The sequence below is a fragment of the Hemiscyllium ocellatum genome, chromosome 1 (genome assembly GCF_020745735.1).
Source record: "Hemiscyllium ocellatum isolate sHemOce1 chromosome 1, sHemOce1.pat.X.cur, whole genome shotgun sequence".
Taxonomy (NCBI): domain Eukaryota; kingdom Metazoa; phylum Chordata; class Chondrichthyes; order Orectolobiformes; family Hemiscylliidae; genus Hemiscyllium; species Hemiscyllium ocellatum.
In genome coordinates this window covers 140,353,169-140,425,257 of record NC_083401.1, presented here as the reverse complement: position 1 = coordinate 140,425,257, position 72,089 = coordinate 140,353,169, and positions in this window count along the sequence as shown.

Sequence of the window (72,089 nt, the reverse complement as noted above, 5' to 3'; positions counted from 1 at the left end):
AGAGGCCATTAAGACAGAATGAGAAATCTAGTGAAAACTATCATGCGGATTCACGTTCGTAAGGACCTAGCATGGTCTGAGAGGTTGGTGAGAAGGGCCCATATCATAACATTCTGGTCATTCATTCTTCTATTCTACCCACAGCAGGAAGGACTGCACAAGAACTGAAAAAAAGAGTGAAGCTGTGGGGGGGAGGGGAGAGAGAGAGAGAGAGAGAGAGAGATGGGGGAGCAGGAGGGAGGAATATGTTGTGGGAGTATCAGACAGCCACATCCTAACTCCTGCCTCAATTGAGGCACTAGAATTGACTGGAGAGTAGGATGTCTGCCTCTCTCTATCAGAGACTTTCAATGTCAAGGCTCATAAAGGTCAGGAATAAAGAATTTTAAAAAAGAGAATGATGTGGCAGAAGTGTGTGGAGAAGGGGATTGAAATTAAAAAGAAATTTGAAGAGCTAAGAAAGCTAATAGAATAAAGGAAAAACGAGTGATGGTTTTAAGTATGGAAATAACAATAAAATAATTTGGGTAAGTGTAGGTTTCATTAGGGATCGTAAAGGTTATCTGTATGTGGGCATGGATGATGTGGTCACAGCCTACAATGAGTGCTGTAATTCTTCAGAGCAGAAAAGGATGACACAAATATAGACATCAAGGTGGAGTGCTGAGTGTGAAGTACAGTGCATGATTTATACATGTATCAGCATCATTACTTTTAATGTTCACATTTTCAACTAGTAGCATGCAGCAATGTCAGACCTCCTGAAGCCATGTGTTTTTTTCAAAAATGAAAAAACAACGAGAGAAGGGGTTGGAAAGAGAAAGTACAAGAGAAAGAATGAATGCAAAAATAAAAGAATGGAGAACGAGAGAGAGGGGTAGAGATCTCCTGAAGTGATAATGAGAATCTATTTGCTTTGGGAGAAATTTAAGATTGGATAGAATAAATAATTAAAATTTCTTTTTTGTTTTGCTTAATGGAAAAGCCCATCGATTGAAAATCTTTTTATTTCATTTTACGGAAGTCAGTGTGGAAGATAACTTTAGGAACAGTTTCTCCCTGAAAAAGAAGTTAGTTTAGAATGATTGGGAAATAGATTATCTCAGTGTAAGGGTTTGGTTTGGAATTTCTGGACCAAAAATGGTTAGTTAGATACATGAAGGGGCTATTTGAGCTGAGAAAATTTAAACTCTGTGTGAATAATCAAGAAAGAGGCTGTCAATTCTCAAAGTCAGAAATAGAAATATAGTTATCTCAAACCTACTCATGTGGTAGAGAAGAAAACTCTCTCTTCTATTTGAGTATTGTTAAGTAAGACAGTTGGGATACACGGGATGTTATATGAAATTGGTTGAATAGTATTACATGTAAGTTCACTTCCTTTGTGTAGTAACTTTTATTTTATGTTAAAACATCAAAATAAAACCTGCAGCATTGCCCTCTTGCTCTTCCTATGTTCTGTCAAAAGCATAAATGTATTTTCCAACATATTTCAGTTCTGAAGAAAAGTCATACCAGACTGAAATGTTAACAGGCACTAACAGTCTCAAATCACACAACACCAGGTTATAGCCCAACAGGTTCCTTTGGAAGCACTAGCCTTTGGACCACTGCTCCTTCATCAGGTAACTAGTGGAGCAGGACCATAAAACACAGAATTTATAGCAAAAGATTACAGTATCATGCAACTGAAATGATATATTGAACAAACCCAGATTGCTGTGAAGTCTTTTAACTTTTAGAATGAGTTGCAGGTTTTGGTGCATTAATGTGTAAATCTCAAAACTGCTTTTAAATCACATACTTGAGATAACTTAAGGTTTCATTAAAAAAAGGTGATACTTCAGCTCAGACAATGCATTAAAGTTGTAAGGTTAGAGTCCATTTCGTTCTATTTCCAAAGTGTAATATTACACAGACGGACTGCCTGCATTGACTGCCTGCAGATTGCACACTTTTTGAGCAAAATAGAATTTATCTGCAAATATAATTCTGCAATTGCAAATTCATCCCATTGACCTAAATTGCTATGTGCGTGCATGTGAGAGAGAGTGTGTGGGTGTCTGCATGTGAGTGTGAGTGTGCATGAAAGAATGTGTGTTTGTATGTGTGCAATGCTTGGTAAAGTGTGTGCGTGTGAGTGTGATGGAGTATAAGTCTGTGTGACGGTGTGTGCATGGGTGTGAGTGTGGGAGGTGTATGTGTGTATGTCTGAGAGAGAGAGACCATGTGTATGAGGGTCTGCATGAGTGTGTGCGCGTGTGTGTTTGTCTGTCTGTGTAGTGCAATACGGTCACCTGTAGAGTGACATGAACCCAAGGTCCCAGTTAAGGCCATCCTCATGGGTATCAAACTTAGCTATCAGCCTCTGCTTAGCACTCTTCTTTATAAAACCTTAAGTTAGCTCGAGAATTTGACTTAAAAGAAGTCCTGGGATTTACATCTTACTGAACCGAAATTCCTCTGCCTCTGCTGCAGATGTGGTGGAGGTTGAGGAATTGGCAGAATGGAATGGAATTCTTGCAGGACACTGGGTGAGAGGAGGTATAATCTGTGGGTTTGTAGTAGATGTCCATACACAGTCGCCGGAGATGGAAATGGTGAGTTCAAGAAAAGGGAGGGAGGTGTCTGAGATGGACCAAGTGAACTTGAGGGTGGGATGGAAGTTGTGGGTGAAGTCAATGAACTGCTCCAGTTCAGCCTTGGTGCAGGACGCTGCATCAATGCAGTCATCGATGTAACACTCAACCACCAAGAACATCTTCCCCTCTCCAGCCCCTCTACCTTCCACAAGGACCATTCCCTCTGACAGTCCTTGATTCACACAACCCCTGCCACCAAACCCCCTGGTACCTTCCCCTGCAACCAGAAAAGATGCCAGTACACCAACCCCTCACCTCCATCCAGGGCCCCAAACAGTCCTTCCAGGTGAGGGGTTCACTTGCCTCTTTTCCAACGTAGTTTACTGCTCAGGTACTCCTGGTGTGGCTTTCTCTACATCAGGGAGACCAAACGTAAACTTGATCGAGTATCTCAGCTGAACCCGCAGAGGCCGACCAGACCTCCCAGTCACCACCCATTTTAATGCTCTCAACCGCTCCCTTCCTGACATGACCAGCCTTGACTTCCTCCAGTGCCAAAACAAACTATAGCTCCTATTGGAGGAATAACACCATCTTCTGCCTGGGCACCCTACAGCCCAGAGGACTCAACACTAAGTTATCCAATTTCCACGATTCCCTTCGCATCCCCTGATCCTCTTCCCAGCCTCTCCCCTTTCTGCCACTGCTCCCTGCCACCAATCAGATTAATTCCCCTCATTGACCACCCAGGTCGTACCCTCTACCTACCTTCACCTAACCCCACTTCACTACCCTGACCCCCCACCCCCTTTATCTGCAGATCCCTTCCACACCTACTCCCAATCCTAAAGAAGAGTTACACACAAAACATTGACTTCTGCACCTCCTGATGCTGTTCTTCCAGCCTCCTGCCTTGTTCTACTTTGGATTCCAGCATCTGCAGATTTTTTGTCTCTTCTCTCTCTTTGGGCTCTATCCCTACGTATCGTTTACTCCTTACCCCCTCACCCCCAATCCTATTTTTTTAATATAAACCAACATTTTCCAAGCTATCATCAGTTCTGAGGAAGGTCACTGGTCCCAAAATGCTAACTCTGATTTCTCTTCATAGATGCTGCCAGACCTACTGAGCTTTTCCAGCAACTACTGTTTTTGCTTCAAGTGTTAATGGTTTTCTCCCCAAAGAGTTTCTTTAGTGTTCTCTCTGCGTTTGTTTTAGATTTTCAGCATCCGCAGAATTTTTTGCCTTTATAAAGCTCAGGTTTCATTTTTCTCATTTGTGCCTTGCTGACAAACCAGAATTTATTGTCCATTTTCAATAGCCTTTGAGCAGGTGGTAGTTAGCTTCTATCTTAAACTAGTGCAGTCTTTTTAATAGCTATACCCACCCTTCTGGATGGGAGAAATATCCGACAATTCAGCAATCACGGCTTATCATCCTGGCATCAAGAGTGTGTTGCTGGAAAAGCACAGCAAGTTGGGCAGCATCTGAGGAGCAGGAGAATTGATGTTTTGGGCATAAGCCTTTCGTCAGGAATATTATCCTGGCATGTCAACAGAGTTTTAGCTTAAATGCTGGGTATGCTGATTCAAGCCAGCAAATGTCCAATTGAGAATGGTTACATTTGAATCAATGGCTGACATTTTTAACTATGTAAACCAGATCATACTGAACTATCATGTCAGTTGAATCGAGATTGCACCACACCATATTCTTAATTTAAATGCTTCAAATATTTGTATCCAAATCTAATGTCAAATCACATTTAATACCATGTTCTACCTTAAATTAAACCTATTACTGCCAAACTTATTATTAAACTCCTTTTATTAAACAGATGAAAATGGTATTTGTAGCAATATTAATCTCCTTTGAATGTTATTGGTGCCTCAATACTTTTATTATTTTAAGTGTGAACGTAATCAAATTACATTTAACTTGAAGCACAACGTTGCTTGTGATTTCAGATCAATTTTGTTTTATAAGTATCAACAGGAAGCTGCTAAACACCAACTGTAAAATGCCTCTGAGCAATAATCTCAGAGCGCTGTCAGCTGTCAAAAGCTAGATTTATAATGCAGAACATTCCATTGTAGAACTGCAAAATGATTACAAGAATGAATATTCTTGCTGGAAAATAAAATGCTTTGGAAAAGGGTAAAGCTGTAATTGTTGGAACACTCAATGTTGCACGATTACAAGAAGGCAGGATCTTTTCCAATAATGTGGCTTAGCGTTTCAAAATAAAGTTCTCTTAAAGAGATATATGATTCTTACCAAAATATGTAACAGTTTTTATCAGTTAAAGGAGAAAATTTAGCTATAATTTTTGTATAGATGTTAACACGCTTAGCTGACACCTCTCATGATTATGAATACCTTTATTAAGTCTTCCTTCAACATTTCGGATCAAAGGTAATCTAGCTCAGCTTCTCTATTAGAACCTCATGTAACAGAAATACCTTATTCCTAGTGCTATTTTGGGAAACCTCTCCTGGACACCCACTAAGGGATTGACACCTTTCCAAAAGCATTGCTTCCAGAGATGGATGCTACATTCCAGTTGGAGTCCAACCAGTGATTATAAACATTTTCAGATGAAACTAGTAAGTTCTATTTATGAAGCCAAAAATTGCACTAGTATGTTTGACCATCTTCTAAAAATTTGAACCAGTTTTAAAATTTGTGCAAAATGCAACACTTTATACTCTCACTCCTCACTTTGCATCTGGCATGAGCTTTCCAAATTCATTAATTCTGCCATGCAAAGACTGTGGTATTCTCCCTCTTCACTACATTTCGGAGTTTGCCTCATTTACTTTGCTTTCCATCTCTTGGCCAATTTTTCATCCATGCTGCAGGTGCCAATTTAATCCCAACAGCTTCAAACAGGCCTTTTAAGTAGCATTTTGAATACTTATATATACAAAATCAACAACATAACCTTTACTGATCTGCTGCAATCCTTAATCAAAATTAAATCAAATTAGTCTAAAATGTTTTATCTTGAAAGAATCCATGCTGATTTCTGCTATTTTATTCATCCATGGGTTAGCAGGAAAGTGATGATGAACATTCTTGAACCACCAAAGAGCATCTGGGAAAAGTAAATCCATAGGGATGTCAGGTCCAGGAGGCTGACTCTGCAGTGGTGAAGAAACAGTTGATATATTTCAAAGTCAAGATAGTGTGGAACTTGGAAAGGAATTGGTATATGGTAACATTCTTATTGTCCTTCAAGAAGGTGGTGGACACTGATTGGGAAAGTCATAGTGAAATGTTGCAGTGTATCCCATAAACAGTACACAATGCAGCTAAAGTCTGCCAGTAGTGGAGGAAGTGAATGTTTAAGATGGTGGATCGTGTTCCACTCAACCTGACCACTTTGTTTGAGATGGAATTGAGATTCCTCACTATAGTCAGAGTGTCACTTCTCCAAAAAAAAGGAAGAGTATGCTGTTACATCCTTGACTTGTGTCTGATGGAAAGACTTTGAGGGGTCCTGGAAGGGAGTTACTCACCTCAGAATTCCCAGACTGCTTATGTAGTCACAGTATTTATATGAAAGGTCCAATTAACTCTTGGTGATCTCAATGGGCATGGAATGGTCACACTGCCCTTTGAATTTAACTGAATCATGCTCCTGCGTGAGAGGGAAATCTCTTTGCAGCCCTTTGGCCTGTCATTTAAATATGCAGACAATTAATTAATGGTAGCTTTTCTTTAGTTGTTATCTGGAGTCTGAGATGGTGTTTGGAGTGCACAACGTTATGAAAGAGATGAAGGCACATTTTAAACAGTGAGTTTTAAATTTACTTTAGACTATGAACATTTCTATTAAACATGGAATGTAAACTGTTGCTCATCCTTCTATCCATCATGTGATCATAATATTATCATTGGTGTAACCTGTTGTGTACATGTTCAAGTATTAACTCTTTATTAAAGGGATTTCAGTCAGCATTCTGGTTTCTAACCCAGTTAATGTGTTGTGTGGACTCACAACATTCAATATGGTGAGAGAATAGAATGTGCACTAATTATCAATTAAAATTACAGGCTTTAACTTGGTGCTTATGTAGTGCAGTGGCAGTGTCCCTGCCTCTGACCCAGCTTCAAGTTCCACCTTTCCCAAAGATGCACAAAAACATGTCTGAACAGGTAGTTTAGAAAATTTCAAAATCCATTAAGTAGTGAAACTGTATTCAGGTTGACTGACTAAGGAAAAGCTTACAGTGCGTGTGTTGAGGGTGCACTTTTATTTCTTCCAAGGGGATCTTGAACATTTCGTTTATGAACATTAACAAAAGCATTACAAAGGAACACAAGGAGGCTATTTGACCCCTTGGATCTGCTCCACCATTTGATATGCTCACGGTTGACCCGATTGTGGTCTTAACTTCACTTTCTTAACCAACTCTGATACCTGCTGAATCCCTAATTATTCAAGAATACATCTATCCCTGCCTTAAAAATATTGAATGGCACTGCGTCCACTGTCCTCAGGGGAACAGAGGTCTAAGAATTCATGGTTCTCTGGGAGAAAAAAACTTTCCTCATCTTGGTCTTAAATGGGAGATCTCTCATTTTTAAATGGGTTGCCCCGTTCTGGTTGCTCACAAGAAGAAACATAATTTCTGCCTTTGCCCTGACAAATTTTTTGTCACATTTGGAAAGTTATTTAGATACCCTACGTTACTCACCTTGATCTAATTTTACCTTCAGTTACCCTCCACTGTAGTGTGAAAGCATTAGAAATTCAACTCACCTATGGACCTCATATCCGAATGAAAGGAAGAGCAACAGCCCCAATGGAGGAATTGCTTGCCACTTGTCTAAGTCAGGATGTTGTGTGATAAAAAGGTCTGCTTAAGTTGGCTTCTTTTAAGTTATAACTTAATTTAATATGTTTGACAGACCTCCATAGATGAACCTTGTTACGACCAACCAAGGAGGTAGGTAAATAAGGAAAATGAGCCCCTTCCACCCTTTCCACTTTGGAGTTTGAATAGTGGGGTGTGCTATTCGGAGCCAGAATAAATTGGGGAACCTCAAAGTGTCGGAGGCTGAAGGGGGGCCTTACGGAGTTTTATAAAATCATGAGAGGCATGCAAGGTATTTTCTCTGAGGTGCGGGAGTCCAGAATCTGAGGGCATAGGTTTAGAGTGAGAGGGGAGAGATCAAAAAGGGACCTAAGTGGCAACATTTTCACACAGAGTGTGATGCATGTATGGAATGAGCTACCAGAGGAAGTGATGGAGGCTGGTACAATTACAACATTAAAAAGACATCTGAATGGGTATATGAGTAGAAAGGGTTTAGAGGGATATAGGCCAAGTGCTGAAAAATGGGACTAGATTAAGACAGCTGGTCAGCATGGACTTGTTGGATTCGAAGGGGCTGTTTCCATGCTGTATATCTCTATGAATCTATGACTCTTCAAGGTTGAGTCATAGCAAGCAATGTAGAGAAGTGGTTTGAAGAGATGCTACTCCCAACATAGAGCATAGAGTCTGCTTTCACGACATGTTTGGGTACCCCTGTCTCAGCTAGTTTGGACTTTCATGGCAGGTCTTGCTGGCACCTGCAGCTTAATGAATCAAGACTTCATTCTCATTGAACGAAATGAACAAACATGAATAGGTGTGGGGGCTGGGATGTGGTGGATGTATGGAGGAAAATGCTGGAAAAGTCAGTGTCCGAACTAACGCCTGATGTTGAGACTTCCTTCACCAATCCCACACTCATGTGGTCATTGATCCGTTCGGTGCATTCTCACCAGGTTCAAGGGGCCAATTATTGTGCTTACCTCCTTATCCACTTTCATCAATGATTGCTTACTTTGAAAGATTGGTATTCTTCCTACAATTGCAGGAAACAGCACTTTACGTCAGCCCCTCAGTCATAGAGGGTACTCTGTAAGAGTCAAGGACTCAACGAGTTGCCTACCCAGACTTTTCCATTCCTACGGCTGCTGAAGGTTCATGAAACAATGTGAAGTTGAGACAATCTGACGCATGCTAGATCCTCTTTAACTTGTAACCTTGTCTTTGACTGACGAGGGCTGTCACCATTTCCGCACTATTTGATTGGTTGGGAATCCTGCACGTGGAATGCTAATTCCATGACGTAGTCAAAAAGGTAAGGCAATGCCCACTTCTCTCCAAGACTCAAGTTCCTGAATCAATTGCTAATCTCTTATCTGTAGCAGATCAAATATTTTAAAATACTGTGAACATCTGGGTTGCTAATTTAGTAACATGACAAACATGCAACAGCACATATCATTTTACGGCATTTTAAGTAGTTTATTAACCCAGATATTTTGCAAACAGCCATTATTTTTTGTCTTGTCACTATTCTCTCTGCAAGGTCTCACCACAGATTGGCAAGTTGGTTGCAGTCATGTTTGAACTGAACTTCTCTTTGATTCTTACTGTCTTGAGCAGCCTCGGGTGCAACTTGTAGATAAATGATAACAAACCTAAAACACTGAAGTGATAATTTAATATATGGCAATAGTGTACATGTAAAATAATGTATTTTATTTATTATCGGACTGAGTAGGCATCAATGGGTCTTTTTCAGGTTGGCACAATGTACTGAGTGGTGTGCCATAGGGAATGATTGATGCTGGAACCTCAGTTGTTTACAATTCATATAAGTGACATAGATGAAGGGATGGAAGACACCATTGACAAATTTGTGACAAAGCAAAGATACATAAGAATGCAAGCTCTATGGAAGGTTTCAGAAGGCCAGAAAAATGTGTAGATAAGAGAGTCAGTAAAGATGTGGCAAATGGAATATAATCTGAGACATTGTCTATTTTAGCTGAAAGAAGAAAATATATTATCTAAATATTAAGGTATTGCAGAACTCCGAGATGCAGAGGGATCTGACTGGCCTCATGCATGTGGAGGTGATGATGTAGTGGTATAATCGCTGGACCAGAGACCCAGGTCATGTTCTGGGGACCTGGGTTCGAATCCTGCCATGGCAGATTGTGGAATTTAAATTCAACAGAAATCTGGAATCAAGAGTCTAATGATGACCACAAATTGATCTTTGGAAATACCCATCTGGTTCACTAATGTCCTTCAGGGAAGGAAATTGCTATCCTTCCCTGGTCTGGCCTACATGTGACTCCGGACCCACAACAATGTGATTGACTATTAACTGCCCTCTGGGCAATAAATGCTGGCTTGGCCAGTGACATCCGTGTCCTATGAATGAATAACAAAAATCACATAAGATTAGTATACAGGTAGTGCAGGTAATTAGGAAAGGCAACAGAATGTTATCATGTATCATGAGTGTAACTGAATATGAAAACAGGGAAGTTGTCAGTTATACAGGGTAATCTTGAGACTACATCTGGAATACTTTACACATGTTATTTTAAGAAAAATGCAAATGCATTGAAGGCAATTCAGAAATGATCAACTAGGCTAATACGTCTTGTTTTAAGAGGAGAGGTTGGAGAGGCCAGGCTGTATCCACTGGCATTAAGGAAAGACAAAAGACAAAGGTGATGAGAGGTGATAAAATCCTGAGGAATCTAAATAGGGCATATGTGGAGGTGTTATTTCCATTTCCAGCATAATCCAGAACTGGGAGTTACTGCTTAAAAACCAGGAGTTGCTAATTCAAAAAGAGACGAGGCAAAACAAAATAAAACTTTAAGCATGTTTTAAGTTTTTGGGACTCGTTTCATGAGATCATGATTGAGGAAGATTAATTGAATATTTTTAAAATCAGAAGCCACTCAGCACTAGGTTATTGTCCAACGTTTATTTGAAATCACAAGCTTACAAAGCATTGCTCCTTTATCAGGTGAAGGAGCAGCACTCCAAAAGCTTGTGATTTCAAATAAACCTATTGGACTATAACCCAGTGTATTGTGACTTCTGATTTTGTCCATTGCAGTCCAACACTGGCACCTCCACATCATGAATCCTTTAAAGTCAGAGATAGATAGAGTTTTGTTTAGCAAAAGCATGAAAGGTTATCAGGGATAGGTGGGAATACCACCGAGATTTGTGATTACAATCAAAAAGATCCTATTTGTTGACAGATCAGGCTTAAAGGGCTGAATGATCTACTTCTGCTCTTAATTTGTATATTTATACATTTGTATTTCCTGATATTTTCCCCACGTTACTCAACATTTTAACATGTTGTCTAATTTGGAGGGGTATCACGTGGATACAGACTCAACTGTTGCTAGTCATGACACTAATTCTTTGAAAGTCAAGCTAGTTAAATATAATCAATTGAGGCCATATAAAAAATACTGATAAGGAATGGCAGACTTAACAAAAGTAGCCTTAATCTTAACAACCAAAGTGCAATTCTACTTCAGTGCTTTTGAATGTCAGATTCAAAACATAAATATATCAATTCAAGCGTCTAATTGTAAACTAAGGCTAGAAACTATATCTGTCAATATTATAGGCAACAATTGATTTGAACAGCATAACAATGAGATTAATATCATGTAAAAATGTTTAACTAGTGAAATTCTAATAAGATACAATTTACATTGTGTTCCCATAGAAGTGAATGTGGGTTAATGGGAAGGTTTGCTTGTCGTGATATTGGCTTTTCCCGCTTACCAGACAATACAACAAATCATTAATCCTTTCAGTCTATGTCAACCAATCACTAACGTTCATTGGGAGAAGTAGACAGGACTTTGTTCAGCATTGATGCTCCAAAACAGTGCAGATCCATCTTAATAGACCAGCGAAATTGGAAGTGAATGACTTAGATGCATTTAAGTTAGGGAAAGCTGACTTGCAGGAAACTTAGGAAGGGAATATAAGAATATAACAGTGGCGCTGGGTGAAATGAGATAGGAGACTAGTGCAGACTATAAATGCTACTAGAGAGCAGCTGAATTGATTGCCCAGTTCATTGCTATAGATTCTGCATAGTTCTTTGTGAGGGTGCTGATCAAAGTGGAATTGGTTACTGTGATCCTCAGTTCTTTTTTAGACTGTAATCCAATTATGTTTGGATCAAAAAAGCAAACAGCAATGAGTTAATGTAAATAAAAATAAATTGAACATCTTGACTAAAAACAAGGCGCAGTTGGGCTTTAGTTAGAAGCTACCCATTCTGCGTGATAACTGATGGGACAGATTGTCTGTCTGTTGATCATGCCTAATTCACATCTCACTGCAATCAGCAGAATCAAAATCAGGCAGGTAACAGGCGATGCCTGTTTGGTCAAATTACCAACCAGGGAAAGAAAGTGAAAGTTAATGCTGGTATCTCAGTAAGCACAGAAGTTTCCATTCAAATACTGACGATTTGATACATTCAAAAAGAGAAATACAAAAAATTTGAACAAGTGAAGAACACTGACCAGAAATGGAGTCCTTGTCAATGCCAATATTAAAAAAAAACAAAATCAACATGAAATTCTGAAACAACATTACAGTGCAGAAATATGCAATCCATAAAGGGGGATGTATTTCTTTAAAAATCACATGCTCAAATCAAAACGCTTATTGAAAATAGGATCAAGTTGATAAGCATGCAATCACAATGCCCTAGTCCAGTGGTATGGTACCAGAAGCTTTTTGAGCAGTTCTAGCAGCAGATGAGCTAGAAATTTGTTCTTTCCTGATGTATGATAATAGTTTATGAATGAGCAGCCACGGTACTGACCCTCGCCTACTGGGACAACAGGTCAACATAATCTAATATTCGATAGGTAAAAAACAAGTCTTCAGCTGAGTGACAGTTCATTCCAAGCACTTACAATCAGATATTTCTGAGGAAAAATATGCTTGCTAGTTCACTGTCAGCAACAGTTAATAAATTTAGTAACCTTAGTTACCACTCCATGTCATTAATTTCAGTAATTCAAAGAATCAGTCATTAAGGAAACTGATTGATAAACCAGTTAACAGTCAATTTGTCACTGTATGATATTAAGCTGCTGCCCAAAAGATATTTTGACAAAGAAATTCCTCCAATAGTTACATCATTATACTCCCTTGTGATCCTGATTTTCTGAATTATATTAATGCAATTAAATTCCTGTTTTAACAATATTCATATGGTAAACACATTATCCATGTTGATTCTTTCTCGGTTCCGTATCTGACGCAAATTGTAACAATTTCAATAATGAGCTTGCTGGAATAAATAGTTCTTTAGAGGACTTGTGAGAAATCATAGGAGTAAATCAATCAACATGACTAAATTGATAAATAGTGGAACATCAGTTGTATTTATTTGAAGTAAAATATCATCTCTGTACTTTTTATCAACAAATTAGGATGGATTGTCTCGACATCACTAACTGAAAGAAAAAGCAGAATTGTAAAGTGACTGTGTGTTTTAGAAACTGCTTTATTTTCACTCCTATTGATTTAAATGGAATGAAAAGTTATGAGCTGCTGATCCCCAGCACTAGCTTTCGTTTGAAGTTCTACCATGTTACCTTATGCAGCTGAATATATGACTCACTTTGTATCGAGGGAAAGTATGTGAAATAATATTCGAAACTTAAGCAAGAAGAATGAGGCACCTTCGGCAAGTCATTTGATAAAATTCCGTATTTACATTACAGCAAATATAATTAACTTCAAACTTATAGAAGCCTGCTATATATATAGAAGATGTGTTTGGATATTAGTGAGAATGCAAACAGGCACTAGTGCATGGGCAACCCTTCCACACTCCATTCAATATTCAGTTCTGCCAGACTCAATAAAACTGAACATCAGGCATGTTGTATAATGATCAGCTATTATGATTCAGTCTATTTAGCATTCTTGCCAATGTGCATTAATTTGTTCTTATTCAAAATACACAAAGCATCACGTTGGCTTAAACCGTCAAAATATTTCCTGAAGATTCTTTAAATAGTGGTGAATTATTTACCCATCATGCACCCATCACATTTCATTCTTCTCCCTCAGCTCATCATCGATTCCTTTCATTCATCATCCAATTGCTCTAGTTATAAACTCCTGGGATATGCATACACATTCATTCCCATAAGATTTGAAATAGTATTAACTTGCTTTTGGAAATGTAATGACTTCTGTGGACTTTACGAGCACATAACTGTGTTGAAGGATGCTTAGTTATTCTGAAGACCACGCTGTCCATACATCAAGTTACAATAACATTCCTTCCATTTACTGTTTTGATAGTTGCAATGTGACTTTCACAACAATTTTTACAACTCATAAAACTGTTAGGCAACTGAAGTGTTGCTGAAATTGTTGTTCATGCTGTGTAATTGGTTGTCCTTGATGCATGAGGGTTGGCCTCACACCAGCATTTACATCATAGTGACATTAGCTTTGTCAGCACTAGCTATTTGATGCAAGTGAAGGCTGCTCCTTTTCCTTGTACTTCATTACCACAGAACGTCCTTTGCAGGACTGACCTTGTACAGAAGTTCAAATCCCAATGACAAATTGGGCAAGGACTTGGCTAGGTAGTTCACATACACTTCAAATCCTCAAATAACCTTTACACCTGTTGGTTGCTGCGTCTTCTCTACACTTGCACCATATCAAGATCACAGTGAAATCTTTATCAGCACATGACCTATGGACTTGACTACAATCACTTTCTACTTTAGTTTTTTCACTCCTTCAGCTTCAGTTGCATCTGGTGAATTCTCTCCATAGCTCTTAGATAAAGGTTTTACTGAGTTTATAAAGATGGAAATTTACCTCAGAGTTTCAGGAAAAAGTGTGAATATAAACCATGAGTTCAGTGAAATTCTACAACTTATAATTTTGCACATACTAAGCTATTCTCCAATGTCTCAGATAAATCTAGTGCACTAATGATATCTAATATTTCAGATGTATCTTCAGGCATGCTTTGGTATTTTCATGAGATAAATATGGATGAGGAAAAATGGTCTGTCCTTGCTCATCTTTCCAGAAAGATATATCACTGCAGCAAATATTTTCTTAAGTATCTCCCTATCCTTCTGGGAATGTAGATTGCATCCGCTAAATTAATGCAACTCATTGGAGATTTAAGAAGTCAAAAACACAAAATCAAGCATGGATTTGTCGATCAGAGTGAGTTACACATTGGCTCAATTTTTCTATTTGAAATGATAACGCTTGATATTATAAAACAGTAAATTGAGTAGTGACTTCAGATGACTGCACATGTAGTAAAATACAGGGATCAGAAAGTTGCGTTCATTGATGTCGAGTTTCTCAAGAAGCTTCACCCTAAGTGTATCACCATGAGAGAGACATCACCCTTAAAATTAACATGAAAGACTTTCACATTATGACCAGTCTTCTCCAGAGGATCCTTATGACTGATTGAGCTACTGAGTGAACTGCTGAAGGATGAGTTAGTGCCAATAGACAATATCAAAGGACTGTGAACGAAATTAGTTTCATCTCAGCCACAGGCATGTAACCATGATGCATGGCTTATATGTGGTGATTTCAAACTATTGCTCCATACTCACCTATCCCATCCCTCATCCCAGCCACACACTTGTGCCCTCATTTCTGGGAGAGACTCCGTAGGATATCCATCACCCCAGAATGGTGGCCTTTAGCTGTAACCATGAAAGCTAGCAGAGAGAGCCTGATGGTTTGTTTGAAGAGCTGGCATCCCACCCGACTGCTCCAAACAGTTGACCTATCTGCTTTGCAGTAGAAAACTGGAATCAACTAGAAAATCACAATCATACTTCTAAGCCTATTTTTCACAAAACTGCAGACAAGCTTAATTGACTAGCCACATCCAGAGTCATTATCAGGACTGAGATCATTGTTATTTTTAAGTCCTGCCTGCCTCCATTTCCAAAGATATGGGGCCCAACGAATCAGCCCAAAATATTTGTTTAACATCTTTGTCATTTCCTTAAAGCTAATTATAATTATTCTTATCTCTGCCTCTGAGACCAATGTTTCCATTCAATCATTTATGACAATTTTACATACATATAAAAATATATCTAATTTGCTTTGAGACTTCTTGTTCATTTACTCCGATTCTATTTTATCTCTTTTTAACAATTTCTCAGTTATCCTTCGCTGATTCTTAAAACCTTTCAAATCCTCCGGCATCTAACTCCTATTAGCAACAAGATTATTCGAATTTAATAATATTCTTAACTTCTCCAAGTGAGTAATGATGTGTCATTTTCTGATGGAGCCTTTATTGCTGAAGAAAAATTATGTTTGTTGGGAACTATGAACTATTTATCTAAATGTTTGTAACTGCTTACCTACCTTTTGTCTTTTAATATAATTTTCTAAACTACCTCCAATACCATTGTAATTGTTTTTGTTTAAATTTAAGACACAGTTTTTGACTTAGCTACATTATTCACAGATTTACTGGGAAATGCAATCATTTTGTGATTGGTCTTCTCAAGAGTATCAGTATTTATGATCAGTAATTAGCACTGTTTTATTGCCAAAAATTAGATCTAAAATAACCTGCTCCTTAGCTGATTCCTCAACATATTATTCCATGCAACTGTTTTTAGTGCATGTCCCAAACTTTTCCTGTTTTGTCAAAATGTCTTTCTGAGTTAAGGTGAGATTGAAATCCCTGAGGAATACTTCTCTCTTCTCGTAACAAGCTCCTCTAATTTCCTGTTCAAAAGTACAATTATTTTTAGGGTACATATAAATTACCACCAGTGTTTTCTGATCACAGATATACCAATATTAATTCTGCGTTCTCATTTTATGAGTAAAGATCCTTTCTCTCTATGGACCATAGTTCATCCATGATTATCAAGGCTACTCTACCTCCTTTTTAATTTGCCTGTGTTTTCTAAATATAATATTTAGTTTCCTAAATATGGCCACCACACAATTAATGTTGCTAATGACTAATAGCTCAAACACATTCATTTTTATTTGTGTCAGAAATTCATCTGTCATGTTGAAAGTGCTGAAGACATCTAACCCAATCTTCCAACTTCCCCACCAAAGATACCCGAGTCATCCCCCACTGCAAACAATTTTAATTTCTCCATGAAACAACCCCTGAATCTACCCCAATATTCCATGGATACCTGATTCCAGCCTCCATCAACACAAAGCCCTGATTTAACCCCAAACACTGTCAACCCAAACCCTCCATTTCCCACCCTCAACTCCGACCACACTAAATCCTCTCCAACAAACCTCTCCCCCGCTCTTTACTCTTCTCCCAAACCAAATGCAACTCATTAAAGACTCCCAATCTCCACAAATCTACCTATGATCTAACCCAAAGCTCATACCTACTCCAGGTTCTCAATACTTACCTGCCACACTACATCCTCCCAACTTTCACCCAGCACTATTGCTAACAGTTCTGTTTTTCAGAGGCAGCAGCAACTTGAAGGTTTGGAGCTTAGACCAGGGGCCTGCTGGGAGCGGTGAGTCACTGATTTGAGCTTTTAAATTTGAAATCAGAGAGCAGCGGTTTCTGGGAAAGGAGGGACTTCTTCTTTTTATTTCCATCCAGCTATACAAGTCGGTGTTTTCTAAACCCAAGACCCTATCTTTGTCGGGCCTCCCACCCGACCACCTCCTCTAACCTTAAAGTCCAGGGACATATCAGGTAAGCATCTCTTCTTTTTTATTTTGTGATAAGGGGACGAGCAGAGATGGCAGTGCAGGGAGAGCAATGTTCTTCCTGCATGATGTTTGAGGTGTCCCATCCAAGTACATCTGCAGGAAGTGCACTCAACTCTCGCTCCTCCAAGACCATGTTAGGTAACTGGAGCGGGAGCGGGATAAACGTAAGATCATTCGGGAGGCAAAGGCTGTGATAGATAAGAGTTAGAGAGAAGTAATTACTCCTAAGCATGAAGAAAGCTAGGTGACTATTCAAAGGGGGAGAAAACAGTCAGTGGAGGGATCCCCTGTGGTCGTTCTGCTGAAAAACATGTGTACTGTTTTGGATACTGTTGAGGGGGACTACTTACCGGGGCAAGCAGTGGGGCCCAAGTCTCTGGCACAGAGCCTGTCCCTGTTGCACAGAAGGGAAGGAGGGAAAGGAGGAGAGTGTTAGTCATTGGAGACTCAATATTTAGAGGCTCAGATAGAAGGTTTGTTGGGAACGAACGAGACTCACAGTTGGTGTGTTGCCTCCCAGGTGCCAGGGTCCGTGATGTCTCAGATTGTATCTTTGGGGTCCTAAAGGGAGAGGGTGACCAGCCTCAAGTTGTGGGTCCATATAGGTACCAATGATATAGGTGGAAAGAGGGCTAGGGATGTAAGGCAGGATTTCAGGGAGCTAGGGTGGAAGCTGAGAGCTAGAATAAACAGAGTTGTTATCTCTGGTTTGTTACCAGTGCCATTTGAAAGCGAGGTAAGGAATAGCGAGAGATATCAGCTGAACATGTGACTGCAAGGAATGTGCAGGAGGGAGGGTTTCAGGTACTTGGATAAAATTGGGGGTCCTTCTGGGGAAGGTGGGACCTGTACAAACAGGATGGTCTTCACTTGAACCAGAGAGGTACTAATATCCTGGGTGGGAAATTTCTGGTGCTATTCAAGTGGGTTTAAACTATCTCAGCAGGGGGATGGGAACCTGAGGTGTAGTTGCAGTGCACAGGAGGATGAGAGTAGGAAGGACAGGGACAGAATTTCAGGTTCACAGGAATGTGCTGGCAGGCAGCAAGCTGGTTTGAAGTGTGTCTACTTTAACGCCAGAAGTATCCAAAATAAGGTAGGTGAGCTTGCAGCATGAATAGGTACCTGGAACTTCAATGTTGTGGCCATTTTGGAGACATGGATAGAGCAGTGTGAGGAATGGATGTTGCAGGTTCCAGTATACAGATCTTTCATTAAGAACATACAATGCAGTAAAAGATGGCGAGGCATGGCGTTGTTAGTCAAGGAAATATAATGGTGGCTGAAAGAACTTTTGCCGAGGACTCGTCTACTGAGGTAGTGTGGCCTGAGGTTAGAAACAGGAGAGGAGAGGTCACACTGCTTGGAGTTTTTTATAGGCCTCTGCAAAGTTCCAGGGAGGTGGAAGAGAGGATTGGCAAAATTAGTCTGGACAGGAGTGAAAGGAACAGGATGGTCATTATGGGGGACTTTAACTTCCCCAACATTGACTGGAAATGCTAAAACTCTAGTACATCAGATGGATTAGTTTTTGTCGAATGTGTGCAGGAGGGTTTACTGACACAGTATGTCGAAGGCCAACAAGAGAGGAGGCCACACTGGATCTGGTGCTTGGTAATGAACCAGGCTAGGTGTCTGATTTAGTTGTAGATGAGCACTTTGGAGAGAGTGACCTAATTCAGTTACATTTAGTTTAGCGATGGAAAGGGATAGGCACATGCCGTAGGTCAAGAGTTACCAATGGGGCAAGGGCAATTATAATGCAATTAGGCAAGAATTAGGATGCATAGAATGGGGTAGCAAAATGCAGGGGATGCAAACAATGGAAATGTGGAGCTGGTTTAGGGACAGATATTGCGTGTCCTTGATAGGTATGTCCCTGTCAGGCAGGGAGGAAGCGATAAGGTAAGGGAACTGTGGTTTACAACAGAAATTGCATCTCTTGTTAAGCAGAAGAAGGAGGCTTATGTGTTTATGAGGCAAGATGGTTCAAATGAGGCAACGGAGAGTTACAGATCAGCTAGGAAGGATTAAAAGAGTGAGTTAAGAAGAGCAAAGCAAGGACACAAGCAGTCTTTAGCAAATAGAATAAAGGAGAAACTTTATTTAGGTATGTGAGGAATAAGAGGATGACTAGGGTAGGAATAGGGTCAGTCAAAGAAAGACGTGGGAACTTGAAGGTGGACCCTGTAGAGATCGGAGAGGTGCTAAATGAACATTTCTCATCGGTTTTCACTCAGGAAAAGGAGAATATTGTAGAGGAGAAGAATGAGGTACGAGATATGAGACTAGAAAGGATCGAAGTTAGTTACAAACAGGTGTTATCAATTCTAGAAGGAATGAAAGTAGACAAGTTCCCTGGGTCAGATGGGATCTATCCAAGTATTCTCTGGGAAGCAAGGGAGGAGATAGCAGAGCCTTCAGCTTTGATATTTGAGTCATCATCGTCTATAGGTTTAGTACCAGACGACTGGAGGATTGCAAATGTTGTGCCCTTGTTTAAGAAGGGCAGTAGAGATGACCCAGATAATTATTGAACAGTGAGCCTTACTTCTGTTGCAGGAAAGGTTTTGGAAAGGATTATAAGAGATGAGATTTATAATTATCTAGCAAGCAACAATTTGATTTCAAATAGTCAACGTGGTTTCGTCAAGGGCAGGTCGTGTCTCACAAGCCTCACTCAGTTTTTTGAGAAGGTGACCAAGCATGTAGATGAGGGTAGAGCAGTTGACGTGGTATACATGAACTTCAATAAAGCCTTTGATACGGTTCCACATGGTAGACCGGGCACACGTATGGGCCCCAGCTATGCCTGGCTCTTTGTTGGCTACATAGAACAGTTGATCTTCCGTAATTACACCGGCACCACTCCTACCTCTTCCTCCGCTACATTGATGACTGCATTGGTGCCACCTCGTGCTCCCTTGAGGAAGTTGAGCAATTCATCAACTTCACCAACACATTCCATCCTGACCTTAAATTTATCTGGACCATCTCTGACACCTCCCTCCCCTTCCTGGACCTCTCCATCTCCATTAATGACGACCGACTTGACACTGACATTTTTTACAAACCCACCATCTCCCACAGCTACCTGGATTACACCTCTTCCCACCCTACCTCTTGCAAAAATGCCATCCCGTATTCCCAATTCCTCCACCTCCGCTGTATCTGCTCCCAGGAGGACCAATTCCACCATAGAACATACCAGATGGCCTCCTTCTTTAGAGACCGCAATTTCCCTTCCCACGTGGTTGAAGATGCCCCCCAACGCATCTCGTCCACATCCCGCACCTCTGCCCTCAGACCCCACCCCTCCAACCGTAACAAGGACAGAACGCCCCTGGTACTCACCTTCCACCCTACAAACCTTCGCATAAACCAAATCACCTGCCGACATTTCTGCCACCTCGAAAAAAACCCCACCACCAGAAATATATTTCCCTCCCCACCCCTTTCTGCCTTCTGCAAAGACCGTTCCCTCCATGACTACCTGGTCAGGTCCACGCCCCCCCTACAACCCACCCTCCCATCCTGGCACCTTCCACTGCTACCGCAGGAAATGTAAAACCTGTGCCCACGCATCCTCCCTCACCTCTATCCAAGGTCCTAAAGGAGCCTTCCACATCCATCAAAGTTTTACTGCAATCCACTAATATCATTTATTGTATCCGTTGCTCCCGATGCGGTCTCCTCTAAATTGGGGAGACTGGGCGCCTCCTAGCAGAGGGCTTTAGGGAAGATCTCCGGGACACCCACACCAATCAACCACACCGCCCGATGCCCAACATTTCAACTCCCCCTCCCACTCTGCTGAGGACATGGAGGTCCTGGGTCTCCTTCACCGCCGCTCCCTCACCACCAGACGCCTGGAGGAAGAACGCCTCATCTTCCACCTCGGAACACTTCAACCCCAGGGCATCAATGTGGACTTCAACTGTTTTCTCATTTCCCCTTCCCCCACCTCACCCTAGTTCCAAACTTCCAGCTCAGCACTGTCCCCACGACTTGTCCAGACTTGCCCTACCTGCTTAGCTTCTTTTCTACCTATCCACTCCACCCTCTCCTCCCTGACCTATCATCTTCATCCCGTCCCCCACTCACCCATTGTACTCTATGCTACTTTCTCCCCATCCCTACCCTCCTCTAGCTTATCTCTCCATGCTTCAGGCTCACTGCCTTTATTCCTGATAAAGGGCTTTTGCCCAAAACATCGATTTCGCTGAACTTTGGATGCTGCCTGAACTGCTGTGCTCTTCCAGCACCACTAATCCAGAATCTGGTTTCCAGCATCTGCAGTCATTGATTTTAGCTGTTGGTGAAAATGCAGAGGCATGGATTGAGGGTAATTTAGCAGTCTAGATTAGAAACAGGCTTTCTGAAAGAAAGCAGCGAGTGATGGTTGATGGAAAATATTCAGCCTGGAGTCCAGTTACTAGTGATCTGCTTTTGGACCACTACTGTTTATCATTTTTATAAAGACTTAGATGTAGACATAGGTGGATGGATTAGTAAATTTGCAGATGATACTAAAGTCGGTGGAGTAGTGGACAGTCTAGAAGAATGTTATAGATTGCAGGAGGACTTAGATAAATTGCAGGATTGGGCTGAGAGGTGGCAAATGGAGTTCAATGCAACTAAATTTGAGGTGATGCACTTTGGGAAGATTAACAGGAAGGCAGAATACTGGGTCAATGGAAAAATTCTTGGTAGTGTAGATATGAAGAGGGATCTTGTAGCAGCACGGTGGCACAGTGGTTAGCACTGCTGCCTCACAGTGCCAGAGACCCGGGTTCAATTCCTGCCTCAGGCGACTGACTGTGTGGAGTTTGCACATTCTCCCTGTGTCTACATGGATTTCCTCTGGGTGCTTCGGTTTCCTCCCACAGTACAAAGACGTGTAGGTTAGGTGAATTGGCCATGCTAAATTGCTCACAGTGTTAGGTAAGGGGTAAATGTAGGCGTATGGGTGGGTTGCGCGTCGGTGTGGACTTGTTGGGACAAAGGGCCTGTTTCCACACTGTAAAGTAATCTAATCTAATCTACATAGATCCTTGAAAGTTACCACCCAGGTTGATAGTGCTGTTAAGAAGTCATACAGTGTGTTAGGTTTCATTTATAGTGGGATTGACTTACGGAGCCACAATATTATGCTGCAACTATACAAAATGTTACTGCAGCCACACTTGGAATATTGTGTACAGTTCTGGTCGCCATACTTCAGGAAGGATGTGGAAGCATTGAAAAAGGTGCAGAGGAGATTTACCAGGATGTTGCCAGGTCTGGAGGGAAGGTCTTATGAGGAAAGGCTGAGAGATTTGGGTCTGTTCTCATTGCAAAGAAGGTTAAGAGGGGATTTGATAGAGACATACAAGATGATCAGAGGATTAGATAGGGTAGACAGTGAGAGTCTTTTTCCTAGGATGGTGACGTCAGCTTGTACGAGGGGGCATAACTACAAATTGAGGGGTGATAGACTTAAGACAGATGTCAGAGGCAGGTTCTTTACTCAGAGAGTGGTAAGGGCGTGGAACGCCCTGCCTGCTAATGTAATTAACTCAGCCACATTAGGGAGATTTAAACAATCCTTGGAAGAGCATATGAATGATGATGGGATAGTGTAGGGGGACGAGCTAAGAATAGTTCATGGATTGGTGCAACATTGAGGCCAAAGGGCCTGTTTTGCATTGCATTGTTCTATGTTCTATGTTCTAACCTCACCCCTGACCACCCCCAGCCTGGCAGTTGTATTCCTCACCCAGCTGGCACCCTACCATTACCATTACCCAGTTACCACTCTAACCCCTCAGTCACCTGGCACTTTACACCCTCAAACATTTGGCAGCCTACCACTCCATCCAACTTATCCCTTTCATCCACATTGCACTGTCCACTTGCACTTAACTTGCAAACTTAACTATCCTCAGCGTTTCCTGTTCCTTGGATGCTGCCTGACCTGCTGTGCTTTAACCAGCAACACATTTTCAACTATCCTCAGTAGTTGTCAAAGTGGCTTTTAACCTGTAATTTATGCTTATATTGCTGCAAAAGAATGGCATTGTTTCAATGTTGATCCTCTCTGCTCCTGCTACTTTGGATTGCTACACCAAAGAAAGAATAAAGAACAATACAGCACAGGAACAGGCCCTTCAGCCCTCCAAGCCTGCACCAACACGTTTTACCCTTCCGTACTAAAACTACACTTTCAGGATCTGTATGCCTCCATTCCCTTCCTATTCATGTATTCATGCAGGTGCTCCTTGAATACTGCTATTGAGTCTGCTTCCACCACCTCCTCTGGCAATGCATTCCAAACTTTGTGTGAAAATCTTGCTGCACACATCTTTTTTGAACATCCCCTCCTCACACCTTGAACCTGTGTCCCCTGGTAATTGACCTCCCCACACTAGAAAAAAGCCTCCTACTTTCCACTCTATCCACGTCATTCACAACTTTATAAATTTCCATTAGGTCACCCCTCAGCCTCCTGCATTCCAGTGAACACAAATCTAGTCTATCAATTATTATAGCTAAAATCCCCCATACCAGGCAACACCCAGGTAAATCTTTTCTGTATCCTTTCCAAAGCATCCACATCCTTCTGATAGTTTGGTGATCAGAATTGTGCACAATATTCTAAGTCATAAAGTTCTATAAATCTGCAGGATAATATGTTTATCCTTATATTCAATGCCCCTTCCAGTGAAGGCAAGCATGCCATAAGCCTTTTTTACTACCTTATTTACCTGTGCTGCCACCTTCAGTGATCTGTGGACCTGCACACCCAGATCCCTCTGCATAGGGATCTAAGGGTTCTGCCATTCACTGTATGATTTCCACCTGTACTTGACCTTCAAAAATGCATCATCTCACATTTGTCTGGATTAAACTCCATCTGCAATTTTTCTACCCCTGCCACCAACTGATTTATATCCTGCTGTATCCTCTGACAATCTTCCTCACTACCAGCAACTCCACCAATCTTTGTGGAGTTTTCCTCCATTTTCCTCCAAATCATTTATGTCGATCATGAACAGCAGAAGTCCCAGCACTGCTCCCCATGGAAAAGTATTGGTCACAGTCCTCCATTCCGAAAAGCATCCTTCCACCACTACCCTCTGTCTCCTATGACTAAGCCAGTTCTGTATCTAAAAGGCCAGCTGACCCTTGATACGTTGTGACTTTATCTCTTGTACCAGTCTGCCATGAGGGAACTTGCCAAAGGCTTTACTGAAGACCATGCAGACAGCATCAACTTGCAACATCAATCAACTGCAGCATTTTGGTTGTCAAGTCTTCTCGGCTGCAATTTTACCCAGGAAACTCGTCCAATGATTAGCAAACAACCTTTAGCCTTACCTGTGTCAAAAATAAGATCTGAAGATTTGGACTTTAAATTCTCTGCCTAACTGAATTTCCATGAAACCCTACTAAATTACCATTTTGAAAGGTACACATTAATCAAGGACAATCAGCATGAACTTGTTAAAGAAAGGTAATTTCTGACAAATTTGATTGAACTTTGGATTGACATGGATTTTTATATATTCTTGACGAGATCTTCTGTCAGGCTGGTCAGAAAAGATAAAAAGCCTTAGAATCCAAGGGAAAGTGGCAAATTGTAACTAAAATTGGCTTAGTGGCAAGAAAGTAATGGTCAACTAATACTTTTGTAGATGGAAAGTCATTTCCAGTGGAGTTCCAGTGGTCTCTTACCTTCCATGGCATACACCAATAACTTGATCTCAGATCAAGAAGTTTGCAAATGTTACAAATATTAGCCACGTGATAATGAGGAAGAAAGATAGAGGCTGCAGGAAAATGTACATGGCTAGGATGGAACTTAACTCAGAGGTGTGAGTTAATATGGAGAAACAGATGGATGGTGATGCCTGTCCACAGATCCCTGAAGGTAGCAGAACAGCTAGCTTAGTGATTGAGAAACCATTTGGAATGCTGTGCTTTTAAATTGGCTGAGGCTAAGAAAACAGAGAGACTGTATAACATAGTAGGCAGGGCAACAGCAAGAATACTGTGCACAACAGCGGTCACTTCATTTTAGGAAGCATAAGATCACACAAGCAAAAGCAAAGGAGATCCCCATGCATGTTACCAGGACTGGGGAATCTTCACCATGAGAAAAAAGATTGGTTGGGATGGTGTTGTTTTCTTTGAAACAGAAGTTGCTGAGGGGTGATTTTAATTGTGGACTAAAATGGGAGGACTGCTTTAAAAAAAACAAAGATTGTGGAAGGGATGGCTCCACTTTTGAAAAAGTGAGCTGCAACAGTCATTGTAATTACATTGCTGTTTGTTCAAGCAGTGGGGGCAGATTTGAGCAGCAACAAGGAGCTGATTGGTCACCAGTTGTCAATGACAAAGGCCTTCTGCCTGCCAACATCTATGTGATTAACTTTCATATAGCTGCACAGCTTGGGGGTGAGAACAAGATCAGTGCAATTTGGTTATGTTTACTTTAGTGATAGAAAGGGATAGGTATATATTGCAGGGCAAGAGTTATCGCTGGGGGGAAAGGCAATTAAGATGCGATTGGGCAAGATTTAGGATGCACAGGATGGGGAAGGGAACTGCAGGGGATGGGCGCAATTGAAATATGGAGCTTATTCAAAGAACAGCTAATGCAGATCCTTAATAAGCATGTACTGGTCAGGCAGGGTGGAAGTTGTCGAGCATGAGAGCCGCGGTTGAATCTCTTGTCAAGAGGAAGATGAAGGATTATGTTTGGATGAGGTGTGAAGGCTCAGTTAGGACACTTGAGAGTTATAAGTTAGCTCGGAAAGACATAGGGAGAGAGCTAAGAAGAGCCAGGATGGGACACGAAAGTCGTTGACGAGTAGGATCAAGAAAAACCCTAAGGCTTTCTATAAGTATATCAGTAATAAAAGAATGATTCGAGGAAGAGTAGGGCCAATCAAGGATAGTGGTGCGAAGTTGTGCATTTAGTCAGAGGTGATAGGAGAAGTGCTAAATGGATACTTTTTGTCAGTATTCACGCTGGAAAAAGACAATGTTGTCAAGGAGAATACTGAGAATACAGACTACGAGACTAGATGGGATTAAGGTTAACAAGGAGGAGATGTTAGCAATTCTGGAAAGTGTAAAAATAAATAAGTCCCCTGGGCCAGATGGGATTTATCCTAGGATTGTCTGGGAAGCCTGGGAGGAGATTGCCGAGCCTTTGGCTTTGATCTTTATGTCATCATCGTCTACAGGAATAGTGCCAGAAGACTGGAGGACAGCAAATGTTGTCCTCTTGTTTGAGAAGGAGAGTAGAGATAGCCCTGGTAATTATAGATCAGTGAGCCTTAGTTCTGTTTTGGGTAAAGTGTTGGAAAAGGTTATAAGGGACAGAATTTATAATGATCTAAAAAGGAATAAGTTGATTTGGGATAGTCAACATGTGTTTGTGAAGGGTGAGTCATGCCTCACAAACCTTATTGAAGTCTTTGAGAAGGTGACCAAACAGGTGGATGAGGGTAAAGCCATTGATATGATGCAAATGGATTTTAGTAAGGCATTTAATAAGGTTCCCCATGGTAGGCTATTGCACAAAATATGGAGGCATGGGATTGAGGGCTATTTAATGGTTTGAATCAGAAATCAGTTAGCTGAAAGAAGACAGAGGGTGGTGGTTGATGGGAAATATTCATCCTGGAGTTCAGTTACTCATGGTGTACCACAGGGATCTGTTTTGGGTCCATTGCTGTTTATCATTTTTATAAATGACTGGGATGAGGGCATAGCAGGATGGTCTAGTAAATTTGTGGATGACACTAAAGTCAGTGCACCTGTGGATATTACCGAAGGATGTTGTAGGTTACAGAGGGACATAGGTAAACTGCAGAGCCAGGCTGAGAATTAGCAAATGGAGTTGATTGACTTTGGAAGGAGTGACAGGAATGCAGAGTACTGGGCGAAAGGAAAGATTCTTGATAGCGTAGATGAGTAGGGAGATTTCAATGTCCAGGTACATAGATGCTTGAAAGTTACCACCCAGGTTGTTAGGGCTGTTAAGAAGGCATACAGTGTGTTGGCCTTTATTGATAGAGGGTTTGAGTTTCAGAACCATAATGTGCTGGTGCAGTTGTACAAACTCTAGTGCGGCCGCACTTAGAGTATTGTATGCAGTTTTGGTCACAGCATTATAGGAAGGATGCGTAAGATTTGGAAAGGCTTCGGAGGAGATTTACTAGGATGTTCCCTGGTATGGAGGGAAGATCTTATGAGGAAAGGCTGAGGGATTGAGGCTGTTGGAAGGAAGAAGGTTGAGAGATAACTTAATTGACACATAGATAATCAGAGGGTTAGATAGGTTGGACAGTGAGAGCCTTTTTCCTGGATGGTGATCATTAGCACAAGGAGACATAGCTTTAAATTGAGTTGTGATAGATATAGGACAGATGTCAGAAGTAGTTTCTTTACTCAGAATAGTAGGGCTGTGGAATGCACTGCCTGCAACAATAGTAGACTCACCAACTTTATGGGCATTTAAATGCTCATTGGATAGGCATTTGGATGAAAATGGAATAGTGTATTTTGGATGGGCTTCAGACTGGTTTCACAGGTTGGCGCAACATCGAGGGCCGAAGGGCCTTTACTGCGCTGTAATGTTCTATATTCTAAATAAATCAAAATCCATCAGAACTCGAGAAATGAAAATGCTGTCTTTGACTTTGCAGTCAAAAAAAAACATGAAACTGAAGAAAGCCAGCTTATTTTCCTTCCTCCACCACATTCCATGAGCTACTGCTTTTAACCAATAAGTCAGAGACTTTTTCATTTTTGGAATGTCCCTCAATGCCTCGTACCAACAAGTGAACAGTACCTGAAGAAGAAACAAAGATTGGAAAGCAGCAAGTCAAATGATTCTGGCAATATATGAGCTTGATTTCCAGTAACTGAGGTGTATAGTGGGCATGATTTGCAAATTATTGGAGAAAGGATGAGAAGAGAGTTGAAAGACATTTTCACCCGAAGTGATCTGGAAACCTCCGTCTGAATGAATTATGGAGACAGAAATCCTTATTGCATTTAAGGAATTATTTGTATGTGCACTTGAATTGTTTCAGCCTACAATGGTCTAGAGCAAGAGCTGAAAAATTGATAGATACTTTTCTACCAGCTCAAACGAAAGACTGAATAATCCCCTTCTGTAATTCTACCGAAGGTAATCAAAGCAAGAGCTAACTATGTACATTTTAGATGACTTTGCTAGGCTTCCTTGCATTTAAGGTTATGCATATTTTCTGAAAAGTTTAATTGGATTACTGCTTTGTAACTCAGAAAAATTATTCCACAAGTTATGTCATTCCAAATGGTATGTTACATGAAGTGACGTCAGCTTGACCTGGAGATGAACAACGCATGATGTGCAAAGATTGTGTGGAGACAACAGTTTGAGCTGCTTTAATTATCACACCCAGAATGAGAGATTAGATGCTTTGATATTTATGGAATTGAAGCTACTTTTTGATCTTCAAAAGCTCTAGATATTCCGGTTCACTGCTGAACTGATTGTCTTAGGGTTAACTAATGGATGCCTGTTATAAGCCATAAAATAATACTGGCTTGGATGCTCACTCACATTCGAAGGACCATTGCTGTGATGTTAACAACTTGGGATCACTGTGTGTTGGTCAACGAATTTATTAAATCCACATCTGCTCCAATACCACTCATCTTGAATCTTTCATACCGATGATAAACATATTACTCATCCATTATAAATAAGGCGACTAATTTGTGACTTTTGCAGATAAGTGAATGCAATCACATGTCATGATCCTCAAAATCCTATGTAATAAAAATAGAATTTTTCTACTGAGGCACTGCAAGCCAACAGGCCTAATAATAATTGACCAGGATTACAGAAAGTAATTATGAGTAGATGAGTAAAAATCCTGCAATCCTATGTAAGGGAACCATTTGAGATATTATTTCAGCATAAAACAATGGCTGTAATGATGAGTCTATCTTGTTTTTTGTGTGGTAATATAAATTAACCCACAGATGACTTGAATTTTCATCACAAAGTACATTGCCATATTCAACGTAAAATTGTGTGCCAGAAATTTGATCTGTTCCTGACTTGTAAAGGTTTATTGTAGAAGAACTGAAGATGAAAAAAATACTCATGTAGTGCAATTTGTACAAGATTCACGCTTATCATAATGGTTGTATTTCAACAACAGCCATCAGAAGCAAGAACTACAGACTGAGATATATTATTGGAATCACAGACATGTGTGTCAAGTAATATGAGATCATTATACTCCACAGTCAGATAATCCATATTATCTTCTTGTTATCATTACTTTTATTATGTATCCTGTTAGATGCATGCTGTCAATGATCTGAGAATTTTTTTATTTCCCCTTTGTGCTAAGCATTTTTTGAAAAAAGAATTGCTTTGCTTATTGCAAATTATCTCATAGACACTGCTCGTTTCTGTGCATTCTTCAGTTAAAAACACACTTCTATGACTGTATTGAATTCATTTTCAATGCCTTTTGCAGATTTTAAAGCATTGGATTTGAAATTAAATGGTAACTTACACAGAGAATATCCTCCGGAGTTTTACCCATTGCCAATCAGGTTTGACAGCAAAGTGCTTGGTTCAAGGAATTCTGTGCAAGGCAGGATCATGGAATACTGGGATCAGTCTCGAGGAGAGGACTAACCTGCTTCATCCAGGTGGGCTTCAATTAAATACAGTTAGAACAGTATTTCAGTGACTTGAACAACATTGCAAAACTAAATGTGGGCCTTTTTGATTAAAAAAAAGCAGTAGGCACAGCACTAAACTAAAGAAAGAAAATTGGAGTAAGAATGATGATTTGCAAAGAAATAAGCAGACTGGGTCAGGAAGGGACAAATAGTTTTACAAAATTGATGGGGCCTTATAAAATAAGCTGACATCAGAGAAATGTGTAGAAAATTCTGAACTTAAATGTATTATCTTTGAATGTGTGAAGCACTCACAACCAAATAGGTGACTTAATTCCTCACATAGAAATTAATGGTTTTGATTGAGTGCTTATTATTGAGTCAAAAAGTGTGGCGCTGGAAAAGCACAGCAGGTCAGGCAGCATCTGGGGAGCAGGAGAGTCACGATTTGGGCAAAAGCCCTTCACCAGGGCTTCTGCTCCCCCCTGCTTATTATTGAGACATGCTTCCAAATAATGAAGGCTAACTGAAACATTTCAAGATATTTGACTTTTAGAAGAGATGGCAAAATGTGGAAGGAAGGGAGTTACATTAGCCTTGATAATAGATAAGGACAGTAGAAAGACAGAAAGTTAGTTCAGAAAATCAAGATGTAGAACCAGTTTGGTTTGCACTCAGAAACGACAAAGGCAGATAAAGATTTTAACTGTCGAAATGGGGTAAGTGTAATACAAATGGGTTGGGAGCTGAATACACCAAGGCTCAAAAAAATGAAAATATAGAATAGTAGATGGAGAAATTTATATAACGTGTGAATTAATCGCAACAAAAATGGAAACAAAAACAAGATCATAGAAAGGACATTGACCTTCTCAGTTTGTAAGGAAACAAAAACTGAACCCAAGGTTTGGAAACCACATTTCTGGGTAGACTAAAATGAATTGAAGCTACAAAGGAATGCATAACAAACTGACCGGAAATTGTAGCTTGTTGTGGGTGTGGTTTTAGTTCACTAGTATGTAGCTGAAGTAAGTGATGATTTGATGGACCTGATCTGAAAACAGGTCTGAAAACTAATTTCATCATTCACTGCATAGAATATTCTAGAGGCTTGACCTTAATTAGAATTTCGTGGAAGAACAGAAGCTTTCTAGTTTCCATTGATCAGATTTAGGATTAAAGGTTCCTTTAGTAAAAGGTTATTAGTTAACTCCTAGACATCAGTAGAGCTGAAAGAGGTTTTCAGCAATTAGATATTTGATATTCTGATTCACAGAATTACAGCTGGAAAATTCCCTGGTTTGAAACTAGAATCTACTCATCTGCTATTGTGCCAAAAGAAAGAATTAATAGACTAGTTTGAAAGCATTGACAAAGTAACCAGAACAGTGACTGAGGTATCTAGAGTCAAGAGATGGTAAATGGATGTTTTACCTCTGAGAATAACTGCAACAGAGAAAAATTAAAGTCGTCTTCTGAGGAATGAGGCATACTTATTGCTTTTCTCTATGGAAGTAAATCATTTTATAGAAACAAAGAAGATGGGAGCAGGAGTAGCCCAGTCAACCCCTCAAGCCTGCTTTACTATTCAGTAAGATTGTGATTGAAAATTGAGCCCTAATCCTACCTCTGCCACCACTGTGCATTGCCTCCCCCTGCCATATCCCTTCAGCCACAATAGGTACATCTACCTCCTCCTTGAAAACATAATGTTTTGGCCTCAACGGCTTTGTATTCCACAGCCGTACCACTCTCTGGGTGAGAAAAAAGTCTCCTCCTCATCTCAATCCTAAAAGGTTTATTCCTTGTCTTTAAACTATGACCCCTGTTATGTATGACATGATGTTGTACAAGGGAACTCTTGGGAAAATTTAAAAGTAAAGCAAAGAGATACTTTATGTGGGTATAAGCCATAGTGCCAATTGCATGTGCTTTGTTTAATTTATTCTACCTACATTAATGTTTCTGTTCACCTTTAAAAAAATGAAATTTTGTGTTATAGCTATATTGGTCAAAATAAGGAACTTTGATGCCTCTTTCAATGTTAATCGTGCAGAATTTGTTTGTATCAATAAGGTACTATAGTTTTGAAAATCAGTAATATCAAGTATCCAGCCAGTGACAAATCCTTTCAGTTCAACTATAGTCCAACAGTGAACTGATAAACTTGTCCTTAAGGAGCCTTTAATCTGAAATCTGAAAAAGGGTAACTAGAAAGGAACACAGGGTAAGCTAGATTGGAAAACTATGTTTTTCCTTGGAAGTTGGTTATCTCAGTTGGCTAAAAGATTGAGTGCGTGATTCATAATATTGCAGCCAATGTGGGCTTGGATCTCATTCCAGCTGAGATTTGGGACTTAGTACTTGTCTTCTTACCCTATCCCCGAGATTGGAAGACAAAGGCAAACCACCACTGACAAAAGCTGCCAAGAAATGTCTCAGGATGCAGCATCAGACAATGAGCCAAGGACCGTCCTTTGGGAGGACCCATGCGAATGAATAAAGATACACATTCCCTCAAGTAGCAAAATCCTGAGGAACTTGGTCCAACAATGGCGAACAAAAGAATTTGCCGATAGTATTAGAAGAGTCTTCTTTTATTCCAAAGTTACCTTAAAGTTTAGCAAACCAAAGAATTTTAGCATATACAAAACAATAACCAAAGTGGAGGGAGGAAAGCATGACAGCAACCCAGTAAGTGACATAACAGATGATGCTCCTACAAATTTGCAAATAGGAAGTGATTTGCAAAATTCAGTGTGGGCTCATTTCAGACAGGAATAAGAGAATTTTTAGTGAACATGTTAAAAATTGGCAGTAATTAAACAAATTATTTGGGTTTGGGCTAAATCTAAAGTTTCTATGACTTAATATGAGTTTTGTTAGGTTTTGTCAAGTTTTGTGGGGGATGTCTGTCCATTAGACATTGCATGCTTACTAGACAGTTCTTACCAAAAGCATCTCATTAACAAAACCAGCATCTATTGTACCCTTTCACTGACCCACCACCCAATATTCCTGCAATGCTCATCACTCAACAGATAGCCGCCAATTTTTATGTTTGCATAAATGTCAATGGTTTTTCAATGTGTTTGTTGAGTATCTGTGTAACTTCAAATGTAACAGTGCCAGCATGATGCCAAACTTCATTTCCATACAGGATGCACCATGGATTAATGTGTTGAAAGGCTGCTGCAGCATATTGAAAGAATATGAACAAGGTGTACATAGGCCAATGGGTTCTGCCAGCACCATTGGCCCTCACGGTTTGTGGGCAGCATGGTGGCACAGTGGTTAGCACTGCTACCTCACTGTGCCAGAGACCTGGGTTCAATTCCCGCCTCAGGTGACTGACTGTGTGGAGTTTGCACATTCTCCCCGTGTCTGCGTGGGTTTCCTCCGAGTGCTTCGGTTTCCTCCCACAGTCCAAAAATGTGCAGATTAGGTGAATTGACCATGCTAAATTGCCCGTAGTGTTAGGCAAAAGGGTTAATGTAGGGGGGAATGGGTGTGGGTGGGTTGCGCTTCGGCGAGTCAGCATGGACTTGTTGGGCCGAAGGGCCTGTTTCCACACTGTAAGTAATCTACTCTAATCTACTCTGTGTATCGTGATGTGAATGAAATGGTCAGCGATGTGTGGACCACTGAAGGGTACAGTGTATAGAAAGTCAATGCTTCAGGATCACTAGGATTCAGGGATCCTAGGTCTGTCTCCAACACAGCGCATGGGCTCTAACAGGCCTCACATCAGTAGGTCTTGCAACCCCCACCCTCACATGTTCAGGCACTTGCTACGCCGGGTATGGTCACTGCCATTTTCTTTCCTATTGTGCCCTTTCAATCTTCAAGACGGTGGAAGGTGACAATGAAGGCTTTCCAAGCATGGGCACCATCCTCTGCTTCTACATGTTGGCGATGCTCCAAACATCCTGATCCTCTTCCTGATAGCCCTTCCTGTGAACCTTTACTGGCTTTGCACTTCTCCAAGTCCACATTTAAACTCATCAACATAAGTCTGCACATACTCATCTTTTCATCCTATAGCCTCTGACAAATGATGTGACCATGCCAGGTTTTAACATTCACTGTCCTACCGTTGAAGCTGGAGTTCTCCTGATTGTGGATGCATTCCATCGCTCATTACCCTACTCTCATCCCTCATAGAGCCCCAGGCACAAAGTGCCCAGAACCCTGACTGATGTCGGTATGTGACACTGACCACATTAGCTCTACCTGCTGAACTGGCTGATGTAGAACTACAGGACTTCCTGTGATACACTTTGTAGATTGCAGTGTCACAAATCCCCTGACCAGATACCTGAACATGACTGTTCGCCTTGGACTGATATGGAAAACTGCCCTGGACTTCATGTGCCAGGACTCCCTGTCTGACAGGTTCTCTCCATGGACTTCAGTGAGGACTACCTTCCTAAAGCCTTTGAGACATGACTGCTGGCATGCTGTAACTGCAGTGTGCTTGCCATGTAAGCTGCAGTCATATAGTGCAGGTATGAGATTGAGACAGCACACTGCCATATAGCAAGTTGTGCAACCCCCTAACTAAGCAATCTGGTGTCCAGCGGTGTTAATACGCACAGCAAGGCAAAGTTGTGAACATCCAGGTAGACACTGAATGAGCAAACACTAAGATAGCAAGCAAGCAACCCGGTCCAATCATTCAACTGAGTGCCTTATCCCATTCTTGCAGCAGCCTTTCAATGCTAGATGCATCTGCACCCTGAAATGTTTAAGGGAGTTGCAACTACCTAAGCATCCTACAAGCAGATCAGAGAGGTACTGTGAAGATCCTGGGAGGTTGGCAATTATGGGATAGCAGTTGACAAAGTGTGTGTGCGGCTGGTGTCCATTGATCATGCCAAGATATTGAGTGGAAGGATTTTGGAATTTCTGCAGTGAGCTAAAGTCACCAGATAACTGCTCTGATATCTCAGCGTCCAGTTTACACTTGGGTGCTGGGATAGGAAGCTGCATATTAGTCATTAGTGTGACGCCAACACCGTGGGTTCAATTCTCATCACTGGTTTGAGGTTGCCATGAAAGACTCTCCTTCTCAGCCTCTTTCCTTGCCTGAAGTCTGGTGGCCCTCAGGTTAAATCACCACCAGTCACTTCTCTCTAATAAGAAAGAACACTCTATGGTCTGGTGAGCCTATGGCGACACAACAACAACAACATTAATCACTATCAGCATGTAAATCGAATTGATTTTGAACAGATTTAGCAGTTTGAAGACTGGGCATCCATGAAGTGCTGTGGGCCATCAGCAGCAGCTGAATTGTACTCCGACACTATCATGATCTGACATATCCCCCACTCTACCATTACTGTCAAACCAGGGGATCAACTCTGTTTCCACAAAGAGGGTATACCAAGGGCAGTAGCTCGCATCCCTAAAAATGAGGTGTCAACTTGCTGAAGATGCCAAATAGAACTCCTTGCAGACCAGTTAGATTAAGCAGCAAGTGATAGATGGCTCAACATTGTTCCACAGCCAGTGGGTCAGAACTAAGCTCTTCTGCCGCATTCTTTCATGAATGATGGTGACCAATTAAACAATTCACTAGAGAAGAAGGCTCCACAATGAACCCATACTCAATAATCATGTAACCCAGTATATCAATGCAAGAGATAAAGCTGAAGCATTTGCAGAACTAGGACTGCTGAGTGGATGACCCATCACGGTCTTCTCCAGAGATCTCCATCCTCACCAATGCCAGTCTTCAGCTAATTCAATTTATTTCACATGATACCAGAGGTATTGGATTCTGAAAACACCATTGGCATGACAACATTCCAGCAATAGTACTGAAGACTTGTGCTCCAGAGCGTGTCATTGAGGGAGTGCAGCGTAGGTTCACGAGGTCAATTCCTGGAATGGCGGGATTGAAAGACTGAAGCGACTGGGCTTGTATACCCTTGAGTTTAGAAGACTGAGAGGGGATCTGACTGAGACATATAAGATTATGAAAGGATTGGACACTCTGGCAACAGGAAACATGTTTCCGCTGATGGGTGAGTGCCGAACCAGAGGACACAGCTTAAAAATACAGGGTAGACCATTTATGACAGAGACGAGGAGAAACTTCTTCACCCAGAGAGTGGTGGCTGTGTGGAATGCTTTGCCCCAGAGGGTAGTGGAGGCCCAGTCTCTGGATTCATTTAAGAAAGAGTTGGATAGAGCTCTCAAAGATAGTGGAATCAAGGGTTATGGAGATAAGGCAGGAAGAAGATACTAATTAGGAATGATCAGCCATGATCATATTGAATGGCGGTGCAGGCTCGAAGGGCTGAATGGCCTATTCCTGCACCTATTGTTTATTGTCTATTCTCTATTGTCTATGTCCATACCATACATGTTGCCAGGTCATTCCAGTACAGTTATAACTGACATTTACCTAACAATATGGAAAAATTGCCCAGATAGTCCTGTACACAAAAAGCAGAACAAATCTAATCCGACTAATTACTATTCCATCAGTCTAATCTCAATCATTAGAGATTCCTGATGAAGGGCTTAAGCCTGAAACATCAATTCTCCTGCTCATTGGATGCTGTCTGACCAGCTATGCTCTTCCAGCACCACATTCTTAACTCTAGACTCAATCATTAGTAAAATGATGGAAAGTGTCATTAATGGTGCTATCAAGCAGCATCAGCTTAGCAAAAACTTGCTGATTAATGCTCATATTGGGTTCTGCCAAGGCCATTCAGCTCCTGAGTTCATTAAAAAATCCTGGTTCAAACTGGGACAAAAGTGCTGAATTCTAAAGGTGAGGGGAGAATGACTGCCTTTGACATCAAGGCCCCATTTCATTAAGTATAGCATCAAGGAGTCCCAAGATAACTAGAGTCAATGGCAATTGGGGGAAAATCTCTCCATTATTGGAGTCCTATCTGGCAAAGGAAAATAATTGTTGTCGTTGTTGGGGTCAGTCATTTCAGCTCCAGAACATTTCTGCAGGAATCCCTCAGGGTACTTCCTTGGGCATAGCCACCTTCAGTTCCTTCATTAATGACCTTCCCTCCATCATAAGATCAGAAGTGGGAATGTTCAACATCATTTACAAGTACTCAGATACTGAAGCAATCCATGTCCTAAATGTGTTAAGACCTAGACAACATCTAGGTTCAGGCTGACAAGTGGCAAGTAATATCATGCCACACAAATGCCAGACAATGACCATCTTCAATAAGAGTGAATTCAACTATTGCCATTTGACATTCAATGGCATTACCATCACTGAATCCCCTTCTATCAATACTCTATGAGTCACCATTTACCAGAAATTGAACTGAATTAGCCAAAAAAATGTTGTGGCTACAAGCACAGTTCAGAAGCTAAGTAGCAAATAATTCACCTCTTGATTCCTCACTGCCTGTCCACCATGTACAAAGCACAAGTCAGAAGTGTGATGGAATACAGTACTTCCCACTTGCTTGGATCAGTGCAGCTCCAACATTCAAGAAACTTGACACCATCCAGGACAAAGCAACATGCTTGATTGGGCCACAAACACAGTCACCCACAGACTCAGTAGCAGCAGTGTGTACCTGAAGAAGTTCATCAAAACTCCTTAGACATGAAATAGCATCTTCCAAATGAGACTACTATCTAGAAGACAAGGGCTGTAGATAGATGGGATGACCGCCACATGCAAAATCCCCTTCAAGCTACTTACTATCCTGAGATAGAAATATATCACTGTTCCTTCAGTGTCTCTGGATCAAATTCATGGAATGCCGTCTCTGACAACATTGTGGAACTACCTACACTAAATGGACTGTTACAGTTTACAAAGGCAGCTCACCACCAGATATTCATGAGCAGTTAGAGATGGGTAATAAATGCTGTGAACCTTGCCCACACCCAACAATGAAAAAAAGAAATGCAACATGCACAGTTAATAAGGTCATAACATGCAATAATCTCCCTTAATAAGCAACTTGCTGCTACCTGGCTGGATTCACACCTTGACACCCAGAACTTGGCGCAAAAATGCAATGAGTTGCTCCCAACATCACAATCCATCTCACTTGACCTGTCACATGATTCTATCTTATTTCTCATTATAGCCCATGTTATTCAGACCTGTGTAAGTTTCCATGCTTTGTATCTGTCCTCAGTTTGAAGACAATGAGAAGCATTCTGAAATAATGGCTCACCAGAAGTTAATGATAGTGAGCTCCTGGAATAAATATATTAATGTGGATTCAAAATCTGTTACGTGATTGGAAACAGAGAGTAATGTGCCAGGTTTTATTTTAAGTATAGGAGAAGATTTGTAGTGGAGTTCCTTAAAGACCAGTGCTTTTCCTGGTATACATTAAATGATTTATATCGGAGTTTGTTGGGGACAATTTCAAAGTTTGCAGATGTTATGAAACTTAAAGCACTGTAAATAATGAGGAGACCTAGGGTGGAGTGGGCAGATACTTAGGAGAAGAATCACAATACATAGAAATGTGAAGTTGAAACTCTTTGGTGGCAAACATAGGCTTATAAAATAAGGTGTACAATTCTAAAGGAGGTGCAGAAACAGGGGGAGCTGGGTATATATCTGCACAAGTCCATGAGATGACAGAAGGTTTGGAGAGAGCCGTTGATAAAGCAAACAGAATCCTGGGCTTTATTAATGGAGACACAGAATACAAGAGCAATGAGGTGATATTGAACTTTAATGATAAGTTTGTTAGACATCAGCTGGAGTATTATGTGTGCAGTTCTGGAACCATATTTTAGGAAGGTCATGAATGCATTAGAAAGAGTGCAGAAGTGATTTATGAGAATGGTTCCAGGCATGAGAAGCTTCAGTTATGATGTTACATTGGAGGAATTGGGACTGCCATGCTTGAGAAAAGAAAAGCTGAGAGAAAGTCAAAGCTTTTCAAATCATTGCGGGGGCTGGATGGAGTAGACATGGAAATATGGATTCCACTCATAAAAGGATCAAATCGAGAGGGTACAGATTTAAATTGATTTGCAGAAGTTAATACGAGGTGAGAAAATACATTTTTCATACAATGTGTGAAGGTTTTGGAATGTATGGCCTGGAAGTGTGGTAGGAACAAGTTTAAATGAGGATTTTGAGTGGATGTTGCATTATTGTTTCTATTTTAAGTCAGAAAGGATGGAGAAAAGGCAGGAGAATGGCTTTAAGTCAAGATGCTCATTTGGAGAACCATTGAAGACGTGGTGGATGAATGACCTCCTTCTGCGCTGTTATATGTCTGTGGTGAGGAGCATAAAATGTTATCATTTGCAAAAAAAAAAGAAACTGGAGTAATTAGTAGGAATAAAGTTTCACACATTCCTTGTCATTATGACTTGCATTTTTAGATATTAAAAGAGGTGCCTGCAGATAGTGAATGTATTGGTTTTGATGTTTTAGAATTGCTCCACACCTAAAATGAACCAAATAGATTAAAAGGCACCAAATGCACTGTTCAAGAAAAAGAGACAAAAATGGAGATTAATGGCCAGTTAACATAATATCTATTAAAAGGAATATGGTAAGAAGGCACTTAAGAAACCAAAATAAAGCAGAATCATCATATATTTATGAAAATGAAATGTAGCTGGTCAAATTAATGAGAGTATTTTTAATGATGTAGTTTACAAGGTAGGTAAGGCAAAATCAGCCTTAAAAACATATTTAGAATTTAAAATAATATTCAATAAATGTACCACACAAGAGATTATTACACACAATTAGGGTTTATGTGACTAGAGGTAATAAAGTGTCCTAAAGTGAGAATTAATGAACAAACAGTGACAGAAAGTAGATAATAAACATGACATTTTCAGGTTGCTAGGCTGTAACTAGCTGGCTATTGCAATATTCATTGCTATTTGCAATCTATTTCAATTACTTCAACAAGGTAACAATCTGAAATGTATTCAAGTTTGCTTATGATTCAAAGTTGAAAGTAAAACAAACTATGAGGAAGAAGCAAAGGGGCTGGAAAGATTTTTATATTTATTGAATGAGCAAGCATGAACCTGTCAAATAGAATATAAAAATAGAAAAACAGTTTTATTTTTATGGGGTGACTGAGAAATGTTTTATTCAAAGGAATATGGGTGTTCTTGTACGTGATTTGCAGAAATGTAAATTGTGGATGTGCAGCAATGAATTAGGCAAATGTTCCAGTATCCTTTATGACAAAGTAATTGGAATATAACAGGATACTAATCTTACTGCAGTTAATTTGGGATTTGTAGGCACCACACGAGAATACTGAGGACAGCTGTGTTCTTCTTTCTTAAGAAATTACTTGTTTGTTGTACAAGGGCTGCAGGAAATGTTCACCAGACTGATGTATGGGATAAAGGAAGATTGACTGGGCTATGCTTATATTCACGAGAGAATGAGAAGTGACCTAACTGAAATAATTATATTATTAAAGGGTTTGAAAGGGTTGGTGATGAAGATGGCTCCATTGGCTTGGAGCTAGGGGTCACAAGATCAGAACAAGAGGCTGGCTATTTAGAAATTTGGTGAGAAAAATAAATGTGTTCCTAATTGATAAAAGCTACCCTCTCAGGGCCTGGATAATGTTACCAATAGGAAGACATCATTGCAAGGCTGAAAAACATTATAGAGCTAAATAAGGGCAATCATTGATTAGGCTTTCAGCTTTCTCAAAATAAACTTCGGTTTGCTGGACTGTCCTGGGTGAGCTCATACTCAGTGTGACTTAGGGAGGGTATCACGCATTGATGTCTCTTGTGCCATATCCAAACTGGTGGAGCAACGGGGAAAAATCTCTGCATTCAGAGGGGCATAGTGGAGATGCAGCCTTTAGCAGATGAGGATCTGGGAGAAGAGGAGGTTAAGAAGGCAGACATGCATCGTCATCTGCTTGAAACAGATGAGATGGATGGAGATATGTCAGGGAGTCCTCAAAACATTCACCCTTACCCACTTCCCAGCCCTAATCATTGTCATGGATGGGCAGCTATTTCCAATGGACTGCATTGCCATCCTAAAACATCATGTTGACTCAAATCAATGCAATTCCATCACCCAGTATTTGCTTATAACTTGTTCCATTTCTCAAAGAAAACCATTCCTAACATACGTGTGGCATCCAAGAATTCTGTCAATCAGTAATTAAACAGCTATTACAAAATAAATATCACATTCTGATGTAATCATAGAGAAGCAACAATTTCTTAATGTCAGCCATGCCACCCTGGTGCATCTAATTTTTTTTTAAAATTAGGTTGCACAGCAAAAAGAATGCTGAAATCACCAATATCTGCAGCCAAGATGGACTCAGGCTGTTGATCTTCATGTCCTGTGACTCATGATGTCCATGATGTGTGACCTCTGGATGCAGGAGGCCTGAAGGGGTCCAACAAACTGAAAGATTCCTGTGTCAGTGCAGCAACTTCCTCTGCAGCAATGTCTGCTTGAGGAGTAGAGCTCCTGTCTCCCATCAGAGCACTGTGAGATGGACCCTCAGATGTATCAGACTGCAGCTCACAAGGGCACCTCCATGTTTCCCATGGATGTAGACACTTGGGAGAGGTGTTCATTGGCATCACCCACCTCTTGCTGACCCATTTCTGGTGAGCTCACAGCTATGCATTGCAGTTTAGCATGGACTCCAGGCATCTATAGAGTGCTGCATTAGGTAGGACTCTCCAAGACAGTCACTAGCCTTTCCATAAAAACAGCCATATACTGACACCCTGACAATGCCAGAAGGTGTTGATTGAATGGACACTTCCATTGTATGTGTCTGTCCGCTCAATATCTCAGGCAGACCAGACAGACTCTGACCTGTTTGTCACTGCAGTTTCAATGGGTTCAGTGTGATCAACACTTGAGGTCCATCATCAACCAAGAGCACAGTATCGGCCTGGCCTCCAGCGGTCCTTACTATTCAGGAGTAAATTATAAAGTAATATCCACTTATTTCACATGCACAATTAAACACAGAAATTAAGAAGTTGCTATTTGCTCTGCTCCAAAAACATCACTTATACCATTATCTTGTTGTGGGATTCACCATCACAAAATGTGGACATACTTGATAACACTGTAGTTGTTTGTTAGATACTATCAAACATGAGAAAATGCTTGGAATTTCATTGCAGCAGAAGTAAATTTTTAAATGGCATGATAAGTTTTAATTATTGCCTAACAACCTACTTTCCACTCTATCCTGTGATGTGGACATTTCTAGCTGAGCCAGCAGTTAGTGTCCATTCTCAGTTGTCCTGCGAGGCCATTTCAGAGGCAGGTAACAGTCATTCACATTGTTGTGGTTCTGAAGGCACATGTTGGCCAGACAAAATAAGGATGTCAGATCTGGATTCAAACTCCTAATTCTACCTGAGATATGGTCATTATCCTCAAAATGCTCCCTCATTGCTTCTACCTGCTTGGGCTCATTTCCAAACATTAAGTCCAGAACTGACCTGTCCCGCATGGGCTTCGTATGTCCTGGATAAAAGTATTCTCCAGGATACAGTTTAAGAATATTGATCCCTTTGTATTAGGAAATTAAGAAGTAGCCCAGTTAATATTTGGGTAGTTAAAATCCCTTCCCATTTTTACCTTATTAGTCTATAAGTCTACACGTCTCTGAATTTCACTGACACATTTGATCCTCTACCTCTCCTTCACTCTATACAGGCCTATAATACAAACACATTATGATCCTTTTGTGTTTCTTACTTTCAGTCATATGACCTCATTTGATGACCCTTCCAAAATAATTTCCTTCCTCAATGCTCCAATATATTCCTCCAAACCCCACTACTGATCTTCCATCATTCGTCCCAACATGGACCACAGCATCTGGCTGTTCATCCTAGCCAACCCTTCAGAATACCCTGCAGTAGTTCTGTGAAATCCTATACCCTGGTACCCAGGAGACACCATACCATACTGGAGTCACATCAATAGCTGCGGAAGAGCCTGTCTATTCCCTTCACTAATGAATCGCCTATCACTATTGTCTTTTCACATTGTTCCCTCCATCCCATCAACAGCTGGGCTACAGTCTTGATTGTGTCTAGTCTCTACAGAGGAACCACCCTGTTTTCCAAGGCCAAAAAATGGTTTGCAAGCGAGATGTACTCATGGGATTCCCTGACTACCTGCTTGGTCCCCTTCTTCTGTCTGGCATACACCTATTGCTGTTCTGCCTACACTTCCTTAAGCTGCATGGTGACTACATCCTGAAACATCCAATTCACAAATCTCTCTACATCATGAACCCACAGTGGTGGTTCCAGTTGCCATTCAATGCTCAAAATCGAGACAGCTATGAGTATTTCGAATTTCCCACATAGTGCAGGTTTTTCAGATTAAAGTCTTAAACTGCCCCAGACATATCTTAACTAAATAGAATACCATCCTTGCTTTTATTTTAGTCTTTATGCTATTTAAGTGCAATAGAAAAAATATTGTTTGCATTACACAAACAAACAGCAACCCTTAACATTATTAAGTGAAGAAATTAACTTGAGGTTCCAAATTATCAATTAGCAGTTTAGAGTTTTTAAACAAGCTTATGGTCTTATTTAAATCAATATCCAGTCATAAAACACAAGAGAAAGTGTATCATCTGCTCTTCTCTGATATCACATTATGATTCTGTTGAATGTGCTTCCCCACTGGTTTGTCTTCTTCTGGGATCTTTCCAGACTCACTGCTACTTTTAATCTCACTGCTGACACTCCCCAGTCTTACACAGGTCTGCCCTGCAGACTTTGCCAAAAGCAGGAGTACACTGTGTTTATTTGTATTCACTGAAATGGCACAGCATGCCTCGATCAGACACTTTTACTCTAACCAGCTGCACTATGTCTTTAGATTAGATTAGATTCCCTAAAATATGGAAACAGGCCATTTGGCCCAACAAGACCACTTCGACCCACCAAAGAGTAACCCACCCAGACCCATTCCCCTATCCCACATTTACTCCTGACTAATGCACCTTTACATACATATCATTTATTTCAGAAACGTAGATTTACTAAAGACTATTGCAGCACAATTTAAACATGTTCGACAATGTTTGTATGTTTCAAGAAATTTTGTAATGCTGGTGCATCTTGCAAAAAGAAAACCTGACTCACAGTCTGAAACATATTTTGGGAAACCTTATGTTATTTTATTATTACCCTTCAGCCTGGTTCACCTCATTAAGTTGTTTATGATTACTGGAAAAATGAGTTGCATATCATATGTGAGATGACAAATAGGAGATGAATATCCAACCTGAAGCATCTATTTGGACCAAAAATACTGGAATCAGAGTAACATATGTATGAGCTTCAAGGTATCTCGCACTTCCACAATCTATGAGGTTAAACAAAATATTCCAAGAAATAACAGCCATGTTTTGAAATTTTCAAAGGGACTGGGGAGTGACAAGCTTAAGCTATTTCACCTTGTCCAAAACAGTGAAGCCTAAAGTGCTGGCATTACTTCTCTGGGGAAAACTACACATACGGTAGGGAAATAGATGGCGACATCTTGCAAAATGTCCATATTACAGAGGAGGAAGTGCTGGATGTCTTGAAATGGATAAAGATGGCTAAATCTCCAGGACCAGATCAAGTATACCCTAGAACTAGTGGGCGGCACGGTGGCACAGTGGTTAGCACTGCTACCTCACAGCACCAGAGACCCAGGTTCAATTCCCGACTCAGGCGACTGACTGTGTGGAGTTTGCACATTCTCCCCGTGTTTGCGTGGGTTTCCTCCGGGTGCTCCAGTTTCCTCCCACAATCCAAAGATGTGCAAGTCAGGTGAATTAGCCATGCTAAAATTGCCCGTAGTGTTAGGTAAATGTAGGGGAATTGGTGGGGTGCGCTTCGGCGGGTCGGTGTGGACTTGTTGGGCCGAAAGGCCTGTTTCCACACTGTAAGTAATCTAATCTAAAAAGAACTCTGTGGGAAACTACAGAAGTGATTGCTGGGCCTCTTGCTGAGATATTTGTATCATCAATTAGTCACAGGTGAGGTGCAGGAAGTCTGGAGGCTGGCTAACGTGGTGCCAGTTTAAGAAGGGTGGTAAGGACAGGCCTGGAAACTATAGACCAATGAGCCTGAGCTCAGTGGTGGGCATGTTGTTGGAGGGAATCCTGAGGGATAGGATGTTCATGCATTTGGAAAGGCAAGGACTGATTAGGGATAGTCAACATGGCTTTGTGCGTCGGAAATCATGTCTCACAAACTTGATTGAGGTTTTTGAGGAAGTAACAAAAAGGATTGATGAGGGCAGAGCAGTAGATGTGATCTATATGGACTTCAGTAAGGCATTCGACAAAGTTCCCATGGGAGACTGCTTAGCACGGTTAGATCTCATGGAATACAGGGAGAAATAGCCATTTGGATACAGAACTGGCTCAAAGGTAGAAGACAGAGGGTAATGGTGGAGGGTTGTTTTTCAAACTGGAGGCCTGTGACCAGTGGAGTGCCACAAGGATTGGTGCTGGGTCCTCTAATTTTAGTCATTTACATAAATGAATTGGATGCAAACATAAGAGGTACAGTTAGTAAACTTGTAGATGACACCAAAATTGGAGGTGTAGTGGACAGCGAAGAGGGTTACCTCGGATTACAATAGGATCTTGACCAGATGGGCCAATGGGCTGAGAAGTGGCAGATGGAGTTTAATTCAGATAAATGTGGGGTGCTGTATTTTGGGAAAACAGATCTTAGCAGGACTTATGCATTTAATGGTAAGGTCCTAGTGAGTGTTGCTGAACAAAGAGACCTTGGAGTGCAGGTTCATGGTTCCTTGAAAGTGGAGTCGCAGGTAGATAGGATAGTGAAGAAGGCGTTTAGTATGCTTTCTTTTATTGGTCAGAGTATTAAGTACAGGAGCTGGGAGGTCATATTGCGGCTGTACAAGACATTGGTTAGACCACTGTTGGGGGTATTCTGTGCAATTCTGGTCTCCTTCCTATCAGAAGGATATTGTGAAACTTGAAAGGGTTCAGAAAAGATTTACAAGGATGTTGCCAGGGTTGGAGGATTTGAGCTATAGGGAGAGGCTGAACAGGCTGGGGCTGTTTTCCCTGGAGTGTCAGAGACTGAGGGGTGACATTATAGAGGTTTACAAAATTATGAAGGGCATGGTAAATGAAGGGTAAATAGGCAAATCCCCTGGGATCGGGGAGTCCAGAACTAGAGGGCATAGATTTAGGGTGAGAGGGGAAAGATATAAAAGAGACCTACTGGGTAACGCTTTTGCTCAGAGGGTGGTATGTGTATGGAATGAGCTGCCAGAGGAAGTGGTGGAGGATGGTACAGTTGCAACATTTAAGAGGCATTTGGATGGGCATATGAATAGGAGAGGTTGGAGGAATATGGGCCAGGTGCTGACAGGTAGGACTAGATTTGGTTGGGATATCTAGTCAGCATGGACGGGTTGGACCGAAGGGTTGGTTTCCATGCTGTACATCTCTATGAATCTATGACTCTTTAACTGAAGGACAAAGAAGCTCCAGTCTGTTGGGTATAATCTTGAATCCTTCCAGTGACTTTGATGGTTTCCACTAACAACAGCACATTTGAACAGCAAAACTCTAGCCTGCAAATTCCTGACTTTTTATATGTAATTTATACATATGTAGAACTAACTTTTACCAGAAATCAGCTAAGAATCAATTTTGGGAATTTCACTGTGTGTTGCTCAGAGATCTAGATAAATTTCTCATGCTAGTCTCGAAACTTATTTTATTACCTAAACACTACGTCTCTGTGCCTATGCATCCCACCTACCCTCTTGCTAAGAGTAAAAGCATATACCATGTCCAAGACCAGTTGCATCTCACTGTGTACCCAGTGGGAGGGAAATCAAAACAAAATGCTTTGGATTGCACATGTACATTGCAGTTGACAGGCAGGTGCATATTTGTCAATGTGTTTCTATTTAAGAACTGCATTACAATGGTTACCTGCCATCTCATCTTAGCACCTTTTCTAAGGGAATGCTTACACATCCCTCAAAGCCCAGCTTAGTTGGTCTTCCCATTGAGCATTCTGCACCATTCCCATCAAAACCAGGGTGGTTGTGACTGTTGATGAGACCCCCTCCCGCAGTAACTCATGTCCTCCAATACACTATTATCTCCACCCTCTTAAAATGTTAATCTCCTCTTTCACAATTATTGTCCCTTCTGTCGCTTTCAAACTCCACAACTGACTTTCTCAACTGTTCTACCAGACCAATGGACCCAATATCCCCCTCTTTGATTTTTATTAAACTGATCCGCAGGACCATGGTCTACATTATCACACCCGTATCTCCTGCCTCCCCAAGCTCTCTCCATCACTAACAAGAGTAGGACGCTTGACCCTTTGAGTTTGCTCCCCAACATTGTTGATCTGATCTTAACTCAACTCGACATTCCTGTATAACACTGATAACCTTTCCACCCCTTAGGAATCAAGAATCTATCTACCTCAGTCTTATTATTAATAAAGTTCCTGCATCCACCATGGTTTGAGGAAGGAAATTCCAAAGACTCATGACCCTGAGAGAAAAACATGTTTTATTGTCTATGCTTTAAATGTGTGTTTTAACCCTTACTTTTAGGTGTCTTGACCCAGATTCTCCTAAAAGAGGAAACATCCTTCCAATATCCACACAGTTGAGTTCTTGCAGGATTTTATATCTTTCATTCACCAATACCCAAGGGCTGGGAAGATTCTTCCCATTGAATTTTTCACTCCACTTTCTCTCGGACCACTTCCAAATAACAGTGAATCGAACACGGAGCAGCACAATACTTACTCTTCTGATGTTGGGTTTAACCTAGATTGCAAATATCATTGAAAAATGTATGGTTTACAAAGATTGATCTAACTTGGCACAGAAGGAAAATTTAAGCTCATAATTATAAGTGCGGGAGTTGCAAATAAAATGTACATTGAGCTTCTGATCCTATTACAATAAATGTTCATATGTCATGTTGCTGCATTTTTGTGTCATTAGTTGTATGTCATTCCTGTTATTTGAGAGAGTATAAGAGAAAATATTCACATCTCTAGTGAAATGTGAGATTGCAGGTACATCGTGAAATCTGCAGCAGACTTTGTAATGGGGAACTAATGTTCATATGTTAAAAAACATGATGTTTTTATATAACTTGTACTTTCAATTATCTAAGAAATTTTGATTTATGAATTTATGTCCCTTTATTTTCCCAGTCCATTTTCTCTTTAGCATTTGTTTTCTTTACATTTATTATTCTTTGTAATATCCAAAGGGTAACTGCATATGATGGATTGCGTGAGAATTGAGATCCACAATGATAATTACAATGGCAAAAGAATACATATCAATTCGAGTGTGTGTTACATATGTGACCGCAATGTGGATGTGGTTAGAATGCTCGCAAAGCCTATGAGAATATGGCTTTCAATTCCCAATTGCCTTTTAAAGTTCTTTTTTTTAACTCAGGGAATTTAATTTAAAAGCTTAACTAATGCAGAGTTAGAAATTATTACTTAAAATGGAATTATCAGACAGCTTGTACTAAAGTATATGTGTTGCAAAATGACAAATTTCGGAATATTTATTTCTACAAGTATTTATACAAAATCAAATGCAGAATTCAATTTGAATATAGTGCAGTAGAGTTACCACTTTGAAAGCAATTAGAAAAGTGCTATAACATACACTCAAAATTAGGTGGGATAAGTTTCAATTTAAGTTTCCATGTAAATTAAATGGTGTAATCACAAATGCAAATTTCCTTTACGATTATATGTCTAAGTAGAGTGTAATAGTATCAAATATGCCTGAACCTACATACCTTAAAAAAAAGAGAAAACTTGCAAGTGGTATTGCGAGGGCTAACTTAAGAGGGAAGATGCAAAAGTAAAAAGTCATACAAATTGGCAGTTTAAAAGTCAGCAAAAGAGGGTCAAGCAATTGATTAAGGAGAAAATAGAGCATGATTGAAAGTTTGCAGAGAACATAAGAACTGAGTGTAAAAGTTTCTATAGGTACGTGAAAAGAAAAAGGTTGCTGAAAATTAATGTAGATCCCATACAGTGAGAAATGGGGGAATTTATAATGGGAAACAAAGAAATGGCAAGTGAACAAAGTTCATAATTCATTCCTGTTTTTACAAAGGAAGACAAGAATAATATACAAGAAATGATGGGGAACACAGGGTTTAGTGAGATCGAGAGAACCTGAAGCAAATCTGTACTAATTGAGAAATCAGTTTAGAATGAGGGAACTGTACACAATATCTCAAAATTTGCAGATGAGACAAAGCTGGGGGACTGTGAAACAGATACCTTGCTGCATTGGTGAGGCCTCACCTGGAATATTGTGTGTAGTTTTGGTCTCCTTATCTGAAGAAGGATGTTCTTGCTATACAGGGAGTGCAATGAAGGTTTACCAAGTTGATTCCTATGATGAATGAACTAACATTTGAGAAAAGATTGAGTCAGTTAGAATTATATTGACTGGGGTTTAGAAGAATGAGGGGTGTCTCATAGAAACCTATGAAATTCTAACAGAGATAGAGAGGTTAGATGCAGGAAGGATGTTCCTGAAGGCAAGGGAGTCCAGAGTGAGGGGACATAATTTAAGAATAAGGGGTAAGTTTGTTAGGACTGAGATGAGAAGAAATCTCTTCAACCAGAGAGTGGTCATACTGTGGAATTCACTATTACAGAAAATGGTACAGGCCAAAACATTATGCTTTCAAGAACAAGACGGGGGGCATCGAATTAGGGTTTTAAATTTGATAATTAGCCATGATCATATTGAAAACAGAACAGGCTCAAAAGGGTCAAATGGCCCACTTATGCTCCTATCTTCTAGGTTTCTGTGAGAGGCTTCCATAACCCATGCAATCATCCAATTTTTGCCCTGAGCGCTGGGCTAGTTTGGAAAACAGGGTTTGATTTACACAAATGAAATCTTAAACTCGTATAAAGTATCATGAAAAACTCAAGTGAGCTAAATCCCAAAACATTTGTTTAAAATTTCCAATTCTTTTGACCTGTCTCTATCTGGAAGAGAGAAGGAGGGTGGGAAAGGTAGAGGGTAGGAAAGAGAGAGACAAAGTGAGAAAAAATAGGACAGTGAGATAGAGGGAGTGTAGGAACGGGAGAACAAATGAGAAAATGTAGGAACATAGTAGCTGGAGTAGGTCATTCAGCCCCTTGCACCCTCTCCATTCTAGATCATGACTGATCATTTCTCACCATTGTTTTTTTCCAATATCTAGAAACACAACTACAGCCTCAGTGGCAGAAAATTCCAAAGATCCACAATCCTCTGAGTGAAGAAGTTCCTCCTGATCTCAGTTCTAAATTATTTACCATTTATTCTGCGATTGTCCCTTAGTTTTAGACTTACGGAGAAATACCATTGCTGTGTATCTCCTGCCTAGTCCTTTTAAAATTATGTACATTTCAACGAGATCATCTTTCGTTCTTTTAAACTCAAGAATACCAACTCAATTTCCTCATAGGATATCCCCATCAAAGCAAAGACTAGCCTGATAAATCTCCACTGTACTCCCTCTATGGTAACTACATCTTTCCTTAAGAAAGCAGGGGAAAATGCGCACAGCGCTCTAAGCACAATTTCATCAGGATTCTGTACAACTGAAGTATATTGCTGTACTCAAATTCTTCTCTAATACAGATCCATATTATATCTGCCTTCATAATCTACCTTCTGGTTACATTGAGATTAGTGGTCTTCCAATTTATAATTGCTTCTGTTGTAAAGATACTACAAAATAAAGGGAAATGGCCTTTGTGGATAAATAGCTGAATTTTAAGTGCCCAGGTGTGATGTTGGCAGAGGCAGTTGGTAGAGAGGGATAACAGCAATATATTTGGTGACAATCCCACCTTTCTGCCATTTTCAAACTGTTCCCATTATACTCTACAGTGCCAAACCCAACAGCTTGTGAGCCATATGTAAGAGAATAATGAAATCTCAATATGGCTCGTTAGCAACTGTATTGAGTCATATAATACACTGCCACATCATAATACAGTTGCCATTTGGAGGCTGGCAAGAATAGAAGGCTGTTTTTTTTGCGGTCTAGATTTAAAAAATGGACAAAAAGGAAGGAGACAGCTCATTCAGGGTGTATCCTGAATTCCAAGATGTCGCTGTCTCCCCAATCCCATCTAAACCCTGCTCCCCAAACCCCTCTCCACAGACTGATGCTTTAACCTGCCGCCAGCGTGTTATGGCTAAGGGCTGAGCTTCTCATAGTATGGCAGCTGCTGGCCAACTTCCTTTCAGTGAGATGGTGGGGTGGAGGGAGCACAGGAAAATCTTTCTCAGCAAAACGTAGCCCAGAGAAGGAATGCACTGAGAATAAAACTGCCTGCCAGCCCATCAAGGTCACCATTTGAATTCGCCACAGTCTTGACATTTAAATCATTGGGAACAATCTATTGAATTAATTACAAGTGATGAAATGTCATCTGAAATCAAGAGGAAAGAAACAAAATGATCATAACATCCGAGACGAAATGGGGAATATTACATTGCAACCTTGAAAACATTGTAGGTCATTTTTTGTGAGTTGGACAATGACATTTTTTTCCAGTTTAAAAATGATGTAGCTAATGACATCTGTAAACCAGTATGAGAGATTGTGATTGAGGGTAGGAAAGAGTATTAGAAAGATAAAACGTAACACGAAATGGAAACCAAAATAGCTTACCCTGGCTGTACATCTTTTTTTAAATGTTAGCCTTGTCTTGATGTACATTCTCATGAAATAAGAGGAATAAATTGATACCTGTTTCTCTGAAGATGTTGGCGTGCTTTTCTTGTGAGTATTTAAGACAATATAGCTCCTATTCCAAAGATCTGAACATGCAGGGAGAAATAGGCAGGATCTTTAAAGAGGCTTTGATCTTTCAATAAGACTACTTGATTGGCAGGTTCTGCTATACTAATCATTGAAAGCTGCATGTTGCATTGTCTAAAAAACATAGTCTTTAAGTTTGTTGCTTCCATACCACTGACTGTGGGAATAAGGTAGTCCCATCTGTGCATAGCTGTCCTGGATTTTAGATATGGTTTAATTTAATTACCAGTGTAGATAAGTAGAAAATCCATTCTAAAGTATTCAGATATCAAAGTTATTCTCTAGTCATTTTTGTTCAGAGATGTTATTACACACCTCTGGAGCTAACAATTGAAAAACAATTGACAGATATTTTGGTGATGAAACAAACTGTTCATTTGAGTGTAAAACCACTTCTGGATACGTTTTTTAAAAATCAAAAAGTTGTAGTATCTTGTGGTGTCCCTCCTGCTGAGCCAGATGTCTTGGATACAAGTTAGCTGATCGGAAAGTATATAATAAAAACTCCGAACTGGTTGACTTAAAATAATGCACAACCAAGATGTTTGCTTGGTCACAGCAACAAAGTCTACTGTAAAATAATTATAAACCAAAATCATAATGCAGTGGTACATACAGAAGTCAACTAATCACTCGTAACTTATATTAGTTTCTGTTTCCCATATGTTTTTGCCTGCAGACATTTCTCCTATAACGCGATCCCACGTTATACAAAAATTGTACAATACAAATAACATGTAAAGTGTTGGCAATGTAATTGTGTTACAGCCAACACATACTTTAAAAGTTCGCTATTCACCCAATCACATTACAGTCAATTTGTGTTAATGAAAGATGCGTTATAGCAGAACTGACCATATTCCAATGCAACTGTTCTACTATATTGCCTGCAGCATGACTAATAGAAACCTGCTGACTTTCAGTGAGGGAAATTGCAAATAATCTAGGATTGTGACCTTAAAGGTTCTTTGTCTAGAGTGCCTGCAACATACTGTTCTATGTTAACAAGTAAGACAGAGGTCTGGGCTGGCTACAGACAACAGGAAGGACACTGATGGAGTACCAGAGCTGGGAAACTGAGAAGACAGAGAAGAAAGTGAAGTCATGTAGTGTGACCACCACTCCCACAAGGTGGCTCCTAAGCAATTCCAGTAATTTGTTGGAGGACAGGTTGCTACGCAGCAATGACACCTACAAGCCCCTTTGCATGGTGCATCCACAATTCTATCGGCAGCAGTGTGAGCTTTTATGGCTGTAAAATGACTTCCGTCATGTTGTAAGATTGAGTAAAAATTCCCAATATTAAAACATGTGGACAAAACCCTCCACTATCAAAAAACGAAAGGGACCACTGGACTGAGTCCTGTGGGAAATACATGACACAAACAGCAGAACAGAGATTACAGTCTGGGACCAGTATTCAGCCTGGAATCCCTGTTTACCCCTCCTCTCAAAAAGAACTATTGACTAAAATCAACAGATCGTAGCCAGAGACAGTTTTACCCCTCAGGCTACACAGCATAGGCAGTATGGGGTCTACAGGTGTAATGGATGTGCGACCTCAATCAAAATCCATTCACACATTCACTAAACATCTGATAGCCAATTAACTTCAGAGGAGAACATCAACAGCACAGTGAAAACTGATGGGACTCACAGTCAGTATAACTGCCAATCTCGATCTCACCTGATGGAGACCCTTTTCCAACACGCTTCTGCATGATGAGCTTCCCTGAAAGCAGCTTCAGACTCGAGAACCAAGGACAGGAAGCCAAACCAAGGGCCTCATTGGAACAAAAAACATCCCCGGTAGCGGGAAGCCAACCAGAGAAATCCGAACAAGAGCTTCTGAACAGTGCAGAGATGCCCTGTGGTCGTTCCCTTCAAAAATAAGTCTATCATTTTGGATATTGTTGGGGCTGGGGGTGAGGTGGCGACTAACCCATGGGGTACAGATCTCTAGCACAGAATCTGTCCCTGTTGCTCAGAAGGAAAGGGGGCAGAGGAACAGAGCATTGTCACTGGGGACTCAATAGTTAGGGAACAGCTAGGAAGTTCTGTGGGAACGAGAGAGTGGAACAGTGGTTAGCACTGTTGCCTCCCAGTTGCAGGATTCATGATGTCACTGATCGTGTTTTCAGGATCCTTGCGGGGAAGGGGGAGCAGGCCCAAGTCATTAGATTAGATTACTTACAGTGTGGAAACAGGCCCTTCGGCCCAACAAGTCCACACCGACCCGCCGAAGCGCAACCCACCCATACCCCTACATTTACCCCTTACCTAACACTACGGGCAATTTAGCATGGCCAATTCACCTGACCCGCACATCTTTGGACTGTGGGAGGAAACTGGAGCACCCGGAGGAAACCCACGCAGACACGGGGAGAACGTGCAAACTCCACACAGTCGGTCGCCTGAGGCGGGAACCGAACCCGGGTCTCTGGCTCTGTGAGGCAACAGTGCTAACCACTGTGCCACCATGCCGCCCACCGTGTCATGGTCCACATAAGCACTAACAACATAGATAGAAAGAGAGATGGGGATTTAAGGTAGAAATTCAGGGAGCTAGGGTGGAAGCTTAGAGCTAGAACAAAGAGAGTTGTTATCTCTGGTTTTTTGCCCATGCCAAGTGCTAGCGAGGTGAGGAATAGGGAGAGAGAGGAGTTGAACATGTGGCTACAGGGATGATGCAGGAGAAGGGTTTCAGATACGTGGATAATTGGGACTCATTCTGGGGTAGGTGGGACCTCTACAAACAAGACAGTCTACACCTGAACCAGAGGGGTATCAATATCCTGGGGGGGTGGGGGAATTTGCTCATGTTCTTTGGGAGATTTAAAATAATTCAGCAGGGGTATGGGAACCTAAATTGTAGTTCCAGTGTCCAGGAGGTTGAGAGTGGTGAGGTCAGAAATATAGTTTCAAAGTCACAAGAGTGCACCAGCAAGCAGGAAGCTGGTTTGAAGTGTGTCTACTTCAATGCCAGGAACATCTGGAATAATGTGGGTGAATTTGTGGCATAGGTTGACACCTGGGACTTCAATGTTGCAGCCATTTCAGAGACATGGATAGGGCAGGGACAGGAATGGTTGCTGCAGTTTCTGGGATTTAGATCTTTTGGCAAAAACTGAGAAAATGATAAAAGAGGGGGTGGTATGGCATTATGAGTCAAGGACAGTATTACGGTGGCTGAAAGGACATATGGTTATATGGACTGAGATTAGAAACAGGAAAGGAGAGGTCACCCTGTTTGGAGTTGTCTACTGTATAGGCATCCAAATAGTTCTAGCAAAGATAATTCTGAAGAGGAGCGAGAGTAAGAGTAGTTGTTATGGGGTATTAAACTTTTCAAATATTGGCTAGAAATACTAGAGCTTGAGTACTTTAGATGGATCCGTTTTTGTCCAATCTGTGCAGGAGAGTTTCCTGACACAGTTTGTAGACAGGCCAACAAGGGTCGAGGCCACATTGGATTTGGTACTGGGTAATGATTAGGAGGTAGGTGAGCACTTTGGTGATAGTGATCGCAATTCAGTTATGTTTACTTTGGCAATAGAAAGGGATAGGTATATTCTGCAGGGAAAGCGTTATAGCTCAGGGAAAGGCAATTATGGTGCAATTAGGCAAGATTTAGGATACATAGGATGGGGAAGGAAACTGCAGGGGATGGGCACAATTGAAATGTGGAGCTTATTCAAGGACTTATTCAAGATAAGTCTATACCTGTCAGGCAGAGTGGTCAAGCGAGGGAGCCATGGTTTACTAAATAAGTTGAATCTCTTGTCAAGAGGAAGAAGAAGGCTTATGTTAGAATGAGATGTGAAGGCTCATTTAGGGCACTTGAGAGTTACAAGTTAACCAGGAAAGCTAAGAAGAGCCAGGAGGGGACATGAGAAGTTGTTGGCAGATAAGACCAAGGAAAACCCTAAAGCTATAGGTATATCAAGAATAAAAGAAAGACGAGAGTAAGATTAGGGCCAATCAAGGACAGTAGTGGGAAGTTGTGCCTGCAGTCCGAACATGTAGGGGAAGCGCTAAATGAATATTTTTCATCAGCTTTCAAAAAGACAATGTTGTCACGGACAATACTGAGATACATGCTACTAGAATAAACGGGATTGAGTTTCACAAGGAAGTGGTCTAGCAATTCTGGAAAGTGTAAAAGTAGATAGGTCCACTGGGCCGGATAGGATTTATCCTAGGATTATCTGGAAAGCCAGAGAGGAGATTGCAAAGCCTTTGGCTTTGATCCCTATGTTGTCATTGTCGACAGGAATAGTGCCAGAAGACTAGAGGATAGCAAATGTTGTTCCTTTGTTCAAGAAAGTGAGTGGAGACAACTTTGGCAATTATAGACCAGTGAGCCTTACTTCGGTTGTGGTTAAAGTATTGGAAAGGTTATAAAAGATAGAACTTATGATCATCCACAAAGGAATAAGTTGATTAGGGATATTCAGCATGGTTTTGTGAAGGGTAGTTCATGCCTCACAAACCTTATTGAGTTATTTGAGAAGGTGACCAACAGATAAATGAGGGTAAAGTGTTTGATGTGATGTATATAGATTTCAGTAAGATATAGATATAGGACAGATGTCACCATATAGGACTGTTTATTTACTCAGAGAGTAGGAGGGGCGTGGAACACGCTGCCTGCAACAGTAGTGGATCACCAACATTAAGGGTATTTAAATGGTCATTGGATAGGCATATGGATGAATGTAGAATAGTGTAGGTTAGATGAGCTTCAGATTGGTTCTACGGGTTGGCGCGACATCGAGGGGTGAAGGACCTGTACTGTGCTGTAATGTTCCGTGTTCTATGTTCTATCTTCTACGTAAGACGTGCCTCTCCAACCTGACAGCAAAATCTCACCAACTGACCATGACCATCAGAACTAAAGACCGACAACTCGAAACAATAACCAACTCAACCGATATCACATGTCCTCAGACACAACCCAAGGTGAAAACCAGGCTCACCAAACCAGCAGGGAGCAAAGAAACCCAGGTACTTAACCAGTCTATTCAATACACATCTTACCACTTCAGTGGACTCAACCCAAACTGAAAAACCCAAACAGTTAGAAGTCTTCATCCAGGTTCCTGGTATGGCAAGCCAGAACAGTCAGGAGCACTTCAAAACCGCATTCTGAGTGGTGAGCATAACCTCCCGAGACCCCAAACTTCCAAGCTAGCTAGCTAGCTAGTGGTTGGTGACAGTGCATTGGGATCTTATTGGTAGAAATTCTGACGTAGAGTCCAAAATTAAACACTTGCTTTCCGTGTATCAATAAGATAGTGTTCTATTAGTGTTAATATAATTAATAATGTACTGTGAAGTACTACTGCTCTCCTGTATATTAATTGTATTAATTACCTTGATGTATTGAATTACATATTTTCTTGTGTTATAATTACTATTTGTACCTTAAATAAACACAGTGATTCTTTTACCTTTATACACCTGATTACTGCCTCTTCATTCACATCCCCAAAAATCGTCAACTGAAATAGTTCATTACGGTGAGTGTTACACTGAAGCTTTAAAGATTCCTAGTTCAATCACAGGTTTTGGCAAAAAGAGCCCTTCCTGACCAATCCAGCCTTTGATCAGCTATGGTGGAGGAAAGGGGTATCAGAAACTGTCCACCTGGCATTGCATCCTTAAAAATAAGTCCAGCATCCAGAAGTAAGGGGTCTGGGAGTGATTCGAATTGTGTAAAGATCAGGAAAATAGCTGATTGTAAATCAGAACCCTGCATGTCCTCTATCTGAGCTTTCATTGCAGACATTGTTTGTTTGCAGCTTGTGCTGTCAATGGAAGATGAGACATCGAATATTTCAATACTGCATCATAGCTGGGTCCACAGTGCAAGTAGATTGGCCTCTACTTCTATGCATAAGAGATTAGCTTTAAGGTTTATGTAAATCTCAGTGCAAGGTGGCTCCATGTTCTTTGACAATGATCATAGAATTTCTGGCAGCTTAATCAATGTACCAAGCATTTCAGTATGCATATACAAGGGCGGCACGGTGGCATAGTGGTTAGCACAGCTACCTCACAGTATCAGAGACCGGGTTCAATTCCCACCTCAGGTAACTGACTATATGGAGTTTGCACATTCTCCCTGTGTCTGTGTGGGTTTCCTCTGGGTGCTCCAGTTTCTTCCCACAGTCCAAACATGTGCAGGTTAGGTAAATTGGCCATGCTAAATTGCCTGTAGTGTTAGGTGTTGTGGGTTGGTGTGGACTTGTTGAGCCAAAGGGCCCATTTCCACACTGTAAGTAATCTAAATATATATCAGCATTCCTCCAAAGGGTGGTTCATTGAAGACTTCATCTAAAACCTTTTTGGCAGAACATTCACTATCCTTGTCCATGCTGTACCTTCATGTCCCTCATACCCAGTTGGATGGTACTTTTGCACTTTCCTTTAAACAGTAAGCAATATAAGCATTGGAGTTGGTGTTTGTGAGTATGAAATCAAGTAACAGTATGACTCCCCCATCATCATACCCTCCCTCTGTTCCTTCATTGCCTGGGCCAGGTCACAGCTCTTGGACATCCAAGAAGGAGAAAAACATAAGGATGATGTTTTGTCAAAGTTAAAAATCACACAACACCAGGTTATAGTCCAACGGGTTTAATTGGAAGCACACTGGCTTTCGGAGCATCGTTCCTTCATCAGGTGACAGTCATGATGTTTTGTCAGAGGGTGTGCAGGAAAATAATGAGGTTACATCATCTACAGCTTTTAGAGCAGAAACAAGAATAGGTGAGGGGAGATGTGGGACACAAGAAGCAGTAAGAATGAAGATACATTAATCTTTACTTGTTTCAGACTGGCTTTAGCTTCATCGATGCCTGTTTTAATAATAACTCTACAGATGTAGATATTCCCACTCCATTTAGTTCCTGTTGCCTTCCAGTTATGACTCACATTGTCCTTGGAGGAGGGAATGTCTGTCCATATTGAGAAGGTTGTGTGGCGTTTCTTTGATGGTAAGTGCAAAATTTTTAATTGCTCTGTCTGCTGTTTGTGTATGGGCTGATTGGATTCAGTTAAAAGATTGACAGTGTGACTTAATCGTTTAAAATTACTAGAAAGTTCAGATGCACCCGAATTAAAAAAAAGTAAACCCACTTATAGTTGGGTAGTATTGAACATAGAGAATATATAGCTGATTTTGCAAAGTATAACTGGGGAGACAATGTTTATATCCCAGACTTCCTGTTGTCAAAGATTCTGGGCCAACTTGCTAAATTGGCTACAAACAAAGTGACCCTCCAGGCCTCAGAGCACTTTCCTTTCAAATTGTCCCTAGCTGTTCATTGCTATTGTATTGATTACTGGACAAATTAGCTTTGATTTGCTATGTTCAGTGACTCCAGAGTTCAAGCTTTCTGCTGTGAAATTGTTCCTTGACAAAGCAATGTCCTTTTCTATCAGTTTTGACATCTTCTGCTTTGTGAGAATAAAATAGTCAGGTTCCAGCTTTCAAAGTCCCTGAAATAGTTCAAGGTTTTAGTCTTTAACAACACGTTTGATTTTTATTTGTACAGATTTCAGGTGAATTTGTGCCAGCTGATTACCCTTACAAACAGCTGAAATTAGGTTTGAACCAGTGATCAATACCCAGTACAAACATTGTAACACATGGCTTAACAACAATACACTCTTTATGTCAGGCACTATTGATTACACTGAAATTGTACCCAGGTGCCTTTTTTTAATGACTGACTGTTGGATATCAGAAATTAGAGTTAAATTTGGGAGTTAATTAAACGACCAAAAATGCTTACAATTTCTTCTGCAGTACGAAATGATGGAGAGAAAATATTTTTGCAAGGGTGAAGCAGAGGAATGATTTTTTAAAAGTCTGAAGCTCTAAATTTAGCAAACAGGAAAGCGAGGCCAGGGAGAAAATAATCAGAAAGGTTAATGGAACTGCTCAAAATCAAAAGTTCCTCAGAAGACTATCTGAGAAGATTGATGACCTGGAGGAGAGAAGAAAGAAAAGGCAGTACATATTAAAACGTGTGAAGTGTACAGCTGATTGTACGATGCAGTGGGAAAACAGTTCCTGAAGGAGGAAGGAGCAATAACCTCATCCTATGAAGGAATTTATTAAAAAGAATTGGAGTTGCTTATCATGAAGTTCATCATTGGCTTAAACGAACCAAATCAGTACTTCCTATCATGATGCTGTCATATATGGTGATAACTTCTTCATGTGATAAATCTAAAACAAAACTCCAGATGCATTCAGAATAAGACAGCACTTAACCTTTATCAAACCTTGTATTTATGAAAGTAAGTACATCCAAGACAAGGGATGAAACAAGACATCAAAGGTCAAAGAGATATTCCATTCTCATGTTTCCATGACTACAGGTGATCAAAGCTATCTACTTGCACCAGAATGAACATTACCAGCAGAAGAACAGCCTACTAAAAACATGCACCAAATTCCTTGATTCAATCTTAAGATGGCAAAAGCACAGAATTGTTCCCAATCCTTCTGCAATTTCTCATAATTTCCCGTTGCACTTTGGATATTATCCAACCAGAAGAGAATTTTGTTGCAATTGCCTGAAATGTTCTGTTTGTCATTCAACTTCTGATCCTCAATTCTGCTCATTGCATTTACGCAAAGTATGTGTTTCACTTTCCTCTTTAGGAATTACTAGGCTTTGCATTGCAACACAACCTGATACATATTCCCACTGCCTGAGATGCAACTTTTTTTACAGCTAACAGTCCTATTTAAAAGAAATAAATATTCAATTAACGTAATGAACATCTTCTCTCTTGCTGGCAGCATTTGGTTTCACTTTTGCTCACCATTGGGATAACATTACTTTTGGGCATAAGAGATAATGCATTTGTTTTGTATATGTGTCAATGGACAATTTTTCTGTATGTAAGTAATGACAAACTGTTAATACACTTCTACGCATATTTCCAAAAATTATTTCAAGATCAAACTGCATTGCAGAATATTAATCATAGAATTCCTAAAGTGTGGAAACAGGCCATTTGCCCCACCAAATCCATATCAACCCTCGAAGGAGCATCCCACCTTCTCCTAACACCTCCTGCTCTATCCCTATAAGCCTGCATTTCTCATCATGAATTCACCTAATCTACATATCCCTGGACACTATGGGCAATTTAGCATGGCCAATGCACCTAATCTGCACATCTTTGGACTATGGAAGGAAACTGGAGCACCCAGAGGGAACCCACACAGACACAGCAAGAATATGCACACTCCATACAGTCACCCGAGGGTGGAATTGAACCCAAGTCCCTGGTGTTGTGAGGGACCAGTGCTAACCACTGAGCCAATGTGCACAGGTGGTGCATATATTTGTTTAAGGATTTAATAGCACCTTGAAACGACACCTATTCAAGTTGAGTGTACAATTTTGCTCATGTTTTGTCTTGAAGTCACATCTTATGATTAATACCTGCTATCAAATAGTTTAAGTTAACCATTGTTCAGTGCTGGCCCACACATTTTCTCAAAAATCTGATTGAACTGTTTCCGTCCATGCACTTCAAGGAAATTTATAAGTTATGCTGAATCAGATGGTTGGATGACAATGTTCAGGTTATTTTGTATGTTAGAAGCTGTGATGTTTCTACTTGTGACATTTCAATTCTATTTCTATGAGGTCTATTGAAAGGACCATGTGTGAAGACTTCTCAGGGGACTGGTAAAATGCTTCTTGAGAGCATATGTCTATATATGATAGACTTGAGGTGATATCAAAAATGTTTCTTCAGCCCTCTTACAAATTCTGACCATTTCTTTGTCACCCAGAGGTTGCTGCAGTACTAACATTAATTACCACAGGAGGTGTTGCATGAGCAGGCCATATGTGACTTTCTCCCTCTTTATTTTCTGGCTCTGACTGCATTGATGTGTCATACAGATAATGCTCCAGCTTCACCTGCTGTCCAAGAATTTCTCTTTAGATTAGAGTTTGTAGCAAAATGGCAAATTTGCAATGTTTACAAAATCAAAAGATTTTCTGCATACTGCTAGCTTTGGTACACTCCATAGTTGAAGCAAATGCAGGTGGTGACAGGTATGCTTGTTGGTGATCCTAACTCATCTTTTGATGCCTCAGCTCACCACTCCAAATCCCCCTACCCCACAAACACAGCCAGGATAGTAATGATCACAAATAACTTAACTGGGCTGAGAATCCCAGCCACCCATTCTTCAGTGCAGGCTTCCGCCTCAACTTTGTGACATAATTTACCTCTTGGTTCTTCTCCAAAATCAAATGTCATCAAATGTCCAATTACAAAAGCCGGAGGCATATCTGCCTTCCTGCAGGTTACGCATCACGCATATTCACCTAGAATTTATGTCAGGAACAATGTTTGCCAATGTTACGCCATTAAAACTGACAACATCTGGAGTCTGCAAATGAGGTTAAATGCAGCTTCTAGAAATTTGTCTTTATGCACTTCCCCATGGGATGGGCTGTGGATGTCCTTACTGATGGTAATCAGTTAGAAACCACAAAAGATCAGAATTTCTATTCTTTATTTACTTTATTGTAAAAGTCATAGAAAAGATTCCAGCTCATTCCAGGTAATTGGACTTTTAGTAAGGTACTAAGTTCAGGATTTCTCCTCTGAAATCATGGAAGCAATGTTGAATCCAGAAAGCTGCAATGTGCCTCATTAGTTTATGTTCCTCAATTAATTACTTCAGCTTTTTGGATCAACCATTGAGTTCATTGATTTCCGATTGTAATACTGTGCTCCACTTTGTAGCCAAGGGTGAGTTAGCTCAGTTGGCAGGATGCTAGGTTTGCGATGCAGAGTGATGGCAACAGTATAAGTTCAAATCTGATACTGACAGTGGTTACCATGAAAGACTTTCCTTCTCAGCCTCTCTCTTTGCCATGAGGGTGTGGTGACTCTCGTGTTAAACCACCACCGAAGTCTGTCTGACTAATGAGAGAGTAGCCCTATGTTCTGATCGGACAATGATGACCTGACCTTGTTGCCTCTTCTTTGCTTGGCTTTTCCCTTTCAGCCAGCAGCTCTAGTTGTTTAAGGTACTTTACTATTTAACTCCTTTTCTTGACTCCTCTCCAATCACTTTGGCCCTATGTGTCACTTTGTCTCTCAGAACCTAATCAAACAGAGCCAGCCCAGCTCCATGAAAGGGAACCTGAGTCTGACGAATTATATAGTCATAGATTCACAAAGATGTACAGCACGGAAGCAAACCATTTGGTCCAACACGTCCATGCTGACCAGATATCCTAATCTAATCTAGTCCCATTTGCCAGCACTTGGCCCATATCCCGCTAAACCCTTCTTATTCATATACCCATCCATTTGCCAGCCTTTTAAATGTACTAATTGTACAGCCTCCACCACTTCCTCTGGCTGCTCACTCCATGTACATATCACCCTCTGTGTGAAAAAGTTGCCCCTTCGTTGCCTTTAAAATCTTTCCTCTCTCACCCTAAACCTATGCCACCTAATCACAGATCACCACCTCCCCAACCCCCACCCCATCCTACAAGGGAAATGATCTTATCTATCTGCCTTATCCAAGAACCTCATGATTTTATAAACTCTATAAGGTCACCCTTCAGCCTCCAAAGCTCCAGGGAAAACAGACCCAACCAATTCAGCCTCTCCCTACAGCTCAAACCCTCCAACCCTGGCAAAATCCTTTTAAATCTTTCTGAACCCTCTCCAATTTAGTAATATTGCACTCACTAATAACAATTAAAATATGCAACTGACAGAAAATTAACTTGTTTCATTTGTTTCATATACTTGAAACAGAACTGAATCATAAATTTCTGGCTGTGACAAAGTACAAACATAAGACAGCAGTTTGAGAAAATCAAAATTCTATAACTGACAAAGTTTGAAAATTACAGTGATATACTTATGCAGCAGACCATTACAGTGCATCCACCTTACTCAAAGATTCTGACATATATTCTATAAGCAAGATCTGTGCATTCTGGTTAACTAGAAAAAATTGTCAACACTATGCAGCATAAGCTGTTACATGATTAATAGAACATAGAACTTTGAACAATACAACGCAGAACGGGCCTTCGGCCCTCAATGTTGCGCCAATCTGTGAACTAACCTAAGTCCACCCTCTACACTATCCCATCATCATCCATCTGCTTATCCAAGGACTGTTTAAATGCCCCTAATGTGCTGAGTTAACTACTTTGGCAGGCAGGGCATTCCACGCCCTTACCACTCTCTGAGTAAAGATCCTGCCTCTGACATCTGTCTTAAATCCATCACCCCTCAATTTGCAGCTATGCCCCCTCACACAAGCCGACATCATCATCCTAGGAAAAAGACTCTCACTGTCCACCCTATCTAATCCTTTGATCATCTTGTATGTCTCTATTAAATCCCCTCTTAGCCTTATTCTCTCCAATGAGAACAGACCCAAGTCCCTCAGCCTTTCCTCATAAGATCTTCACTCCAGACTAGGCAACATCCTGGTTAATCTCCTCTGTATCTTTCCCAATGCTTCCACATACCTCCTGTAATGGGGTGACCAGAACTGTACACAATTTTCCAAGTGAGGCCACACTAGCGTTTTTGTACAGTTGCACTATGACATCACTGCACCAGAACTCAATCCCACTACCAATAAAACCTAACATACCATATGCCTTCTTAACAGCACTATCAACCTGGGTGGTAACTTTCAGGGATCTATGTACATGGACACAAAGATCCCTCTGCACATCCACACTATCCATTTACCTAGTATTCTGCCTTCCTATTTTTCTTTCAAAAGTGAATCACCTCACATTTAACTGCATTGAACTCCATTTGCCACCTCTCAGCCCAATTCTGCAGTTTATCCAAGTTCCCCTGCAACCTGTAACATTCTTCCACAATGTCTATCACTCCAATGACTTTAGTGTCATCTGCAAAATTACTAACCTATCCACTTATGCCTGTGTCCAAGTCATTTATAAAAATGACAAACAGCAGTGGTCCCAAAATACATCCTTGTGGCATACCACTAGTAACCGGACTCCAGGCTAAATATTTTCCATCAACCATCACTAGCTCCCTTCTTACAGAAAGCCAACTTCTAATCCAAACTGTTAAATCGCCATCAATCACATGCTTCCACATTTTCTCCAGTAGCCTACCATGTGGAACTTTATCAAAGGTTTTACTGAAGTCCATGTATACCACGTCAACTGCCCTACCCTCATGCACATGCTTGGTCGCCTTCTCAAGAAACTCAATGAGGTTTGTGGGACCTGCCCTTGATGAAACCATGTTGACTATCACCAATCAAATCTTTTTGTACAACAGATGTAAGGCTCACTGGTCTATAATTACCTGGATCATCTCTGCTGCCCTTTTTGAACAAGGGCACAACATTTGCAATCCTCTGATACTAAACCTGTAGACAATGATGATTCGAAGATCAAGGCCAAAGGCTCTGCCATCTCCACTCTAGCTTCCCAGAGAATCCTCACATAAATCACATCTGGCCCAGGGACTTATCTACTTTAACACCTTCTAGAATTGATAACACCTCCTCCTTACTCACCTCAATTCTTTCAAGTCTAATAGACCGTATCTCAGTATTCTTCCCTACAATATTCTCCTTTTCCTGAGTGAAAACAGATGAGAAATATTCATTTAGCATCTCTCCGATCTCCACAGGGTCCACACACAAGTTCCCACTTCTGTCTTTCACTGGCCCTATTCCTACCCTAGTCATCTTTTTATTCTTCACATACCTATAGAAAGTTTTAGGGTTTTCCTTTATTCTACCTGCTAAAGACTGCTCATGTCATGTCTGCTCATGTCCTATATATTTATCTTACAGAAGACATTTGCCTTAAGCAGAATGATCAGACCATAAAAGTTAGGGGGCAGCACAGTGGTTAACACTGCTACCTCACAGCACCAGGGTCGCAGGTTCAATTCCAACCTCAGGTGACTGTCTTTGTGGAGTTTGCACATTCTCCCCATGTCTGCGTGGGTTTCTTCTGGGTGTTCCAATTTCCTTCCACAGTCCAAAGATGTACAATTCAGGTGAATTGGCCATGCTAAATTGCCCATCGTGATAGGTACATCAGTCTGGGTGGGTTACTCTCTGAAGGGTCAATGTGGACTAGTTTGGCCAAAGGGCCTGTTTCCACACTGTAAGGAATCTAATCATTTATTAGATTATCTAATAATAATTGTGCTGCATGCATTTGGCAACAGCAAAATATTATATCTTTGGCCTTAGTTACTTAAGATAGGAAGATTGACTCCAACCACCTTGAAATAAGGACCAACATTTCATTAGTCTTCTGATTATCTGCTGTGCCTGTATGCTAGCTTTGTGTATTTGTGCACAAGTATCTCAAATTCCTTTATGTTTCAGATTTATGCAGTTTTTCTCCATTTTAGTAACATTCTGTTCTTTTGTTCTCCTTTCCAAAATGAACAACTTCACACTTTCTGACATTATGTTCCATTTGTCAACCTTTTTGCCCATTTACTTAAAGTATCAATACCTCTATGTAATTGTTTGTATCCCCTCAAAACTTGCCTTTCCACCTATTTTTGTATTGTCTGCAAATATGGCTGCATTCAATCCTTTCCTCCAAATCATTACCCTTTATTGTGAACAGTTGCGGGCCCAGCACTGGTCCCTGTGCAATCCCACTGGTCATGAGTCACCAACCTGAAAAATAATCACTTATTCCCATTCACTGTTTCTTGGCCATTACTCAAATCTCTATCTGCCAATGTACTACCTCCAACACTGTGAGCTCTTATCTTATGACTCAACCTTTTTGTGAGATGTCTTGTTGAACACCTTCTAGAAGTCTAAATGCAGCATATCCACTTGTTCTCCTCTATCCACTCTAGCTGAGATATTCTCAAAAAACTCTAATGAAAAGGATCCTGGATAATACAAGTTGGAGGACAGGAAAGAATTGTGGCTATAAGGGCTGCTCCTTTTTTGAGGTATTTTAGGTGTTGGAAGTGATTTCCTCGAATTCCAGGAGCAGTACGGTTTTATATGCTGTTGCCTTGTTTTGAAACTTTGGGGGGGAAATAAAGAAAAAAACAACAGCATTTTAAAAAGGAGGAAGAGAGACAAAAGGCAGTAACCACATGGTCAGAGAAAGAAACCTACACTGTTGTCTGACATAGCAGTGAATCTGCACAGTGACTGCCTTTGCTATTTGACTTCAAGTATCTCTGGACATCAGAGTGCATCTAAGAAAAAATAACCAATGGTAAAATTCACAGCTGCCCTGTGTGGGAGGGCTCAAAGTACAGGAACAGATAAATGCATAGTTTTTAAGAGTAACCTTCCTGTAAATCTACAATAGTGAGTAGAATGGGTTCTTTTTTGATTAGATGTTTTATTGAGATCTATCTCTTAATTAAACTTTGAAAATATAAGGCATAGGACTAAGTCAGCCTGGAGCAATGCTTTTAGACCAGTAAGACGGTGCTATTTTCTGGGTCTGTAGATTGCTAAGGAGCAAAGATAGCCTTCAGTAGAGTGATGTCAGATGTGAGAGATAAGGGACTGTTTCCATGTTACTGATGATTATGTCTGCAGGAAGTGTCTTTGGTTATGAATCCTATCAGTTTGGTTGGGCTGGCAGTTAGAGGCAATGAGAAATATACAGGGGGTAGAGGGTTGTGATGCATGGCAGTTATAGGAAGGGAGAAAAGCTGCAGGCACAGTCAGGTAGATGGGTTACTGCCAGGAAAGGTAGGAGGGATAGGCAGGTAATGCAGTCTACTTTGACTATCACCATCACAAACAATTATGTTTATTTGTAAAATGTAGGGGGTGATGGTCTCTCAGGGGAATGTAGCATGAGCAGCCAAGTTTCTGGTACCAAGACTGATTTACTGAGGGGTACGTCAGGTTCCAAGCAATTGATTGTGACTGGGGACTCTCTAGTCAGGGGCACAGACAGACATTTCTGCGGCCAGCAGTGAAAAATCAGAATGGTGTGTTGCCTCTCTGGTGTCAGGATCAAGGATATCTTGGAGAGAGTGCAATATATTCTCAAAGGGGATAGAGACCTGCAGGAGGTTACTTTAAACATTGGAACTAACAATATAGGAAGGGAAGAGGATGAGATTCTGAAGGGAGAATATTCTAAGTTAGGTAGGAATTTAAAAAGGAGGCCCTTGAGGGGAGTAATATCCAGATTACTCCCAGTACTACAAGATAGTGAGGGTAGGAATAAGACGATAGAGCTCTGGCCCGAAACGTCGAATTTCCTGTTCCTTGGATGCTGCCTAACCTGCTGTGCTTTAACCAGCAACACATTTTCAGAGCTGGTGCAGGGGTAAAGGGTTCACATTTTTGGATCATTGGAAACCCTTCTGGGGTAGAAGTGAAGTGTATAAGAAGGATGGATTGTACCTGAATTGGAAGGGGACTAATATGCTGGTACAGAGATTTACTAGAGCTGTGCAGGACGATTTACACTAGTAAGGTGTGGGGCTGGGACCAGGGAAATAGTGAAGCAAGAGATCAGTCTGAGATTGGTACAGTTGGGAAAAGGAGTAAGTCAAACAATCAAAAACAAAGTAAGACTGATTAGATTCCCTACAGTATGGGTACAGGCACTTCAGCCCAACAAGTCCACACTGACCCTCTGAAGAGTAACTCACCCAGACCCATTCCCCTACGTTTACCACTGACTAATATACCTAACATTATGGGCAAATTAGCGTGGCCAATTCACCTGGCCAGCACATCTTTGGATTATGGGAGGAAACCCACGCAGAGAACACACAAACCCCACACAGGCAATTGCCCAAGGTAGGGATTGTTACTCTTTGGAGAGTCGGCAACAGTACTAACCACCGAGCCACCATACTGCCCCAATGGTACTGATAAATTAAACTGCATTTATTTCAATGCAAGAGGCCTAACAGGGGAGGCAGATGAACTCAAGGCATGGTTAGGAACATGGGACTGGGATATCATAGCGATTACAGGAATGTGGCTTAGGATTGGCCAAACTACCAGCTTAATGTTCCAAGATACAACTGCTGTAGGAAGGATAGAGAGGGGGTAAGAGAAGAGGTGGAGGTGATGTTTCTGATAAGGGATAGCATTACTGCGGTACTTAGGGATGATAATCCTGTGAATACGTTCAGGAAAGTTACCTGGTTGGAACTGAGAAATAAGAAAGGGATGGTTACCTTATTGAGATTGTATTATAGACCCCCCCAGTAGTCAGCAGGAAATTGAGAAACAAATTTGTAAGGAGATCTCAACTATCTGTAAGAATAATAGGGTGGTTATGGTAGAGATTCTAACTGTCCAAACATAGACAGGGACTGCCCTTGAACAAAGAACCATACAGTGCAGGAACAGGCCCTTCAGCCCTCCAAGCCTGTTCCGATCCAGATCCTCTATCTAAACCTGCCGCCGATTTTCTAAGGATCTGTATCCCTTTGGTCCCTGTCCATCCATGTATCTGTCTAGATACATCTTAAATGACACTATCATTTTCCAAACCCCCAACAACTCCGCTGGCAACACATTCCAAGTACCACCACTCTCTGTGTGAAGATCTTTCCACGTATATCCCCCGAAACTTTTCCCCTCTCACTTTGAACTTGTGACCTGTAATAATTGAGCCCTCCATTCTGGGAAAAAGCTACTTGCTATCCACCCTGTCTACACCACTCATGATTTTGTAGGCCTCAATCAGGTCCACCATCAACCTCCTCCTTTACAATGAAAATAATCCTAATCTACTCAACATCTCCTCATAGCTAGCAACCCCCAAACCATACAACATCCTGGCGAACCTCCTCCGCACCCTCTCCAAAGCATCCACATCCTTCTGGTAATGTGGCCTCCAGAACTGTACACAGTATTCCAAATGTGGCCAAACCAAAGTCTTATACAACTGTAACATGGGCGGCAAGAGGGCTCGGTGGTTAGTACTGCTGCCTCACTGTCCCAGGGACCTGGGTTTGATTCCCGCCTCAGGTGCCTGTCTGCGTAGAGTTTATACATTCTCACGTGTGTGTGTGTGTTTCCTCCAGGTGCTCCTGTTTCCTCCCACAATTCCACAAATGTGCTGGTTAGGTGAATTGGCCATACTAAATTGCCCATAGTGTAGGTTATTAGTCAGGGGTAAATATAGGGTAGACGGCATGGGTTACTCTTCAGAGAGTTGCTGTGGACTTGTTGGACCAAAGGGCCTGTTTCCCATACTGTAGGGTTTATGATCCTAATTCTAACATGATCTGTAAATTCTTGTCCGACGAAGGAAAGCATGCCGTATGCCTTCTTGACCACTCTACTGACCTGTGTTGCCACTTTCAGGGAGCAATGGACCTGAATACTCAATCTCTCTGTACATCATATTTCCCCAAGACTTTTCCATTTACTGTGTAGTTCACTCTTGAATTGTATCTTCCAAAATGCATCACCTTGCATTTGTCTGGATTGAAGTCAATCTACCATTTCTCTGCCTAACTCTCTGATCTATCTATATTCTGCTGTATTCCCTGACAGTCCCCTTCACTATATGCTGCTCCACCAATCTTAGTGTCATCTGCAAACTTACTAATGAGGCAACCTACACCTTCCTCCAAATCATTTATCTGTATCACAGACAACAGTGGTCCCAGCACAGATTCCTGTGAAACACCATTGGTCATAGGTCTCCATTTTGAGAAGCTCCCTTCCACTACTACTCTCTGTCTCCTGCTGCACAACCACTTCTCTATCCATCTAGCTAGAACACCTTGAACTCCATGCGACTTCACTTTCTTCATCAGCCTACCATGGCAACCTTATGAAATGCTTTATTAAAGTCCATGTATATGATATCTACCTCCCTTCCCTCATCAACCAACTTTGTCACGTCTTCAAAGAGTACTATTAGATTTATAAGACATGACCAACCCCTGCACAAAACCTAACACTAATAAGCTTATTTTCTTCCAAATGGGTATATATCCTATCCCTTAGTATCTTCTCCAGTAACTTCTCTACCACTGACATCTAGCTCAAATGTGTATAATTATCTGGGTTATCCCTCCTACCTTTCTTAAACAAGGGTACAATATTAGCAATTCTCCAGTCCTCTGGGACCTCCCCCTTGTTCAAGGATGCTGCAAAGATATCCATTAAAGCCCCAGCTACTTCCTCTCTCATTTCCCTTAATAACCCGGGATAGATCCCATCCGGACCGGGGGACTTGTCCACCTTAATGCCTTTTAAAGTATCCAACACTTCCTCCATCCTTATGCTGACTCAAACTAGAGTAATCAAAGATCTATCCCTAACCTCAACATCTGCCATGCCCCTCTCCTCTGAGAATACCGATGCAAAGTATTCGTTAAGAATCTCACCAATTTTATCTGACTCCATGCATATCTTTCCTCCTTTGTCCTTGAGTGGGCCAATCCTTTGCCTCATTACTCTCTTGTTCGTTAAATATGAATAAAAGGCTTTGGGAGTTTCCTTAACTCTGCTCGCGAAGGATATCTCATGACCCCTTCTAACCATCTTAATTCTTTGTTTCAGATTGGTCTTACATTCCTGATATTCTTCCAAGGCTTTGTTTATCTGCAGTAGCCTAGATCTTATGCATGCATCCTTTTTCCTCTTAGCTGGTCTCACAATTTCACCTGTCATCCATGATTCTCTAATCTTGCCATTTCTATCCCTCATTTTCACAGGAACGTATCTCTCTTGAATTTTAATCAACCTCTCTTTAAAAGCCTCCTACATATTGAATATATATTTCCCTTCAAACAGCTGTTCCTAATCTACATTCCCCAGGTCCTCCGAATTTTGGAATAGTTGGCCTTCCCTCAGTTTAGCACTCTTCCAATCTCGTCTTTGTCCATGAGTATTCCAAAACATATGGAATTGTGATCACTATTCCCAAAGTATTCCTCTACTGAAACTTCAATCACCTGTCTGGGCTCATTTCCCAACACCAGGTCCAGTATGGCTCCTTCATGAGTTGGATTATCTATATGCTTTTCTAGAAAACAGTCCTGAATGCTCCTTACAAATTCTGATCCATCAGACCTCTAACATCCAAGTGAATACCATTCAATATTGGCATTAGCGTTAAGGGTTTAAATGGAGAGGTATTTGCAAGGTGTGTACAAAAAAAAATTCTGTTTTGGCACGGTGGCTCAGTGGTTAGGACTGCTGCCGCATAGCGCCAGGGACCCGGGTACAATTCCAGCCTCAGGCGACTGTCTGTGTGGAGTTTATACATTCTCCCCGCGTCTGCGTGGGTTTCCTCCTACAGTTCAAAGATGTGCAGGTTAGGTGAATTGGTCATGCTACATTGCCCAT